At 31.6% G+C, this 60948-nt stretch overlaps 5 protein-coding genes, 2 long non-coding RNA genes and 1 other non-coding gene across 9 annotated transcripts; 2 read left to right on the forward strand and 6 right to left on the reverse strand.

Annotated features, from left to right (window-relative positions):
• Positions 1–18671: 18671 nt before the first annotated feature.
• LOC128292940 (uncharacterized) lies at positions 18672–20161 on the reverse strand. The gene is made up of 2 exons (XR_008282930.1): positions 20018–20161; positions 18672–18948 (listed from the first exon to the last, which is right to left on the reverse strand). It is a non-coding gene; the product is annotated as an uncharacterized LOC128292940 (long non-coding RNA).
• Positions 20162–22970: 2809 nt separating this feature from the next.
• Positions 22971–25947, forward strand: LOC108487168 (50S ribosomal protein L9, chloroplastic). 2 transcript variants are annotated; one of them, XM_017791437.2, is made up of 7 exons: positions 22971–23233; positions 23332–23459; positions 23650–23695; positions 24111–24208; positions 24300–24347; positions 25202–25448; positions 25680–25947. In XM_017791437.2, exons 1-6 carry the CDS (start codon positions 23090–23092, stop codon positions 25320–25322), a joined length of 585 nt encoding a protein of 194 aa, XP_017646926.1. In that variant the 5' UTR covers positions 22971–23089; the 3' UTR covers positions 25323–25448; positions 25680–25947. The 2 variants fall into 2 exon arrangements, with proteins under 2 accessions (XP_017646926.1, XP_017646925.1); XM_017791436.2 differs by having other exon boundaries at positions 25202–25382.
• LOC128293262 (uncharacterized) lies at positions 25203–26349 on the reverse strand. The gene is made up of 3 exons (XR_008283414.1): positions 26228–26349; positions 26016–26078; positions 25203–25415 (listed from the first exon to the last, which is right to left on the reverse strand). It is a non-coding gene; the product is annotated as an uncharacterized LOC128293262 (long non-coding RNA).
• TRNAV-UAC (transfer RNA valine (anticodon UAC)) lies at positions 26200–26272 on the reverse strand. The gene has a single exon. It is a non-coding gene; the product is annotated as a tRNA-Val (tRNA).
• A 2330-nt stretch (positions 26350–28679) lies between the features above and the next one.
• Positions 28680–29849, reverse strand: LOC108488457 (zinc finger protein ZAT5-like). Its single transcript, XM_017792735.2, has one exon. The coding sequence runs from the start codon at positions 29642–29644 to the stop codon at positions 28769–28771; it is 876 nt and encodes a 291-aa protein (XP_017648224.1). The 5' UTR covers positions 29645–29849; the 3' UTR covers positions 28680–28768.
• A 7374-nt stretch (positions 29850–37223) lies between these two features.
• LOC108487516 (superoxide dismutase [Cu-Zn], chloroplastic-like) lies at positions 37224–40255 on the reverse strand. The gene is made up of 8 exons (XM_017791872.2): positions 39760–40255; positions 39134–39195; positions 38992–39031; positions 38798–38893; positions 38677–38708; positions 38489–38564; positions 38215–38268; positions 37224–37457 (listed from the first exon to the last, which is right to left on the reverse strand). Exons 1-8 carry the CDS (start codon positions 40046–40048, stop codon positions 37432–37434), a joined length of 675 nt encoding a protein of 224 aa, XP_017647361.1. The 5' UTR covers positions 40049–40255; the 3' UTR covers positions 37224–37431.
• Positions 40256–41424: 1169 nt separating this feature from the next.
• LOC108488805 (transcription factor FER-LIKE IRON DEFICIENCY-INDUCED TRANSCRIPTION FACTOR-like) lies at positions 41425–43060 on the reverse strand. The gene is made up of 4 exons (XM_017793092.2): positions 42402–43060; positions 42108–42308; positions 41812–41985; positions 41425–41702 (listed from the first exon to the last, which is right to left on the reverse strand). The coding sequence occupies exons 1-4, from the start codon at positions 42876–42878 to the stop codon at positions 41598–41600; spliced, it is 957 nt and encodes a 318-aa protein (XP_017648581.1). The 5' UTR covers positions 42879–43060; the 3' UTR covers positions 41425–41597.
• Positions 43061–51997: 8937 nt separating this feature from the next.
• LOC108486929 (asparagine synthetase [glutamine-hydrolyzing] 1) lies at positions 51998–55850 on the forward strand. Its single transcript, XM_053028498.1, has 12 exons — positions 51998–52945; positions 53077–53172; positions 53290–53431; positions 53624–53814; positions 53912–54073; positions 54162–54242; positions 54324–54545; positions 54629–54763; positions 54851–54931; positions 55022–55108; positions 55225–55332; positions 55415–55850. The coding sequence occupies exons 1-12, from the start codon at positions 52799–52801 to the stop codon at positions 55646–55648; spliced, it is 1686 nt and encodes a 561-aa protein (XP_052884458.1). The 5' UTR covers positions 51998–52798; the 3' UTR covers positions 55649–55850.
• The last annotated feature ends 5098 nt before the right edge of the window (positions 55851–60948 follow it).

Consider the following 60948-nt stretch of genomic DNA (forward strand, 5'->3'; position numbering starts at 1 on the left):
TGACATATGGTATCAAAGCTATTTTTGTCACATTCTTGAGGCAGGATGATGACTTGAGTAACATGCTTGTGTGCATAGGGCTTGAGTTAACTTGGATAAGCCTTGATCCGATTGAGTTTGCTCAAAGGTAGCCTTGAGACGTGCATGTGACGTTGCCTTGAGAAAAGCTTTTTTGTGTACCAAGTTGGCTTGTATGGCCTTGAGATGGCTTGAAAAAATCTTATTGAAAACAAGTTGGCTTATGTAACCTAGAGATGTAATGAAAATGGCTTCAGTAGAGTTGTGTTGTGATTAAGATGGCTTTAAGAAGCCTCGTAGGAATGAGTTGGCTCTTAGTTGACCTGGGGCGAGCATTAGAGTCCATCCACACTTAGTGAATATTGTTGCCATAAGTGGACTTATGAGTTGCCTTGATGGCAAGTGAATGAGTCAATAGACGATAATGTTAAGGGCATTGTTGCATTTGTGGTACACCTTGTATGGTGTATGAGATAGGCCATGAAAGCTAATGAGGTAAGCCCCAAGGGACAAAATGTAACGACCCGAATTTTACGGTTATCGAAAAATATATTTTTAGGTCTCCGTTTCTGAAAAATAGATTCGTAAATATTTATTAAAAATATTTGTGAAGTTAATCGAGTGATTAATTAGGCTTTAATTAAGTGAATTTAGCTTAATTAAGAGTAATTAGGAAAAAAGACTAAATTGAATAAAGTGTAAAAGTTGAATTATAGATTAAAAGAAAGTATAAAGGGCTAAAATGACAATTAAGCCAATTCATAAATATGAGGCGGCATAAGTTGATTGAATTGAAGATATTACATGATATTTAATTAAAAATTATTAATGTTTAATATTAAATTATAAATTATAAAAATTATTATTATATTATGAAATAAGTTAAATAAAGACAAATGTATGGTAATGATTTAATACAAGTGTATTAATTAAAATACATACAATTGTAATACATGTAATACCCCTACCCGTATTCATTGCTTAATAGGTGCGAGGCATTACCGAGTTTACTGAATTAATTTTTTTTATATTCAATATAGCCCTTTTATAAATATCTAACCTTCCCTGTAATATTAAATCGAGACCAATCCACATCAACCAAATCAATTCAACATATTTTCATGATAGATTCATGCATTTATATAAGATAACGTCATCACATATCTATAACCATGACTAATGGCTAACTTTACATTCATTTCACGTTAACATTTACTTTGTTAGCTTATACATGCCATTGATTTCCAAAATAAAGTTTCTTTATATACCGAAATCCACGAGGTTGACGATGTGATGTGTCTCCACCAAATCCGACCTCCGAGCTCTTAACACTACAAAACAGGGAAAAAGAAGCGGGTAAGCACTTTGTGCTTAGTAAGCTCATGTAACAAGAATTATACTTACCTAATATTTTCAATACAATATAATAAACATTCATATATCCATTCAATGCATTATTACCCTAACATGCACAAACTCAACATTCAAGTTAGTACAATAATTTCCATGTATCAATAATATATATATACCATGATTGATGTACTCATCAATACCATGATTTTCATTCCTTATTATTTTTCATATTTATTCCATTGAATTTATCGGAATTTCGATGGATTTTCAGAGGTACACTTTTAGTGTACAATTCCAGGTCCATCAATTCATATTCATGTGCGCACATTTCCATTTCAGAGAGCACACTCCCTCAAACCTCAACCTTGCGGTGGGATTACGGTCGAGCTAAATCCACGATTGTCGGGATTACCGGTCCGAGCTAAATCCAGCAACGACAATTACTCTAATGAGCTTGGATCTGAATTACAGTCAGGCTAAATTGAGACCCTAATTCGGATTACCCGTCCGGACTAAATCCATTTTACACATATTCTTCTAGAGGGCTATATCAAGATAGGATCACCCGTCCGGGCTAGATCCTTTTTACCGTCAATTCCTTTTCAGAGATCCATCAAATTTTCCTTTCATTCAAACGGGATTTCTTCCCATTTTATCAAATATATCAATGTTTCATTAATTTTCATACAATGAACACTCAAATCATATTCTCATCAATAACATACAATCTCAAGCATTTCAGAATATAATTCAAGTTACACGAACTTACCTTGATACTTGTTTGTAAACAGTAAAAATCTATTAATCCCGAACTTTTTCCTTTCCTCGATCTAACTTCGTATTTGAATCTTCTGGATCTAAATAAATAAATTTAATTATCAATTTAATACATTTCATGTTCATATGCAACATTCTCTATAATTCAACTATTATTTATAGTTCATTTAAAGCTGTCTACTTGAGTCATAGTCACTAAATTATTTATAACTTGAGCTACGGAACTCAAAATTAAGATCCGTTAATTTTCCCTGAAACTAGACTCATATATATTTTTACCATAAAATTTTCATAATTTTTGGTTTAGCCAATAAGTACAATTTATTCTTCAAAGTCACCCATGTTCTGTTGTCTAACAGTTCTGACCCTTCTTCACTAAAAATAAATTATCTATTTATACAGAATTCAAATGATGTTCTTGTTTGTTTCTATTAAAAATAGACTCATTCAGAATTCTAGAAATATAAATTTAAGTCCCTAATTATTTTTATTCAATTTTTTATAATTTTTTCAAAGTCAGAACAGGGGAACCCAAATTCATTCTGATCTTGTCTCACAAAATTCATTATATCTCAAAATTTACAAATCCATTGCTTACAATATTTCTTCTATGAGAAACTAGACTCAATAAGCTTTAATTCCATATTTTGTTCATCTTCTAATTCGATTCCTACAATTTTTGGTGATTTTTCAAAGTTAGTCTACTGCTGCTGTCCAAACTGTTTTAGTGCAAGCTGTTTATTACGATTTTTCCCCTAAGCTTTTAATAAATGATAATTTAGTCCCTACTCAATTAGCCTCTCAATTAAGCTGATTTTTCTCAATTAACATTTTATTCTATCACCTTAAACTAGTTTACAACCTTTAGGAATCAGAATTTCAGAAATAGACTTTAATTCCAAACATTTTCACAATTAGGTCCTAAAAATCAATTTCCATTGAAATTGCCTAATAAAATCATCTCATAAACAAATTAAAGCTTTAATTTCATTCTATTTCATAATAAACTTACAGCACTCAACCATGGTGACTTTAAATTTCATCCATGAAATCAAAAACTAATGAATTTAATAGTAGGATCTAGTTGTAAAAGTCTTAGAAACACAAAACTTACAAGAAAAAGGCAAGGATTAACTCACTTGGTGCAAAAATTATGAAATACCAGCTTAGATAACCCTCCTATGGCGTTTTTAGCTGCTGGAATTGAAGAGAAATGAAGAGAAATCTAGATATTTCCTATTTAGTCCTAGTTTTATTTAGTTAATTTTGCAATATTCTAATTTTACCCTTAATTTATCAATTTTTCTGTTGATTTCATACCCTTGCCGTCCAGCCCATATAAATTTTGGGTCTAATTTCCTTTTAAATCCTTTCTCATTAGACTCTTAAGCTATTTAATCACTCTAGCAACTTTTACACCTATTACAATTTAGTCCTTTTCATTTAATTGACTACCCAAACATTAAAATTTCCTAACAAAATTTTAATACCACATTAATAAAATTTCATAAATATTTATAAAATTATTTTTACTCGGTTTTACGAGATAGAGGTCCCGATACCTTATTTTACCCAATTTCTTCAATAATTTCTTTTTCTAACTAATCACTAAATTGATAAAATTTTCCTATCAATATTTTCATACGATTTTCCTATCATATAAATTTTCAAGCAAAAATATTGAAATAAATTTCTCTTTAAATCGGATTTGTGGTTCTGAAACCACTTTTCGATAACATTGAATTTACGCCATTACAACTCTCCCCTTTTAAGGATTTTCGTCCTCGAAAATCTTACCAAGAAGAGGTTTGGGTATTGTTTCCTCATTGCCTCCTCCGGTTCCCATGTTGCTTCCTCAATCCCATGCTTTTGCCACAATACTTTCACCAAATTTATCTTTTTATTTCTAAGCTCTTTTGTCTCCCGTGCTAATATCTTGACCGGTTTTTCACTGTAAGTCATATCCGGTTATATCTCTACTTCTGTCGGAGAAATAACATGTGAAGGATCTGATCGATATCGTCGTAACATAGATACATGAAAAACATTATCGATTCTATCAAGTTCCGGTGGTAATGCCAATCGATAAGCGACCGGTCCAATTCTTTCTATGATTTCATAGGGCTGATAAATCTTGGACTCAATTTACCCTTTCGATCAATCGAAGAACTTTCTTCCAAGGAGACACTTTCAGAAATACCTTGTCACCGACTTGAAATTTAATCTCTTTTCGCTTAAGGTCGGCATATGATTTTTGACGATCGGAAGCTGCTTTTAGACTATCTCGAATAACCTTTACTTTTTCTTCATTTCCGGATCAAATCAACCCCATGTATCTTCCTTTCATTGAGCTCATCCAATATAACGGTGTTCTACATTTTCTACCATACAAAGCTTCATACGAAGCCATTTTAATACTAGATCGATAATCGTTATTGTAAGCAAATTCAATCAAAGGTAGATACCTCTCCCAATTACCTTCAAACTCTAGTATACAACATCGGAGAATATCTTCCAATACTTGAATTACACGCCAGATTGACCATCCGTCGAGGATGAAATGCGATCTTGAAATACAACCGAGTACCCAAGGCTTCTTGCAATTTGTCCCGAAACGAGATGTAAATCGGGATCTCTATCGATATAATGGAGACAGGCACTCCATGTAACCTGACAATCTCAGATATGTACAGTTCAGCTAGTTTATCTAAAGAATAATCCATACGTACCGGAATAAAGTGAGCTGATTTTGTTAATCGATCAACAATCACCCAAATAGCATTTTTTTTCCTCGGAGACAAAGGTAGCCCCGATACAAAATCCATAGTGATTCTTTCCCATTTCCATTCCGGTATAGTAATTGGCTCAAGTAACCCGAAGGTACGATGTTCACTTTAACTTGTTGACATATTAAACACCTTGATACAAACTCAGAGATATCACGTTTTATTCCCGACCACCAGTACATCTTTTTCAGATCATTATACATTTTATTACTCCCGGATGTACAGACATAGCACTCTTGTGGGCCTCGTGTAGAATCTTACAGATGAGCTCAATTCGAGGTATACATACCCTACCTCGAATAATAAACAATCATCGAACCAATCAAATTCGAATCATTACGACTCACATCTGTGCCCGTTTAACTGTAACTTCTCATCATTCTTCCGAGCTTCACATATTTGCTGTAAAAATGTCGGTTTAGCTCTCAATTCAGCTAGGATTGAACCATCATCATCAATGATAACAGGTATTCATAGCTCGTAAAAGCAAACAGAGATTTCCTACTCAAAGCATCACTACAACATTAGCCTTACCGGATGGTAATCAATAATCAAATCATAGTCCTTTATCGCCAAGCTACTGCTATTGTCTCAAATTCAAATCTTTCGTGTCATCAAATATTTCAAGCTTTTATGATCAGTATAAATATGACATTTCTCACCGTACAAGTAATGCCGCCATATCTTGGTATAAATACAATAGCAGCTAATTCAAGATCATGTCTTGGGTAATTTCTTTCATGTGGTTTAAGTTGTCTTGAAGCATAGGCTATTACTTTACCTTCTTGCATCAAAACACAACCTAAACCATTTAATGAGGCATCACTATAAATAACAAATTCCTTACGGTTAAGTTGCACTAATACTGTGCTTTCATTAATAGGTCTTTCAATCGGTTGAAACTTTGTTGACATTCATCATCCACTCGAACTTTACATCTTTACGCAATAATCGAGTCATTGGAGAAGCTATCGAGAGAATCCTATACAAATCTCCGATAATAACCACTAAACCTAAGAAACTTCTAACTTCGAAACATTCTTCTGTGGACTCTAATTGACAATAGTGAGATTTTACTTGGATCTACCTCGATGCCTTGGCGAATACAATGTGTCCAAGAAAACTCACTTCGAAGCCAAAATTCACATTTACTTGAATTTAGCATACAACCGCTTCTCTCGTAGAATTTGCAACACAATTCTCAAATGTTCGCATGTTCTTCTTCATCCCGAGAATAAACCAAAATATCATCAATGAATACTACTACAAATCTGTCTAAGTACGGTCAAAATATCCGGTTCATCAAATCCATGAATACTGCAGGTGCATTAGTTAGCCCAAACGGCATAACTAGAAACTCATAATGCCCGTACCTGGTTCTAAAGGCTGTTTTTGGCACATCTGACTCTACCCGTAATTGATAATAACCTGATCGAAGATCAATCTTTGAAAACATAGTAGTACCTTTCAGCTGATCAAATAAATCATCAATCCGGGGTAACAGGTACTTATTCTTTATGGTTACTTTATTAAGTCGCCAGGTAGTCGATACACAATCTCAAAGACCCATCTTTCTTTTCACAAAGCAATGGAGCACCCCAAGGTGAATGACTCGGTCGAACAAAACCCCATCAACAAGCTCCTGCAATTGTGTCTTTAACTCTTTTAATTCTATAGGAGCCATCTGGTACGGAGCTATGGAGATCGGAGTAGTTCCCGGAATCAAATCTATAGAAAATCTCACTTCTCTTTCTGGTGGCAATCCTGGTAATTCTTCTGGAAACACATCGAAAAATTCACATACCACTGGAACTTCCTGTATCTTTGACTCAGATACCTTGGTGTCGAGTACATAAGCCAAGTAAGCATCATACCCCTTTTTGACATACCTCATCGCCATTATCAAATCATATCGATAACCCTCCGTCGATCGATTTAACCGGAACAATTCACCATTCTGACATTTTAGCACAATATATTTTTGTTTACAATTTACTACCACATCATGCTGGGTTAACCAATCCATACCCAATATCACGTCAAATTCATCAAATGGCAGTAACATCAAATCAGCCGGGAAATAATAACCTCTTACCATCAGTGGACAATTTTTACAAATTTTATCCACTAACACAGACTGGCCCAGGGGGTTCGAGACTTTAACCACAAATTCAGTAGGTTCAACAAATAAATTTTTAACAATTGCAAGTTTAACACATATATATGAATGCGTAGAACCAGGATCAATCAATGCAGTAATATCAGTATCAAGTAAAGAAAATGTACCAGTAATAACATCGGGTGCTGAAGCATCTTTTCTGGCACGAATGGCATATGTCCTAGCAGGTGCTCGTACCTCAGGCCTACCTATAGTATCTTTTGTAGCTCCTCGACTACCACTGACATTACCGGATGGTCGAGGTGGTCTGCCCCTCGAAACTAGATTACTCGGCTTCGATATATGTTCAACTTCTTTTTCAACCCTTTCTGGACAATCTCTGAGGAAATGGTCAAAAGAACCACATCGGTAACAAGCCCCACTCTTAAATCGGCATTCACCAAAATGAGATTTATTACAGTACTGGCATACTGGTTTAGGAGTGCCAACACTGCCAACACTGGTCACTGATGGAGTAGAAGGCCTTGGATTAGTGCGTTGAGAGCCTCGTTCTTTGCCCGAATACCCAATGGCTGAAGTAGAACGATCCTAATATTTCTTCAATTTCTTTGAAGCAGAAAACTGGGATTTTCCCATCGGTCTTTTACTAAAAATTTGAGCTTCCCTCTCAGCCTGTTTCTTTTCTTTGCTCAATTCTTCTGCTTTATAAGCTCTATCTGCCAATGTAGCAAACTCTCGAATTTCAAGAATTCCGATCAGTAACTTAATGTCTTTATTCAACCCTTCTTCGAATCGTTTACACATTTCAACTTCTGACTGTACCCATTCTCGAGCATATTTACTCAATCGAACAAATTCTCTTTCATATTCAGATACTGATCTATTGCCCTGTTTTAGCTCAATAAGTTCTTTTCTTTTCTGGTCAAGGAACCTCTGGCTGATATATTTTTTTCGAACTCGATCGAAAGAATTCCCATGTAATTTCTTCTTCGAACAACTGAAGCTTTAGTATTCCACCAATGGTAAGTCGTATCTTTTAGCGGTGAGACGGCACATTTCGTACATTCTTCGGTGTACAAGATAATTCTTCCAGAACCCGAGTAGTATTTTCTAACCAGAATTCAGCCCGTTCGGAATCATCATCAACTGCTGCTCGAAATTCTTCGGCCTTATATTTTCAAATTTTATCTACTGGAGCTTTCCCTTTTCTGACAAATTCAGTACCTGTACCTTGTGGGATCTCGGGAACCGGTGAAAGAGCAGGAGGGGAGCTTGAACTTGTTTGCACTCTGAGGTTAGTTCTTAAGTATTGATTAAGCCATTCATTCATCATTTGAAAGAAGGCTATTTTTGCCTCCTCCCCTCGACCCTCTGTCTCGGGCCTTCTACTGCTAATTTCTTCTCTTTGTACTGAAGCCGGAGCATGACTCTCAGCTTCCTCAGATTGAGCTCGGTCGGATGACATTACTATAAGAAAACACATTTTAAATGGTCGGAGATATCACACTATCAATAATAATTTAAATGGCATGTATAGCTAATCCGTATTTGCTACATCGGTCCTAGAACCGCTAAACCGTAGCTCGATACCAATAAATGTAATACCCTACCCGTATTCATTCTTTGGAATAGGGTACGAGGCATTACCGGAGTTTACGAATTAATTTTTTTTTTTCAATTCAATATAGTAAACATTCATATATCCATTCAATGCATTATTACCCTAACATGCACAAACTCAACATTCAAGTTAGTACAATAATTTCCATGTATCAATAATATATATATATATACACCATGATTGATGTACTCATCAATACCATGATTTTCATTCCTTATTATTTTCATATTTATCCCGTTGAATTTATCGAATTTCGATGGATTTTCAGAGGTACACTTTTAGTGTACAATTCCGGTCCGTCAATTCATATTCATGTGCGACATTTCCATTTCAGAGAGCACACTCCGCGAACCTCAACCTTGCGGCGGGATTACCACCGAGCTAAATCCTCATAATATAAACTCATAGAGTATTGTCGAGATTACCAGTCCGGCTAAATCCCATAGCGACAATTACTCTAATGAGCTTGGATCTGAATTACCAATCCAGGCTAAATTCAGACCCTAATTCGGATTACCCGTCCGGACTAAATCCATTTTACACATATTCTTCGGGAGGGCTATATCAAGATAGGATCACCCGTCCGGGCTAGATCCTTTTTACCGTCAACTCCTTTTCAGAGATCCATCGGATTTTCCTTTCATTCAAACGGGATTTCCTCCCATTTTATCAAATATATCAATGTTTCATTAATTTTCATACAATGAACACTCAAATCATATTCTCATCAATAACATACAATCTCAAGCATTTCAGAATATAATTCAAGTTACACGAACTTACCTTGATACTTGTTTGTAAACAAGAAAAATCTATTAATCCCGAACTTTTTCCTTTCCTCGATCTAGCTTCAGATTTGAATCTTCTGGATCTAAATAAATAAATTTAATTATCAATTTAATACATTTCATGTTCATATGCAACATTCTCTATACTTCAACTATTATTTATAGTTCATTCAAAGCTGTCTACTTGAGTCATAGTCACTAAATTATTTATAACTTGAGCTACGGAACTCAAAATTAAGATCCGTTAATTTTCCCTAAAACTAGACTCATATATATTTTTACCATAAAATTTTCATAATTTTTGGTTTATCCAATCAGTACAGTTTATTCTTCAAAGTCACCCCTGTTCTGTTGTCTAACAATTCTGACCCTTCTTCACTAAAAATAAATTATCTCTTTATAAAGAATTCAAATGATATTCTTGTTTGTTTCTATTAAAAATAGACTCATTCAGAATTCTAGACATATAAATTTAAGTCCCTAATTATTTTTATTCAATTTTTTATAATTTTTTCAAAGTCAGAACAAGGGAACCAGAATTCATTCTGACCTTGTCTCACAAAATTCATTATATCTCAAAATTTACAAATCCATTGCTTACAATATTTCTTCTATGAGAAATTAGACTCAATAAGCTTTAATTCCATATTTTGTTCATCTTCTAATTTGATTCCTACAATTTTTGGTGATTTTTCAAAGTTAGGCTACTGCTGCTGTCCAAACTGTTTTAGTGCAAGCTGTTTATTACCATTTTTTCCCTAAGCTTTTAATAAATGATAATTTCGTCCCTACTCAATTAGCCTCTCAATTGAGCTGATTTTTCTCAATTAACATTTTATTCTATAACCTTAAACTAGTTTACAACCTTTAGGAATCAGAATTTCAGCAATAGACTTTAATTCCAAACATTTTCACAATTAGGTCCCAAAAATCAATTTCCATTGAAATTGCCTAATAAAATCATCTCATAAACAAATTAAAGCTTTAATTTCATTCTATTTCATCATAAACATACAATCATAAACTTACAGCACTCAACCATGGTGACTTTAAATTTCATCCATGAAATCAAAAACTAATGAATTTAATAGTAGGATCTAGTTGTAAAAGTCTTAGAAACACAAAAATTACAAGAAAAAGGCAAGGATTAACTCACTTGGTGCAAAAATTATGAAATACCAGCTTAGATAACCCTCCTATGGCGTTTTTAGCTGCTGGAATTGAAGAGAAATGAAGAGAAATCTAGATATTTCCTATTTAGTCCTAGTTTTATTTAGTTAATTTTGCAATATTCCAATTTTACCCTTAATTTATCAATTTTTCTGTTGATTTCATACCCTTGCCGTCCAGCCCAAATAAATTTTGGGTCTAATTTCCTTTTAAATCCTTTCTCATTAGACTCTTAAGCTATTTAATCACTCTAGCAACTTTTACACCTATTACAATTTAGTCCTTTTCATTTAATTGACTGCCCAAACATTAAAATTTCCTAACGAAATTTTAATACCACATTAATAACATTTCATAAATATTTATAAAATTATTTTTGACTCGGTTTTACGAGATAGAGGTCCCGATACCTTATTTTACCCAATTTCTTCAATAATTTCTTTTTCTAACTAATCACTAAATTGATAAAATTTTCCTATCAATATTTTCATACAATTTTCCTATCATATAAATTTTCAAGCAAAAATATTGAAATAAATTTCTTTTAAATCGGATTTGTGGTTCTGAAACCACTTGTTCGATAACATTGAATTTACGCCATTACAATACATGTATTATTCAATTATAAGATATTTATTATTTATTTTTTAAGTAAAAGATTATTATTAGATAATTAATTGAATTATAAGATTTTTTTACAAGTGTATGGTATAGATGATATTGTACATTTGAAAATAAAATATATTAGTACATTTGTAATATTATTATTTGTTGTTAAATAGATTTTATTAAATAAATAAGATAATTGACAAATATATGGTAAATTTTATACAAGTGTAATAACATAAATATGTACAAATGTAATTAAATAATTGATTTACTTAAAATTTAAGCATAAGATATTTTATATTAATTATTAAATAATTAAAATAATAAAGTAAATAAAATAAAGTACATAAAGAAAGAAAGGAAAGAAAAAAAAGAAGAAAAAGAGCAGAAGCTTGGCTGAAAGTGGGAAAGAAAGAATAAGAAAGAAAAAGAAAAGGAGAAACTAGGATTTGGAAGCTTCGAATTTAAATAGGTAAGTCAATTAAGTCCTTTTCTTTTAATTTTGATGTTTTAGAAGTTTTAGAACAAAGTTTTGTAGAAATTAAGTTGAGATTTTGGAAGTTCTTAGGTTTTTTAGTATAGTTCATGTTGAATAAATGATTGAATTAGGGATTAAATTGATAGAATTCTTATTTAGAATTGATTAAAGGATTAAATTGTAAAGTAAGCTATAAGTTTTGTGTCTGAAGGACTAAATTGGAAGAAATTTGAAATTAGGGTTTTATCATGAACATTTGATATTTATGTTGAATATGATAGAAAATTGAGTAGAAATAAAGTATGAATTGAGTTAGGAAAGTAAGTGAACTTAGTTAGGATCAAATTGAAAATAAGGTAGAAATTGAATAAAATTCAATTATTCAATATAAATTAGTGTTGTATTAATAGTATAAATTAACTTAATTTTTCATAGCTAACATCGCACCCGAGGCATCTATGAAGAAAGGAAAAGAAAAGGTGGACGAGGAGTAAACGGAGAAAAATTCACGGTTTGTATTTCTATAATCGAACTTAATATATAATTGTTGAAATTATTATTTAATATGTATGTTAAGTGCATTGAGATGAATATTTGAATTGGAGTAAACATTGGTTGGAATTGAAAGGTGAATTTAATTATTAATTGTTTTATTTTGATTAAATGTTATGGTAAGTAATTAAGGTAAGTATTAGTAATTGTTATTGAATTAAATTGATATGAATATGTGATGATTGTGAAATTTGAATATTTGTTATTTGAAAAGTAAATTGAATTGTATTGAATTGAAAATATATGTGATTAATTGAAATGTGTATTGGTTGAAAAATTGAAAGTGAATTGAAAACCCTATTAACAGTATTCGGGCTAAGTCGGATATGGTTGGCATGCCATAGGATTGGAAGTGTTCAGGGATATTTCGACTTTGTGTCGGTGAGACACTATAAGTGTCGCCTTACTGTTACTGTTCCGGATTCGTTCCATAGAGGTACTTTGTACCTTCATCATCTTCATATTGTTTCAATTTGTTTCGATGAGGTACTCGTGTACCGCCATCTTTATCATTATCATATTCTGATGTAATACCCGAAAATTTTTACAGTAAAATATTATCCGTGATACAGTAAAATAAGGAAATAAAGTGACAAAAAGGGAAATTTTGAGTTATGTCAATATTGGGAAGAATATTATGATATATTAATTCAATAAAGGACTAAATTGCAAAGATGAGAAAAGTCTTGTTGCACAAGAGTAAATACTTAAAATTTAAGCAGTTGAAGTGTAAATATAAAAAAGTTGAAGGACTAATGGTGCAAATATTTTAAGGGTGGAATGATCTAGAAACCAAGAAAAATTAATGAATTAGAACCAAATTGAATAGGTGAAAATTTATGAGGGATTAAATTGTAATTTTACCAAATTAAGTGATGACTCAAGGATGGAATTCTAAAAGATCATGAAGGGCAAAATGGTCAATTAGTAAGAGAGAGAATTCTAGAATGTAATGATTATGTTGATGATATTTTAAATTAATTAATTAGATAAATATTATTTTATTAATATTTTTATGAGATATTTATTATTATATTATTATTTTTTATTTAGTATAAAAGGAAGGAAAGATGAAGAATTATCATCATCTTTCCTTTCCCATGCAAATCAACGTTAGAGAAAAGAAGAAAATAAGTTTTCTTTCTTTACAATTTAGTCTTTCCACCAAAAATTTATTATTTTCACCTAAAATTTGAAAGAATTTCCATAGCCATCAAGAGAGAAAGATAGCAAGGAGACGATGGGGAGCAAGAATATCAAGTTGGATTCAATAAATAGAAGCTGGAGGAGAGAGAAAAATCAAGTTAAAGATTGAAGTCAATAAGAAAAGGTAAGAACATCAAGATTTCAATATATTTTTAAGTTTAATATTGTTGAAAAAGCATGGAATTGATGTTGATTTAGAGTTTTCTTATATATGGTCTTATGTTCTTGTCATGTTAGTGAAGAGAAAATAAGAGAAAGTGATGAGAAATAGTGTAGAAAAAGAAAATAAGGGTGTTATAAACATGGTAATTAATATCTTGCACTAAAACAGTTCTGGACAGTAGCAGTAGTCTAACTTTTAAAAATCACAAAAAAATTTATAAATCGAATTATAGGATGAATAAAATATTAAATTAAATCTTATTGAGTATAGTTTCTTATAGAATCAATTATGTAAGAAATGGAATTGTAAATCGTGAGATATAATAAATTTTATGAGACAAGGTCAGAATGATTTCGGGTTCCCCTATTCTGACCTTGAAAAATCATCAAAAATTGGATAAAAATAATTATGGGCTTAAATTTATATTTTTAGAATCTTGAATGAGTCTATTTTCAATATAAATAAACGGGAACATCATTCGAATTCTGTACGAGGAGATAATTAATTTTTAGTGAAGAAGGGTCACAACTATTAGACAGCAGAATAGGGGTAAATTTAAAGAATAAACTGTACTTATTGACTAAACCAAAAATTATGAAAATTTTATGGTAAGAATATATATAAGTCTAGTTTCAGGGAAAATTAGCGGATCTTAATTTAGAGTTCTAAAACTCCAAATATAAATAATATAGTGACTATGACACAAATGGACAGCTTGAATATTCATAAAAGTAAATAACAAAGATTATAGATAATGTTACTTACAAATATGTTATATACATTAAGGATGTGGAATGGAGAGGAAGAGGAGGAAAATATATATGAATATTCAGTTAGCATGGATAATTTGCATGTTTTAGGCTTAAGGACTAAATTGAATAAAAGTAAAACTTCAGGGGGTAATTTTGTAAAAATGTCAAAATGACCAATTTGAGGGGAATGAATTGTTTTATTATCTAAATTAATAAATTGAATGAAATTGTCAATTTAAGATCGGGTGAAAATTGGGAAAATGGTAAATTACCAAAATGTCCCTGAATCTTGATATTTCTACAATTTCGCTAGGTAAGTTCGTATAACTTGAATTATATTCTTAAATGCTTAACATGTATGTTTTTGATATGAATATGATTTGAATGTTCATTTTATGAAAATTGATGAAACATTAACATATTTGATAAAAAGGGGAAGAAATCTCGGTTGAATGAAAGGAAAATTCGATAGATCTCTGAAAAGGAATTGATGGTAAAAAGGATCTAGCCTGGAAAGGTGATCCTATCTTGATATAGCCCTCCCGAAGAATATGTATAAATGGATTTAGCCCGGACGGGTAATCCAAATCAGGGTCTAAATTTAGCTTGGACTGGTAATTCAGATCCAAGCTCATTAGAGTAGTTGTCGTTGTAGAGGATTTAGCCTAGGCTGGTAATCCAGACAATACTCTATGAGTTTATATTACAAGGGATTTAGCCTGGACTGGTAATCCCACTATAAGGATGAGGTTCGCAGGAGTGTACTCTCTAATATGAAATGTGTAAGACCATAGTTGAAAGATACTATGGCAACCTGATATGAAATGTGCAAGACCGTGGTTGAAAGATACCATGGCAACCGGATATGAAATGTGTAAGACCATGGTTGAAAGATACCATGGCAACGTGATATGAAATGAATAAAACCATGGTTGAAAGATACCATGGCAGCATGACGGGAAATGAATAAGACCATGGTTGAAAGATACCATGGCAGCGTGACATGAAATGAATAAGACCATGGTTGAAAGATACCATGGCAACATGACAGAAAATGAGTAAGACCATAGTTGAAAGACACTATGGCGTCATGTCAGAGATAAATAAGACCGTGGATGGGAGACGCGATGAGATCTATTAAACAATTGATATTTAGGTAATATGTATCAGATGACGAATGGTTATATGAAATGGTTGTGTGAAATGTTTACAAGAATTGGTCATATGGAAATTTATGTAAAAAATAGTTGTATGAAATAATTATGAAGATAGATAAACGAAATAAGAATAAGTACATGGAATATAATTTATGTTAAGTTTTATATAAACTTTACTGGAATAAATATGCATAAAATATATGGAAATGATGGAGCATGAAATATTGATATAATGAAATGATTGATATATACTTATGAAGAAACGGTAAGAGAATGATATGTTTCATGACATGTACATATGATTATCTTTGATATGTTGATGCAAGGAAATTATGTAAGTAAAGACAATTATTAAACTCAAGTGTGACATGTCGAGAAAATAAGTATATCAATGTTGAATTTATATGAAATATGTGCAAGTATACTAACAATGATGTTGTTTGACGCTTAGACAAGTGCCAAGCTATTGATTGAATGGTAACATGTTTAATTATAAGAAGCATTGAAATGGTAAGTACTTAGATAAAAATAAAATTTAAGATTTTGCGAAATTTTTTTTATGATCCCGATTTAATTCCGGTTGGTTTTTAATGTATGTTTGGGGCTTCGAGGGCCCAATAGAGAGACGTTGTGATTATTTTCAAAATATGAATAATAAATGACTCAGAATTATCTGAAAATGTTCAGTAAACTCCGGTAATGCCTCGTACCTATTTCGGCAATGGATACGGGTAGGGGGTGTTACATACGGTGTATTCCGGTTTCGGCCGATGAAACACTGTATGCTATCTTGGTGTGTGGGTTGGATCCGTGTATCCGTCCGAGTCCAAGTCATATTAATAGGGGTAAATAAAGGTACTGAATAATTAACTGCTACTGAATAACTGACTGTTACTGGATAACTGACTGCTACTATAAAAAAATTCTTACTTAATAATTGATTATTACTGAATAATTTATCGTTACTGAATAACTGACTGTTAAAAAGTGATTGAATTTTATTGAACAACTAATTGTTATTGAATGATTGAATGTTACTGAATGAAATTGAAAAATTGTTCGATACTGAAAATTATTTACTGATATTGAATTGTGAACAGAAGTATAAATGAGACATGTGAATGAAAATATTATTATTTAAATGATTGTGAATTTATTTTCAGAAGCTAATTGGGTTAATAGATGATAAAAATCGAATAAGTTATAAATGATTTATCTATGAATTGTATATGACATATGATTTTTAAGTGTTTGTTATATTTTCATTTTATTAAGTGTTCAGCCACTGAGTTCATACTCAGTGTATGGTTGTTTCCGTGCGCAGGTTAAGTTAAAGCTAGATCGTTGAATCAACATCCCAGGCCGATCCCGAACTCAATGAGGTAAAGCGTGTTAATAGTTGGTAATGGCATGTACCTAGGATGTTTTATGTATGTGTCATTTTGGATTGTTAATGTATTGATGAAATAAGTATAATTAAGCTTGGTAATGGTATATAATAGGACTTAACTAATTTAGTATGAATTTGAATCATATTGATAATATATGATAAGTGATTGGAATTGAGTATTGGATAATGTATAAAATGTCTAAATTTAGCAAGTTTTGAGCATATTTAAATGTGTTTAGATGGGTTGAACATAGGTATTTTATGTAAATTGTCCGATAGGTTCGGTAATGCTTCGTAACTCTGTTCCGGCAACAGTTTGGGGTTAAGGGGTGTTACAACATGAGTTTGAGCATTGGGACTAATTAAGTGCACATTTGGTTGTGGTGCAAAGAGCCTCGACTGGGGTTTGAGCATTCAAGTGTGCCTGTAACGTCCCCTAACCCTATACCGTCACCATAACAGGGTTACGAGACATTACCAGTCAGTACAGTCCAATTCCGGTCATTAATTAAAATAAATATTCACAAGCATCCTAGTTTTAAGATGTCGTCCCTTTAATGGGCGCTCGCGGTCCAATATGAACAGTAAATTCAATTCGGGACTAATTTAGAATCACTACGAATTCTTAGTAAATTTCAAAATTCATACTACATACCATTGCCAACCATAATTTACTCATTTCATCAATACTTCTATAACCTAAATGACTCTCATAAAACGTCCTAGGTACATGCCATTATCAATACTCAACATACTTTACCTTAATGAATTCGGGATCGTCTTGGGATGCTAATTCAACGTACTATCTTTACTTAACTCGCAAGACGAAACAAACCGTGACAATGAGTATGGTATACTCATGGTATTTCTATAATCCGAACAATTAATAATATAACAAATACTTAAGACCATAATAACAATTACAATTATTCAATTATTTATTCATAGATAAATTTCAACTACTTACCATATAAATTTTATACAAATCATATAATAAACACAATAACATAATTGTTCAATTCTTAACTAAATCCATTATTATTTACTCCATTCTTTCACTTACTACTCGGTATAGCTTCCTTAATTTACTCACAATTCAATATCATTAAACTATATTCAACTATACACTTATCAATCATATTTCATTTTAATTCATTTCAATAACATCAATTTCATTTATATCATATCAACTTACTATCCTCGATAGCTTTCAAGATATACAAGCGATTCATATATCTCAAATCACATTTCAATTCATCAAGTGGCATCATATATCATCAATTCGAACTCCAATCATTTCATGAACCTTTGGTTCATATTTTCAATTTCATATCTAAATTTTCAATTTTCAATTCAATTTCTCTTTTCATTTCAATAGCTTGATCAATCAAATTTATTCGATTTATCTTTCACTTATTTACCCCTATTAACAAACCCGGACTTTGACGGATACACGGATTCCAACCCAAACACACCAGTACGGCACATTGTGCCTAAAACGGTACATAGTACCTGATCAGAGTACGACACATAAAGTGCCTAAAACGACACACGAGGTGCCTGATACGACACACGAGGTGTCTGATACGACACGCGAGGTGCCTAAAATACGACACATAAAGTGCCTAATCGATAAAGCCGGCAAATCCCGTACACTTCCAGGTCCTATGGCATGCCAATTATATCCGACTTAGCCCGACTAGTTAATAGGGTATTTCAATTCTCAATTGACTTTCATTTTTATTCCAAGATTACTTTTCAATTAAAATTTTCGCATTCAAATCAATTTACAATTCAATTATACATACACATTCACCATTCAATTCAATTCTCATTCAACTCAAATATCAATACTTACCTTATAATTCACTTATTAAATATAGAATTGATATAAAACATTTAATAAAAAGTAATTTGAATTATAGTAATACAAACCGTGAATTTCTCGTTTTAATCCTCGATAGCTTTCTCCTTTTCTTTGTGCGCCGATGTCTTGGGTTCTTTGTTAACTACGAAAATAATAATAATTTATAATCATCAATATAACACAATTCAATTTAATCCATGAGCCTAAATATGCAAATTTAACCATTTTTATACACATAATTCCATTATTTACTTATATGTTCATTCAAAGCTGTCTACTTGAGTCATTGTTACTAAATCATTTATATCTTGAGCTAGGAAACTCCAAATTAAGATCCACTAATTTTCCCTGAAACTAGACTCACAAATATTCTTACAATAAAATTTTCAGAATTTTTGGTTTAGCCATTAAGTACAGTTTATTCTTTAAATTCACTCCTATTCTGCTGTTTGACAGTTTCGTCCCTTCTTCACTAAAAATTAATTATCTCACAGTACAGAACTCGGATAATATTCCTGTTGATTTCTCCTAAAAATAGACTCATTAGGGATTCTAAAAATATAACTTTAAGCCTATAATTATTTTTATTCAATTTTTGGTGATTTTCCAAAGTCAGAACAGGGGAACCTGAATTCATTCTGACCTTGTCTCACAAAATTCATTATATCTCATAATTTACAATTCAATTGCTTATATCGTTTCTTCTATAAGAAACTAGACTCAATAAGCTTTAATTTCATATTCTATTCATCTTCTAATTCGATTTCTATAATTTTTTTATGATTTTTCAAAGTTAGACTATTGCTGCTGTCTAAAACAGTTTTAGTGCAAAATGTTGATTTACTTTAATTTCAATTTAATCCTAACTAAATTCTCTTACTTTTCTATCTTAATTCATACTTTATTTCTATTCAAATTTTGTCCAAACTCATACTTAACTATTAAATTTTCAGCATATTTTCATAATTTCGAATTTATTTCCATTTAATCCCTAAAACTCAAAACTTATAGCTTAGTTTACGATTCAATCCTTTATTCAATTCCAATCAAAATTTCTATCAAATAAACCCCCAATTCCATCATTTTATTCAACATGAACCAAACTTAGAAATCTAATGACTTTCAAAATTTCTACTTAAAACAAGTACTATTTATCTCTAGGATTCCAAAAAAACTCAAAAATCATAAGAAAATAGGCTAAATTGACTTACCAAATTAACTTGGAACCTTTAAAACCCTATTTTCCCTTTTTCTTTTCTTTCTTTCTTTCTCCCCTGTTTCTTCTCAGTTTCGTTTCCTGCTATTCTGTTTCCTTCATTCTTTTTATTCTTTTGTTTCTTTCCTTTATTTCCTTTTTATTTACTTTACTTTTAATGATAATAATTTAATATATATTTTAACACATAAAAATCTCAGATTTTTATGTTTATGCCGCCTCATTTAGGACAAATGGCATAATACCCATTTTGGTCCTCTTCATTTTCTTTTAATCTACAATTTAACTTTCATTCTTTATTCAATTTAGTCATTTTTCCTAATTACTCTTAATTAAGCTAAATTCACCTAATTTAAACGTAATTAAACACATCGCTAAACTCATAAATATTTCTAGTAATTATTTCGAACTCGATTTACTAAGACGGAGGCCTGTTAATGTACTTTTCCGATGCCCGTGAATTTTGGGTCATTACAGTGCCTGAGTAATGCTAAAGCGATTTTGAGCTCCTTATGAGATGACTAACGGGTTAATGTTGCAAAAATTATTAAATAATAGTTACGAGACAATTATAATATTATATTAAATTTTAGTTTAATTAATTTATTGATTAGATAGTTAGTTGCGGTATAAGTGTTTTGATCCTAAAGTCAGTTGTGTTGAAAAATGAGGTATCGTGACCTCGTTTTCATAACTCGGGCTCATAAATGCTTTTATTAAATATTATGAATTTATTATATAGATGAATTAAATATTGGATAGGAAATTCCACCGAATCGATGGCTAATTAAGGTACAATGACTAAATCATAAAAGTGATAAAAGTTAATGCCATTGATTTTTATTTATTAAAAGGGCTTAAATGGTAATGAACCAATGTTTAAAGTGGCAATCAACAACTTTAGCATGCTAGTGGACGGTTTGGTAGTGGTTGAATTAATAAATTATAAATTTTAATTAAATTAATAATAAATGTATAAAACATGAAAATGAAATGTTGTCATCCATGCAATTCTTTGTCTTCTCCACTAAAACCAACAAAAAAGAAAGTAGGAAGCCATTGTTTGAATCTTTTAAGGTTCAACTCTATGTATGGTGCGTTTAAATTGGTTTATTTCTCGTAAATTTTATGTTTTTTAGATCATAGGAGTTCGGTTTAGCTAACTCGGGTGTTAGTTTTCAAAATATTTAAAGTTTATAAATGATATCATTGATGAATGCTTGATGAAATTGATATTATTTGGTTAAACTTGATGCTTAGATATGAAGAGGACTATTTTGTAAAGTGAAAATTGTTAATTTTTAGTATAAGGACTAAAACGTAAATATTTTGAAAGTGACATGAAAATTCTATAATTATTTATTTTAGATAGTTATAGAAGGATGAAATTGAAATTAGATTGAAAAATGAAGCTTAAAATTGAAAGTTATAACTATTTCAGTTTTAAGGGCTAAATCAAATAAAATATAAAACTTCATGGAATTGTTGTAAAATGAAATTGGGCTGGTATATGCTTAAAATAAACTGTTATAAGGCATTTTAAATTTGATAAATTGAAATGAATTATTAAATAGATCGAGGATTGAACCAGTCTGAGGATATTCGCGAATAGGGTAATTTTGTGGATTGGTCCTTGATATTGTAATTGTCGATGTCTTTGTCAAGTAAGATCGTATGGACTTACTTAACTAATTATTGATATGTCTATATTATTTTGTTTTTTTTATTAGTTAGAAATATTTTATATATGTATATATATATATATAGTTTTTGGCAAATGAGGTTGATTCATATAAATAGGCGGAGAGCCGGAGAAGGACAAAAGGAGGAGGAAGGTTACTCTAAAGATTAAGAAGGCTACGTGTAGATAATAACTGCTTAAGGTTGCTAACGAGGAAGAAGATCCCTTTCTCATTGTTATGGTGGGTGTTTATAAGTGAGGTCCTCTTATCTAATAGTGATGACATGGCAAGGTCATTATAGATTGATTATAATCATGGAGTGCATAGGGGACATGCATGGTGAGACCCATTATGTTATTCCTTTTGAAGTGGTATGAGGTTGTTATGCTTAAGTGGACCTCGATAGTCTCTAAAAGGAGAGTGTTTGCATTGAAAACGAGTGACTTGACCATAACAACAAATGGCTTTATGCTGGATATGTTCCTGCTACAGTCGGATAATCCCTATGAGAGGTAACTTGTATGGCAGGCTAAGCAGTTGATGATGATTAAAAGGATGAGAGGTGGAGAGCTATTTGTAGAAGTCTTTCCTATGCTTTCTTACAATGCCGCATGGGGTATAACAAGATTATAATATTATGTGATACTATTATTTATCATAATCTACAATATAATACTAGTTATATAAATGTATTAATATAGTAATAGTTATAAAATTTTCATTGTGATTTATAATTTAGGATGACTTGTTTTTATATAATTATATTAATAATCAGATTTATATATTTATGTGACTTTATGAATTTCAAAATATATTTTTATTAATTATTATATTTTAATATTACATTTTTCTTTTGATTTTAAACAAATTTGTAAATTTGTAAATTACATTGTCATAGATAATTTTTTATTAAAAGATCATGATTTGAAATTAAATTTAGTATAAATCACTTGTGATGAGTATAACACTAATTATCAAATTATTAAATCAAATATACTATGTTATTATATATTTTGTATGATCATTAAATAGATTTTAATAATTATAATTTATTTATAATACTTTCGATTGAGGGTTGAGATACTCCAAAGCAAATACTTGTCCTCAACATTTATTTTTATATTAATTATTAATATTTTATTGTAGGTGTTTAGTTATAATTTCGAGTTTTTCCGAGATTTGGACTGGATTTATATCAAGTTTGGACTAAGTTTAATCCATGAAAATAGCCCACCCAAATTTACAAGGTAGTTTCAAAACGACAGAACATAATACACAAAACGGTTGCTAAGAGTGCCGTCCGATAACAGATAAGATTTCAAAAGGGAGGGACAGAACAGAGGTAAAAGAGACTCTGAGGATTTTTTTCTTCTAAGGGAGTGGCAATGGCAACCGCTACAGTTACAGCAGCATCTACACTCTCATGGCTTCACAGCTTCGGAGGAACCCCAAACGAGACAACAAAAGTAGCAGACAAAAACAGGGTTTTCGTGGTTTTCGCCCAGAAGAAAGCTAAAAAGACTCGAAAGGTAAAGCAAATTGTTTCATACAATGTTGAAATTTGGTTTCTTTTTGTTTTTTTGTTTAGTAATTTGATTGAGTGGTTGTTGTTAATAATGGGTTTCAGATAATACTGAAGGAGGATGTGGAATACCTGGGGAAAAAGGGGCAGCTTTTGGATGTGAAAGCTGGGTATTTCAGGAATTATCTTTTGCCTACGGGAAAAGCCCAGATCATCACTTCTTCTTTGCTTAAGTGTGTTGTAACCTTAATCTCAGTTCTTTCTTTTTTTTTCCCCTTTTTTTGTGAATTTGTTTTCCTTTTCTTCTTGCTGTTATGATAGCATTCAATTGAGAAATAGAAGGATTGATATAAATTTGATTTAGTAGTATAATACATAAACATACGTGATTGAGAAAATAATTAGTGGTTTTTTTTCCCTCAGGGAAATGAAAATGGAGGAGGAAAGAATTGAAGCGGAGAAGCAACGGGTAAATTTAGTGGCTTATGTTTTGAATTTTTTATTTTAGTGAATATCATTTTGGTCATGACTTTCCATTAGGCAACTGAGCATCTTAATGATTTGAGGCTGAAAACATGTTTGCTATGCCAAATTTCAACCTTCCCTGATTGGAGTGAAACTTGTCCTATCATATTGTGTTTATGTATGTGTGTTTGCTCAGATTATATGGAATAATGTCGATGATACTTCTTTATGGTGTTGAAATCGAACACTATATTCATTTGTTTAATGCTGTTATACAATGAGCAAGATATACTAATGTTGTTTCTATATGGTGTTTTATGGCTATTTCTTTGCTTGCCATTTGTGGCATTACAAGGGTAATTTGTTCAATTCATGACCATGATCTTGTGAATCTTTTAAATGATCTTGTTTTACTCCAGGTGAAAGAAGGGGCACAGCAACTCGCTCTAATATTCGAAACAGTTGGAGCTTTTAAGGTGAAGAGAAAAGGTGGAAAAGGAAAGCAAATTTTTGGAAGGTGAGTAGGGTCCAAATCCACACTAAGTAGTTCATGCGTTTGTTTTTTCTGCTTATCATTTTACTCTCTGACATTCGCTTGTTTCTGTCAGTGTTACTGCTCAAGATCTTGTAGACATTATCAAGGCACAACTTCAAAGGTACTGATCGTAAAATCTTTGTGGGATTTAGATGTTAACAAGCATCACAACTCTGCAAATTATTCTCAAAATTTATTGCTTTAAATAAGAATTCAAGCTATTTGCCTTAGATTATGTATATGCCCTCACTATCATTCTTAGTGCAATCTGCATCTGTGGTTACAAGTTACAGCAAACAAATAAAGCTGGCATTCTGATCCATAAACTTAGTTTGTCTGTTGATTGACATGACATCATGAATCATTTGCATTTCGTTAGCGAATTGTGATATTCTATAAGTTTCAGTGTCACGCCTTTAGTAATAATGCTAAAGCTGGATGAACAGACACCAACTATGGATTCCTATATCCATTTGTTTAAAATGGTGTATTAGCCCTAGACAAGAATCCTTTCTGAATGAAAAAATCTTAATCAAGAAACATGAGATAAAAAAATTCTGACTGCAGCATGCATTTCTCCTGGCAACTTTTCCATATGCATCATCCTGGTCTAAACATGGCAATATATAGTAAAAAATTGGATACCTGACACCATATGATCCATTTTTTGAGGACCGGGGTATTATATTTTACTGTTTGCAGTGGATTTCAATATGAACCTTTGGATGTGCGTTGTTCAATTCTGCTTTAGTTTTGGCCTGGTTTGGATATCCGATGAATATTGCTTTTTAAATAGAAGGAATAGTATTGTAATATTCACATAGTAAGTGGATACTAAATAGATTCAATTTTCAAATAAATTAAGTGGGATAGGATTTGGATATATAATAAGTTGCAGTCTTGCAGATATCCCATCTGCCGTTATCCCTAATGATGGCTGTTTAATTTTTCAACTATTAATTTGTTGATCTTTAGGGATGTGGACAAAAGAATTGTTTTTCTTCCAGAGATCAGGGAAACAGGAGAATATGTAGCAGAGCTGAAGCTCCACCCTGAAGTTACTGCCCGAGTCCGAATTAATGTTTATGCTAACTGAGTACAACTTCCTCTCCAAATGTGCACAGCTTTGCCAGCCATTTGCATCAGTCTAAGCTATGTGAGCATCTAAATCCGAGGAGGATACCTGTACCTAACACTCATACACAAAAAGCCTGAGTAACAGGTTTGGAGAGAAGCCGTAATTATGCAAGATAAAAGAAAATAAAAATAAAACATAATATCTGTACATTGAAAGAGAAGGGACTTCTCTTCTCAACCCCATGTTCACATCACTTAAAGACAGTTGAGCAATGAGGTCATAATGTCTAAATAAGGTTTTAATGAAAGGTGTTTTATGATCCCAGCTGGAGTCAAAAGTTTCCCAATGCTCAACACTTCCATTGTTTGATTGCAGGAGGTAGAAGATACAGGGAAACTTCAGCTTGCTGCCTGTTTAGGACTGTGGCAACGTTCAATTTTTTTTTTTTTGTAGAACATGTATTTAGCTTTATTTGTATTTCCAGTTCTTCATTATTCTCTTTTAGAACGTAATGAGACGTTGAAAAGTATGATTAGATTGCTTAATTTTATCTGAAACATCTATTCTCTATGGGCTCTACTGTGTTTTATATTCTAAACTTGCTATCCTATAAGAACGGTCTGGATTTTGGGCTTCTCTTAAATGTCATCTGAGCTACACGGATTTTCCATTTTACAATCTATATTTGAACCGCATAGAAAAAATATATACCTGGATACAAGGTTTGGGTCTAGGCAATTTGGGTCTTTAATTCAGTCCTGTATTTTGTACCTCCTGCAATCAAACAATGAAATTAATCAGATCACCTTTCTGCTAAGAAGTAATTAGGACCAAAACCATCGAAATGATATCTGCTTAATTTGGCAGGGTTTGAAAGTGTTAAAAAAAGAAAAACTGTTGCTGCCCAGGATCGAACTGGGGACCTTCAGTGTGTAAGACTGACGTGATAACCACTACACCACAGAAACGCCTCCTGTAAGGGAGAATGATTTGTTTAATTAATATTCGTAACTATGAGAGACATGGCAACGGTCTTCATCTTCGCATTTATTACTAAGAAGATTAAGTCAAATTAAATACCTAATGACATGAATCATTAAGCTAGTTAGGCAAGTAATTAACTAAAGCGGGAACAGATCAGGTTGATCAGAAATTTTAAGTTTCTCATTCAATGTATTGAGATATTACTTCTTATTAATAAGCAAAATTCCAACTTGAAATAATATAATTACATGCCTTTATCTGCGTGAACGGTAAGCTTGCAAATAGATGATATTGATATCTACATTTACTTTGCCATTCACACATACTTTTCATTTGGTAACTACCGTAACCTTTGAATAAACCTAACTAACCCCACCCCCCAACCCCCAAACCAAAAAAAAAAAAAAAAAAATCAGTATGAAGCGCATTAGGTAGGCAATATCTCACCAAAAAGGAAGGACTAACCACACTAGCTATATTTTTTGGGGAGTTTATATGAATAGCCGGTGAGAGATCATTTTATTGCATTTTCCATGTGTTTGTTTTCAATAATCTGGCTCATCCCGTTCCAACCATTAGTTAATTGTTTTTAATAATCTGATTCATAGAAGCTTAGTTCTGTATTATTGTTGCCTTACATAGTTGTCATGGTTAGCAAACACTATGAAGCTTTGGTCACTTTCATGATAACCTGATCCGAATTCTTTTATCTATTTAGAAAAAGAAGCACAAAAGCTGAACGCCGAGAGATTTGGATAGCCATCCAGCTGTGAAGTTGAAGGCCACTGGCGAGTTTAAGAGATACATATCATCATCAACTTCCACGTGTCAATTTGTTGGACCATATTGGAACCCCCCCCCCCCTTCCCCTTAAAGTACATCAAAAGGAACCCTTTATGTGTATATATATTTTTCTAGTGTCATCGGCTACTATTAATTGGTTCCAGTTAGATTCAAAAACCGTTTTTTTAGTAGTAATAAGAACATGACAACATATGCATACAAGTACTTGGCTGAAAAATTTTGGATAATAAAAATTATTGGTTAAGAAGTGTAATAAACAAAAGAAAAGGACTTGGAAAAGCATTATTGTGACATTTCCTCTACACAAAACAAAGCTATTTTAGGTTACTTTGAGTAGTTGAGTGAGCATATGAAAGAGAGAGAAGCGTTTTCATAGGAACCAAGCAAAGTAAGCTTAAATATTTTATATCGAAGCCCTTTGTTTATGTTTATATTTATATTTGAAGAGAATAATACTGGGAGGTTACATGACAAGGCAACTACATGGGCAAATGTCAAATGATGATATTTCTATCTAATTCTCTTTATATTTGGACATGATCTCACGCAAAGTGTCCACATGATTTGCTTACCAACATTTACCTAAACGTGCACTTAACAAATTCCATTTATACACAACTAGTGAAGTGAGTATGAGTGAGTCAATTATGTCACACCCTCTTTTTTGTTCCAAAGGGCATCCTTTCTTATGTGGTAATTTCATGTAAATACATATTATTTGTGTGAATTCAAATAATGATAATTTGGTTTAGTGACTTGCAAACTAAGGGATATTGTAGTTAGTTAATTAGGTGCGGTACTTCATTTCCATTACTTTTTCTAATTATGGTTTTACTCTTGATTGATGAATGTAACTTAAACAAAAAAAATATAAATCAGATCTAGCTTACCCAGCAGCAGGATAGTCCATTAAAAATATATATATAAAATAAGGATGGATATTAAATTTATATATGGGTTGGGCAGTTAACAACTCAGCTTTGCTATCCATTTATTCTTTGTCATTTAATGAAACAGACTGTGGCATGTAGTGGGAGAGAGTGACTGTGAGAGTGAAGAAAAGAATATATATCAGACCACCCCACCCCACCCCCCAAAAAAAAAAAAGGAAAATAATATATAAAAAGAGTATTAATGACAACACCCCCAACCCAAAACTCACAAAGGAAAGATAACCTAATCCACGACTTTAGGTTGTGGTGCTGGTGCTGCCAAACCCTAGATAGCCAATGGCCAATGCTAACCCCCCATATTTCTTGTGTGTTTTTACACTCTTTTTAAGTGTTATACATCACTCTCTTCCCACTTTAAAAAAAATGAAATAATTCGAAAATTCAATTTTACTTGTCGATTTTTAGAGGTGTCTTTCATTTTCAAAATACGATTTTATTATACAGAAATTTTTTTTATTATAATATATTTTTAAAAGGAAAAAGCGCATAAAATAAAATATGCTTCCGTCAATCACTTTTCGTGAATGGAAGGCAACCATGAACACTAACCACTTACTAGTTCAAAGTATTCAACTTCAACAAGTGGATCATCAGAAATAAGAAGTAAAAAGAAAACCAAAGAATTCAAAGAATATAGTTAATAATTGTAAATAATAATATTGAATTGAAACAATACAAATTATATATGATTCACATTGATACATGATTTTCTTCTTTTTGGGTTTAGTAATGGCAATCTATCAAAGCTGGTGTGGAGAAAACAATAACTTGTTGGGGTGCTCCGAATTGGAACTTGGCATCCCTGAGATCATCTTCTGGTGCAGGAAGATTAAGATCCAGAGCTAGGATATTTCTAGACTTGTTTCCATCACCATTGCCGGACTCAATTGGAATGCTAGTAGTATCAACACTCACGGCAGCTTGATTGCTTGCCGCCGCCCTGTGCCGTCTCATGTGGCCTCCAAGGGCTTGACCAGACAAGAATTCAGAGCCACAGATTGAACACTCGTGAATCTTGTTACCCTTGTTCCCATGACAATTAGTCTTGTTGTTGTTGTAGTTGTTACCTACTTGTAAAGCAAGAACCGCAGGGCTTTCTCTATTGAATTGATCAGCGTCTTCAACACCATGATCTTTGAATGCCAAAACAAGTGGTTTTTTCTCATCTGCGGTGGCTCCCTTGGGCTTCTTGTGGCTTGCCCTATGCCCTCCTAGTGCTTGGAATGATGGGAAAGACCGGTTACAGGTTTTACACTCGTACGCATAAACTTCAGCCTTGTTTGTTGCAGTAACCATCTCCTGTTTCTCTTCAATATTGCTCCTCCTTTTTGGGCCATCACTTTGTGCTAACATGATTAGGCAGTTAGCCATGTCTTCTTCTTCCTCGGTGCTCTCGTAAATCTCACCGGAAGTCACCGGAGAGGAAATCGAATTGTATTCCTCCGCCACTCCACCGCCGCCGCCGCAAGCACTTGAGGAGCTAGAAGTCACCGTGACACCAAAAGGCGACGATGATCTTTGACGCTTGGTACGCTTGCCTTTCATGATCAAGGCTTGATGATCAATATTAGACACCTCAAAATCCGGTTGAGCTTGCATATCCACCCAAATCTAAAGAAAAATAGTACTAAAAGGAAATCAAAATAAGGCAGCTGACCTAACAGAGTAACAGAGTAAGGGCTACAGAAAACAAATGCAATGAAGCAAAGATAGAGAGAGTAAGGGGGATTTTAATATATAGCGAATGGTGGAACCAGTTGGTGGTGTATTTTCCTTTATATATTGAAAATGTTTGTAGTATTTAGTGTTTTTTTTTTAAAAGTCAAAACTCAAATAAATAAATAAAAAAAAAGGAGAAAAGAGAAAAGAAAGCCGCCCCCGTGAATAGTTACTGTCATCATTTGTTTTGGTTTCTAACGTACAAAGGTGTTACTGGCTGGTAGAAATAGAAGTTTTATTTTCACTTTTTTTATTCATCATTTTCCAATAAAAAATCATTTTCATAAAATAAATATAAAAAGTCCTTCAATTCTTATTTTTAGATATTCCTTAATTTAGTGATCATGTTTTTTTTAACTATAAAAAGATTTTTTAAGTATAAATATATATTTAAAGTGATTATTGAATCTTTATAACCGAAATTAAAAGGGTAAAAATGATGTAAAAATTTATAAACTAAATATATATTTAAAGTTGTTATTTGAAACTATACCCTTTTGTTTTAAAACTAAATAAAGTTAACTAAATTTAAAAATAAAAATAAAGTTGAGTATTATTAAAAAATCATTAATTACAAAGGGTTATCTGTTTTATTGGTTTAGAATTGACAATACTACATATCATAGTAAGCATTGATTACTTAAATCTTTGGTCACAATTGAATATGATTTATTATTATAGTAAATTTAAAATTTTATTTCTTGTTTAATTAGTTAGAATTTGAAGGGGTTATATATGTATTAAAGAAAATCTAAAGCTTTGGTAATATCTTATCTTAGAGAGGAGAAGATAATTGTAGGTAAAGAGTAGAGTCGAGAATTAGGTGAAGTTGATAAGGTGCTGAAAAAGAGGGCAAAAGAGGGAGTTAGGACAGTTCAATTGAGTTGGTCTTAACTTTATCGCACACAGTTTGGCACCCAAGTTACAAACTAATATGTTTAGTTATTTACACTCAAAATAATTATAAGAAAAATATCCCCGTTAAAAGAAAAAGCCATGATTTGCACGTTACAAGCATACGAATGCTACCCTCATTTTTACTTCTAAGGAAACCCAATTTTATTATCCCTTCTTTTTTTAGTTAGATTTAATGGTGATTTTAATATTATATTCACCATAAGATATTAAGAGTTTTTCTTACTTTAGTCCGTTATTGAGAACTTGATATTTATTTTAGATATAAAATAATTTTAAATTTACTATCAATCTCTTAATAAATCACGTAAAACGTAAATAATTAATTATTAAATTTACTACCGTATTTAAAAAAAAAAAAAAAAGAGTATGGTGTATTGTGAATTGTTATGTTTGGCTGTGAGTCTCATGAAAAGCTTGTGGGAATAGCTAGCTAGGCTGTAAGAAATTAGGGTTAGGAGTAGGGGGGAAGCGCCCCAATCCAACAAGAAAAGAAAGGGACACAACTCATCAACTGTCAAACTGTCAAGTGGGCTTTTGTTGAACAGAGCATGTTTATTTCACAAGTCAAGAAAATATGTCAACACATGGGTTCTGTGACTAATTTTCCCTTTTCGCTTTTCTCTATTTAATTTACCATTTATAATTTTCGCCCACCACATATCAACATGTTATTAAAATAATTTCCCCACCACATGTTATCTAAATTAAAATGCTACATTTATTAAAATCTTAATGGGGTTTGCTTAATTTTCAAGTTCTAAATTGAAGGTACTCCTAAAATAAATAAAATATTTTATTTAAATACGTATTCATATTTGGAGTAAATTAAGAAAAAAAAAAGGTGAATTTATTTTTAGAAAAGAAATAGGCATCTTAAAAAAAAAATGTTTTTTGATTAGCTAGGTGGATTGAATTATAACCCCAAACGAATTAAGTTAGGTTTAACACCAAAAGAAAATCCTAACATTGATCCATGCCATTAACTGAAGAATGAAATGTGAAAGTGCAAAAGTAGTAATGTAACGTGTACTTTGATTGGGTCACGTTTGCTATTCTTAGACAAATGCCTAATTCCCATGCCTTTCCGCCAAACCAAATTAATTTGTCTTCATTTTCATTTTTGTATCGCTTCCCTAATTTGGGGTATTAGGGCGCCATTAATTCTTCTGTATCTCTTAATTATCATTTTTCTAAACCATTTTAATCTTATTCTTCACATCCCAACAATCCCCATTTATCTTCAATTTGTATTTCTAAAAAACTCTATCAATGCCTTGGTAAACACCAAGGCCACTTCAATATTTGAGATTTCACTAACACCTTACCTTAATTATATCTCCAAATTTAGTTTTTATTGTTAGCCCCATTATTCTTTCTACTATTTTACTTTGATTTCAGCTCATTATTATTTGCAATTATAAACTTTAAAAAAATTACCAACATTTAATAACATCTACATGCAATACGAGTTAACGATTCATTGCCCACAATTTTATCAATTTAAATCTTATGACAAAAATAACTAAAATTATAAAATGATTTTTATTTTGACAATGTAATTGTTATAGTTGGGTCTCTATCATCAAAATGTGTCGGCATGTGTGAGTTTTGATTTGGATTAATTATTTTATTCTTTCATCTTTTGTATTGTTTTGATTCTACATCCTAATTATTCAAACATGAATTTATTTATCATATTTTTAATTATAAACTCTATAAACAAAATTATCTCTATTCTTTTAAAAGCCAAAATAATGTCTACTATCGGAACACAATTTACCCTAAAATAGTTTTTGAACATAACTTAACTTTAATTTCTCCCCTAAAATAATTAATTGACGAAATTAATCAGATGATATTATAGTGATACACTAATGCTACGTTTAGTAAAAGTATTATTTTTACACATGTTTTTGTATATGGTTTAGCAATAAAATAATTCAATTGGTTATATTTAATTGCTCCATGATTTATTTTAGCAAAGAGAAGTAACTCTTTTCTTATTTCAAGAGGTTTTATTTATTTTTTATAAGTGTTATTACTTATATTTTTAATTTCAAGTTTAAATTACACTAATTATTCTTTATTTTATATTTGTGTAAAAATAAAGTTTATTTTATTTTATTATGTTAACAACCAGATGAGGCATAAATAATATAAACGTAACCCTTAAATAATTAGTACATGTATCTTTTTTTAACAATTATATTTTCTCCACTGAATACTACTACTACCGATAATAATATAAATAAATAAATAAAAGAAGGAAAGGTAAGATGTAATATTTTGCAGAGAGGGGGGCAAAAGTGGCCTGATTCTTGACGTTGTTAGTTACGCGATGGACGTAAAGTAAGGTACGCAAAGGCACGGCCGCAATTCTTCAATCTTTTTCAATACTCGTTTTTATTCGTTTAGAAATTTAACTATATTATTTAAACGTATATTTAGTAATTTTAATATAAATTATGTTTTAATTATTTTTGATTTATTCCATTAATAGGTTAGTTTTGTTTCAAGTTTACGAGTAAGTATACTAATAATTAAAATATATACGAAAACACATTAAAATAAATTTTGAGAAAATCTATATATGTATATGATTTAAATAAAGCGAGGCAAATTACTAAAAAAACTAAAATATATTTATATACAAATTATACCCATTGAAAATGAATGAATTTAATTTAAAATATTTGTTTTCAAAACCGTCCAACTTCAATTCAATCCCTGATATATAAGGAAAAAAAACCCAATCTTATCAAGTAAGAGTCAGTTGAAACGGTGGAGAGAAGGACTATTTTTATGATGCCAATTGCCAAATGGTTAGGAGAGAGAAAGTAAGAATACCCATTCCTTATGTTACAAACCACGTAATTGATTTTTTTTATAAGCATGGATAAATAATTCAACATTACATCAATAACTTAATTAATCGTGGTGCGGCGGTTAATGGACTTTTTCTTTTTTTTTTTTCTAAATCTTGGTGATTAATTGGGAATAAATTGTAATTAAGAAAAGGAATGGGAATTTCATATGAAAAAAGAAGAAGCAGCAACTAAAATGCATTGATATCAAAAGCTTCTATGATCTGGATCTCATTTAACATGTGAAGTTAAGAAGCCAAAGTTCAGTGTATTTGTGACACTCATGCAGGCTTGAATCGAAATTTGATAAAATTAATAACTGTTGGATGATTTCTATCATATCATATATAGAATGAGTTGTCATGTTATTTAATTATAATTAGGTGGTGCTAATTTTGCTTGTTTTTATGGAGAAGTGCGTGGGGCCTGGTGGTGTGATGAGTTAATGCTGAATATCCACTCATTTTCAGTCTCAAGATTTATATGTTCTTGGCTTTTTTATATGAATTATGTTACTTTGGACTGGGTGGCAGCAGCCATGGTTATCATGTCAGGATCCAACTGTCTTTGGACTGACAACAACATCAACAAATTACTTTGTCATTTGCAGAGATTTAAGAGGAAAATCATATATTTATATATACCATTCAGGCTTAGCTTATAGGAAAGAAAAGGATGCCTGGTCTAAAGTCTCTCTCAACCGGTTCTCACACCTTATACGTTTTTATTTTTTTACACACTCTTTTCAAGTATGCTGGGTGTTGTGATTTGGTAATTTGAGTGTTTTTTTTTTCTCTAATTTCGAAAAAGATTTGATATTTTTTGTCATCATATTTTTATAGGGAGTTCGATTAGACAGAGATGTTTGAGTAGGTGTTTCAATTTTGTAACCTCTTCGAATTTTATATTTTAACAAAAATTATTATGCCAAAAAAAAAAAAAAAAGACCTCTTTTCAAGTTGATTTGTAGCTAGGATATACCTATATGCTGATTGAATATATACATGATAAATTAGTCTGAAATTTGACATGATTTTTCGTCCCAAATCATGTTCTTTACTTGGTTACATTGATCTGTTTAAGCTTCACTCTAAAGCATTTGGAGATTTACTTGGTGGCAGCTGATGATTTAGTATGCTGTGCAAAGCACCTTGTCTTCTTCTCCTTATCTAACACTATTAATTATGTATAGTGAAGTGAAGAAAGTCAGGTCCAATTGAAACGTCCAACTTTATTAATTCTATATATATATATATATATATATTAAAAGGAGTTCAAACTGTTGATGTTAGATGATATCACCTTAGTGTGATAGAGACAGTCGAGGCGTGAGATATGAATAAAGATTTTTGGCTTGGCTTTCCGCTCAAACTTCTTAAATGCTTATATTTAAATGAGGAAACCCTAAACCAAAAGTAAAAGCAATGCATAGGCAGAAGGGGGGGGGGTGAAGTCAATGCCTTCTTTGATAGTTAAGAACAACCCCAATTGCATGAAAGAAGATGAGATATAAGGGAAGTTTAAATTGCATGCCAAATAGCCCCCTCCGCCCTTTCAATAAAGGAAGAAATTTGGTAGCATAGTTTTAGTTTGAGGGATGACTTGTAGTAGCAGATATGATGCTTTTGAGAACAACTTTGGGTGAAGCAAAGAAGATAAATAAGGGCAAGGGTAGCTATCAAAATCGAAGTCCTTTCCACTAAAAACAACGACTTTATGCCAACTATATCCCTTAAATTAGGCTTTACACTACTACACTGCTTACTCTTTCTCACTTGTTTCTAACTTGCTTCTCACAATTGCCTCGTGATTTCAGTTTTATAACTCTTCAAGCACTCATGTTAAATCAACCTAACCACCTTTTAACTCTATACCTATTCATTGCTCACACCACCCTTCACATTACCTCTCTTAATTTCCAATTCCAAATATTTAAAAATAAACCTAAAAACCCAATTAATAAATACCATCATCGGTACGCTTAAACATAACCAAATCTGGAAAAGTATGATCTCAAAGTTGTCATACATTCTCTTTACAATAAATATACATGTTTAATGTCTGTATATTATATTCATGTTTTGAATTTTGGATGTTTTAATAATTTACTTTAAGTTTATGTTCATATAACTAAGACGAGATAAATGCAAAATATGACACAGCATGCATGAAGTACCAAATCTAGCTTAATTTCATATATTTGTTGTTCTAATCAAATTCTCATTATTATTTTTAGATCATTAAAGAACTCTATAAACAAAAACCAAAGTTTATCTTATAATTTTTAGGATATATATAATATAGAACAAACAAACAATTGATATATGATTTATTTTAAAAAATTAAAAAAGTAGTGTAATTACAACAAATTAATGACATAATAATTCATTTATTCTTTTTAACTATTTTTATTTTCTTTTGTGATACGCCATAAAAATAATAATAATAATAATAATAATAATAATAATAATATTTTTCATTTTTCAAGTTGTTAGAGATTACCTTGATTATATTGGCAACCCACTTTTGTGAGATAATTTATGCATTGTCTTGTTTACCTAATGTTGAGGTAAAGCTATATATATAAATATAATATTTGTTAGCTTCTAAACGGTAGAAGAGGCATACGCATAGGATCCTATTACCAGATGCACATTCTCACAATCTAGAAGCAGAAATTAATTATGCAATTATAGCCCATTTCATGCTTGTTTGGTATATACAAGACTGAATTTTCTCCCCAATTTTTGTGGTTAATTTGAGTTTTGCTTAGGTGGCCTGGCCTAACTGCCGGTATTCTTTGGCCCTTAACTTCAACCTAATCATTTAGAGTATTTTCTTCTCGGTTCATGATTTTCTTTCCAATGATTGTGAAACCAACATACTTATTTTGTGCAATGGGTGCAATTTTATTATTGTTGCTAAACCAACTGATACCACATTTTGCATTTGTAAATTATAACTATCACTGGGTACAACAATAACCTTGTAAACGATATCATTGAGAGAATTTTCATGAACCCTGGGTTATCATATCAAACAAATTTCTATAATATATAAAAAGTCAAATATTGCATTCCCATCTCCCAAAAAAAGAAACCCTTTATTAAAAGTTTAGTTGACATGTTCAGTTTTCTTTATTTTACCATACAATATACAGTTTATTGTATCATCATGTATAAAAAAGGAAAAAGTCTAAAGCATAAGCAGATAAATAATTTATAGTAAAACTCCAATCAGCAACGAACATAGATGTGACATTTAAAAGCTTTTTTTTCTTTTCCAAGTAGTATTAGATTAATGTAAACGAAAAAATACATATTTTATTAGTTATGGGAGCTGATAACATGACTTGTTTCTGTGTAAGTTCAATGAGAGAATGAACCATAAATTTAAGATTGACTTATTTGCTAGTTTTATTAATATTACAACTTGTGAAAGTGATCTAATCTTATCCAATTTGACACTACAAGACAAATAAATAGAATGGAGTGAAGAATGGACATTAACATAAACCTGAGGCCATCTTCTTTATTTTACGCCATTAATTAAGAGACATCCAAAATTGTTAAGCCCTAAAGAGCATGGCAAGCTATTAATAGTCTCAATAGGAGGAGGTAGGTCACGGGCCGAGCCCAGCTACAATTTCATTTTTTAAAGGAAAAATTCAAGCCCTATTCCAATCAGATACCATGGTCTGTACTATTATTTAAAAATAATAAAATATCTAAAATCAATTTTCTATTCATAATTAATTGAAATTAGTTGGTTTTAAAGCCAAATTACTGGATTCAGTAACTAACTTCTAAAACACTTACAACCCATTGCAAGTAACTAATGTGTAGGAAAAGCAAACAACAATGGCCGAAGACCAAGCTGGTTTCTTTATATTGGTGTCAAACCCACAACACCTGCATATACATTACCAGAACAAGTAAATATGAGATGAACTTCAAAGTTTCAATATAATGTTTTACATGATATGAACAAGATAAACGTTATGCCTGGGAAGAATTCTTCAGGCAGGTATGCCCATCCATGATTGTCAGAATTCATAGGCACAACAGGACAACACCACCTAACTGATATCCAACGTTCAAACCCTCCCACAGGAATTGAACATCCCTTTCCCCTATACTACTGAAGGTACTAAATTGGCACACTAGGGAGCAGATACATCACATTCATTCCAAGCCAAAGGCGTACCAACTAAATCAACAGTTCAAGAGTCCATCCAAGACTTTTTCCTACTCCTAGCAGACTGCCAATCTATCAACATGAAAACCATGATATTTTCAACCCCTTGTCTTTTCCACTACTTTTCCTCCAAATTTATATAAATAAAAGTCAAATCTAATTTATTCAGGTATTGAGAAAAGCTGGAGCCCCTCAAGCAAAACCAATGCTTGAACCAGGCCAATGAAGCTCAAAATGAATTGAAATCCATCAGAAACTGGTAAAACAAGCTGCAGACGGTACTGCAGAGTCCCCCAAGTTAATAACTTATGTTTTTGCTTAGCTAAAATAACAACCAAGTCAAAGATATTTATGCTCAAAACATAGATGCAAAAAACAAATCAGAGATGAGTCTGGAAAAAATATGAACTTCTTGTTTGCTCTGGAAACAGATAGATATAGAACTAAAGATTAAAGTGCTTGTGCACATACCACATGCCAATCTTCCACCTGCATTTCCTGTCGTTAGGCTAAGTTCATGTCCACCTGTAGATGCATAAGTAAATAGCAGTATAAGAAAAACTAAAACAAGCAAATATGAAGGAAGCTTTGCAGAAGACGTACACAAAAAGAAATTTATTTTTAGGATCAAAATCCACCCTCCAAACAACATAAAAATAGCCACTACAGGTCTCCCTTCTCTAACTTATTGGGAAGTTTCTGCACAAACGCAAAGGTAAGAATTGCAAGCCAAATAAATAATTACCCTTTCCAAGGTCATCCTCAAGCTCATGAACTACAAATGCTCTTCCAATGACAGAATTTGGGCCACTTAGTGGTATCTGCACATGAAAGTCAAAAGTTACAAAGGAAGCAGGAGTGAGAACCCTCTCTCATTGAAAAGAAAATTCATGCATGCAAAGCACACAAAGGAATATGCATGCATTACTACACCTGCTTGTCCACGATTGTTGCCTCTGCCACTCCTGCATCACTCAAACATTAAGCAATGAATAACTTAATTTGTTCAAACTAATTTAGAAAGGAAAATGAATAAAATTTAAGAATGCATTACCATCAGCATTAGCAACTATGTTTCCCAGGTCACCCGCATGGCGGACTTTGTCCTCAGGAGCACCATGTGTCATACGGTTAGGATTGAAATGTGCTCCTATCATTTAAAATTTTAAAAATGAAAAAAGTTATACATAAAAGAACTCTAAAACAATAAGATCCTATGGAATGAGATTCAAATGCAATACGTCCTACCCGTTGACATGCATCCATTTGTTGTGTCACCATACTCATGCTACATGTAGAACAAAAAGTACAGATTAAAACCAGACTTCAAAAGAACTTTTATGTGCTGATATACACTGAGAATGAGCAGCTAAAGCCAAAAAACACTTACAAGGTGGAACCCGTGAAGCCCTGGAGTAAGACCAGTAACACGAACATTCACAGTTGTTCGACCTATTTATAGTGAAATTAAGCATTCACAGAAGACAGCAACACTCAATTGCCAAAAAGATAAGCCAACAGAACATGTATTGATGTAAAGTTTCACAATGTCTAAAATTTGTAAGAGGCTAGACAGTCGTTTCAACTTTAACGTGAACATTGGAATATTTACTACAAGTATACAGCACCAAGGAAACACTTATATCAATATCAGCTCTAAATAAACAGAGGAAAATCGAGATAGCAGTTAGAACTAAAAATCTGGCTTTCGCAAATCGCAACATTGACGCAAATATGATCCAGAACTGAGCACCACCCTAACCATAGTCCTATCCAACCTCAAAGCATCGAAGATGGAAATGAATTCATCAACAAAAAGTTAAAAGGAAACCCCCCCTCAAAAAAACAAAAAAAACAAAATATACTCATGCTCTTTCTCTCGCTTCTTCTCCATAAATAAACAACGAATTCACAAAAAGAAACAGAATTTCTCCAATAAAAAGTATAAAACCGAAAACCCAAACCACAAGATGCATTGGGAAACAAGTAAATACACAAAGTGAAAATAAAACAGACCATCATCTTCTTGAGTCAAGGTGACAACGCCTTCAACTTTAGAATCACCTTTAAGAACCGCGACAGCTTTCTTGGATACAGCAAGCACGGAAAACTGCTTCTTGGGGGCAGTAGCAGCAATGGAAAAGGATGGACGAGGGAGGTTGAGAGAGACACCATGAAATGTGGATTGGAGAACTTGTGGGTCTGAAGGGTTAGGTGTCGACAGTGCATGAAGGAGAGTGTGGTGAGATGGGGTTATAGTGAGAATAGCGTGGGCTACCATGGCTACTATTGCTGCAGATTGCATTTGATGAGTGGGTGAAGAGTGTAGGATTATGATGGAGATAATGTGAGAAGTGGCTGCAGTGACCCCTGGGATTTAACTAGATTCTACTGTGCTTTTGCTTAAATCGTGTTTTTGGGAATGAGGACAATCTGGTTTGCACAGACCTTAAAAGATGTTTTCTCATTATAAAATGTGTTTTTTGGTAAATTACAACTTCGGTAACTTATGTTTGCTTAAATCGGGATCCTTGAGTCACTAATGACACTTAACAAACCGCTATCGTTAATGACTATATAATAACATTTAAAAGTTCGGTGAACATCACAAATTTAAAAGAAAAATCATCTAATACAAAAAATTTATTAAAACTGAGTGTTTAATTGTATAAAAGTTAAATGTTTAACAAAATATAATTATCACTATACAAATGTTTAATTAAATTTATTAAGTTATTGTTTTATAGTTAAAAATTAAGTTTGTTGATGGGTCAATTTATTTGGAATAATTTTTTTAAATGTTGCTTGTGGGATAAACAATTAAAAGTATTATTTTTTTATGAGAGTTTTATCTCTTGTGCTTTATTGAATGTCAATGTGCCATTAGTAGAAGCCCGATGGGCTTGACTCACAAAGCTGAGAGCAGTTAAATTGGTGGACCTACAAGCCCGTAAATGGTGACCTATATACTATACGTAAGAGTTTCAAAACTCAACAAAGGCTAGTGCTAACATCTCCTTAGTCAGAGGCAAAGTCAAAATTTGTTCTAAATGAGTCGAATTTAAATTATAAATTTTTGATAGAGTTAAAATGTAATTTTATTATTGCATTAATATAAAATTTTATAAATTTGAAAAGATTAAATTATAAAATTTTTTCTTTGAAAAAGCAAAATATAATTTTACATTAAATTAACTTGAGTAAAGGGGTAATTTTCATTTATGGAGGTGGTCGTGCGCCAACAAACAATCTAATTCCTCGAGGCATTCTCCCTCTGTATTTTTGGTAGAGGTGAGAGAAAAAAATCCCAGCACAACCCGGGAACAATGCCAACCATTGTTGAGAACCCGATTCACTGCCAAAACTAAAAAATTGGACGCTCAACAATTTTTTTTTTTAAAATATTTTTTGAGCAAGTTAGCGAGATTCGATCACAATTGTAGGAAACAAATTAACAGTAAATTAAAATAAAATGGCTTAATCTTAATTTAGATCAATTTTCTAATTTTCTGCTTCGTCGGGATTGTTTATTCAAATAACGATAAATTAGAGTTAGTCACTGAAAATTATAAGATCATTTTGCATAAACAAGACATTAATACACGTATATTAGCACAAATTTGTGTTTCAGGCATGATCCAAATGCCACAGATCATTAACACTAGTAAGAAAACAAATCAATTTGTTCTTGCAACCCGTGTAGTCTATTGGAAGAGTATTAGAGTCTTGGTTTCGCTAATCAAGTTCAACCTCGAGTATTCAAGAATATAGAACTATTACATAACAAACTAACAGTTATGGGACTTCATTGTCGATGAAGAACAAGCATCATTAACAGGCACTGACGAGACAGATTAGGAAGATAAAGGTGTTATAAACTCAAATCCTTGGTTCAGAAGAGCCCCGCACACCCATAACTTCAGGTTTGGCAAGTTCATTGACTGCTCACAATCTCTCATCTGCAGTTTTATATAAATCAGTCTGCAAGTTTTGCAATTTAAAACCTCAGCAGCTATATATGGTACTGGAATTCGCGTAAGAATAGAAAAAGAGTAAAGGTTGACTTACATTTAGAGTAAATGTTAATACAAATCTGTCAGAAACAGTGGCCAAATTGGAATTCAGAACTTTGAAGTTAGTGAGGGACTCAAGGGCGTTGTAAAGTGATATTGCAACCCCTTCACCTTTGTTGCATATCAATCTAATGTAAAACTCTCTTTCCTCCACTTGAAACATATTCAACTGCATTGTAAAGTGAAAACCATTGTTTCATTTCCATGGAAAAAAAAAAGGCAGTAAATAATATCACAATTATTAAAAACAAGTGATTGTTATATTACTATTATTATTATTATTTTCTTTACCTGCATTATCTTCTTGCAAACTGGGTGGCTGTTGTTTCTTGCAACTCGAATCTTAACAGGGTTTTCAATTGATTCTTGGTACCTTTCGGATCCTGCCAATGTTGCTTCAAGACCCGCAATCTCAGCTTTTAGTTTCTTAGCCTGCATTTGCAGGTCTTGCACATACAATACGGCATCTCCAATAATCGAAGCCTTATCCATCTGCGGTAACATAAAATTAAAGCCTTATCCATCGAATTATATTCGCAACTGGATCCAACACATGTTATACTTATATATATACGTAACACATACCTTTGTTATGTTAGGAACCAGGGAACGCAATGCATAGAGCTTCTCCTTCATCCGACCCCTCCTCCGTCGTTCCGAGATCAAAGTTCTCGACCGATCAACCCTTGGTTTCTTTGTGGCTGTTGGTGTTGTGGGGGTGGTTGCGGTGGTTGTCCCGGAAGAGTTTTCCTCGTCGTTATCATCCTCACCATCCTTCATCATTTCTCCATAAAAAGTACTTGGCAATGGATCGAAAACATAGTTAGGATCCGGCACAATGGTGCTTGAAGCATCAAGGCAAAAAGTATCCCCAGGTGTGGAACTAATCTGCTTATCCTCAACAAAACTACCATTGATAAGATCGCAATCATAACCGACGCCTGCATCTTTACTTTCACCACGAATCAGATTGATGAACTGATCAAAATTCGGATCATCAATGAAATCATATAGTTCAAACTGATTTGGGAACTGCAGAGGGTAATTTCTCGATGCATCCATTGGTTCTTATGCACTGCCTGGCTGTGAGAGGTGTAGGCTGTATATATTGTAACTTTCAAATTAAAATCTGGACCTGCTTCACGTCATTTCATGGTGTGAACGGAATCGACTGAAGAACCTAAGGCTGCCAGCGATTTTTTTTTTAATTACTTCAAATACTAGTAACATAGCAACATCAATCAGGCCCTGGAAATTGATAAAAAATATATAACAAATATAATATTCAACTCCATTAAACAAACACTGTATTGTAGTTGAGCCGAGTTTTTAGGATTGATATTGACTTGCTGTTATATTCTGTAGGGTGACTTTTTCTTTAGAGGAAGACCGATCTGAATCCAGGGTTTCGCAATTTCTGCAGAATTACTTTAGTCAAACATGTGATCTGAATTCAAGGTTAAGCTTGAGATGCTGATCTTCTAACTGCTATTATGAGATCAAAATCAATGACCAAGTTCTCCAAGTTTACTATACTCCTCAAATGATCAGCAATGACATCAACATTCGGTTTTACTTCTTTCTTTTTAACTTTCCGGGGAATCTATTTCCAGCCTCTGGTATTCACATTTTTGAGGTGACATGCAGTTTTGTTTTAATAAAGATTTCAGGGCATAGTTAGTTCATCCAAATTTCATGGGTGTGAATGGAATCGTGTACTTTTGTTTAATAAACAGTGGTTTTAAACACAAATAATCTACAGTTCAAACATTTACAAGATTAAGACATACATATACATATCCACCAGAAGAAACAGCAAAAATACTTGCTGCTGTCAGTACCTGTGATTGTTAACTCATCTACAGTCAAATCCAAAGTTGATAGATTGCCTCTAATACGTGTTGTACGCAAACATCCAACATATACAAAATGAAAACTCAATGTCAATAAGTTTAATAAAACCCGACTTCGATATTAAGCAAACAATCATAGGCCGCATGAAATTTGCATCAAACCTCAAATATTCTTTTGACTTTCTATAGCTTGAAATTAAGATAACCATATCCATCTCATGCCTGGTTTGGCATGCACACGCACATATATTGTTCTTTAAAAGGGACTATCAAAGATGGTTCTCGAAAAAAAAAAAAATTTATAAATTCGCCAGATATAGAAACAATGGTTGTTACCTGCACCGTATAATACCAACGATTTATTTTTTTAGAATATTCTAATTTGAGGTGGGGACTTTGCTTGCATCTCACCTGACCACATAATGTCTAATATTTTATTTATAGCAAGTTTAGTGCAATTGATAATTTAATTTATGTGTTTAATTGTTTATTGACTATTGCTTGGATGCCATACTTGTATGTAAATTTATATTAGACAATCTTAATTTATTAAAAGTTGTTTAATAAACTAAAAATAATTTAATTAGTAATAATATTGATTATTTAGTGATACTTGAAGAACTACTGTTTAAAATCAAGATTTTATTTAAAAGAATACCTATTCGAATATTCTTATGAGATCAAACAGTAATTAGTTTTTTTTTTTTTTATATTTAGGCTTTGTGTATTTTATTTCTAAAAAGAAAATTTTGATTTATTCTATAAATACGTATAGGATCATGATTCCGTCAAATATGAAGCTTAGAAAATTTGCATGCGAGGAATTCGATGGCACTACGCGTGGGGAAACGTGCCTTCCATGAAGTTGAGGTGCTCTTTGGTTGAAATATGAATAAATTAATGAAGCAACATTGGGTCTCCACGGGCTTAATTTATTGTCTTTTGTATTTTAATGCTTAATGTTCAAGTTTCAGGCCAGACTATACAACATAACCAATTTTGACATGGGCCATAAGGGTTATCTCGGCCTTGATATTAGCCTCGTCAAAAGTTTATGTTGAGCTTACCTCTGATGATTTTAAGCTGGAATTAACTTTGTTTAGATATTGTGAATTGCGTTTTCGTTCGATTGGCATTGATATTGTTGTCAATATATTAGAAGGTGGATTTAAGTACGGTGAAGTGTATTATCCTCCTATTAAAGAATTGAGAAGAGACTATTGATAGTTCTAAGTATTGTATATAAAAAAAAAGTAAATATAAGAGGAATTCATAGTGAAATTAAAGTTCAAAAAGAAAAATCTTTGTCAAGGTTTTCGTACTCCTTCCAAGAAATAAGAATATTATCCAATTTTAGATTTCAATATTCAAATTTCAACTTAATCCATTCAGAACATTTTAAATATTATAATATATCATTTTAAATATTTTTAATAATAAAATAATATAATTCTTTATTATCATCTTGAACCTCATTCATGCTCATTAACAGATTAAATATAAAAAAGTATCATAAAACACAAGTCTCAATACTTTTTAGTTTCTTTTTATCTTACAAATAAACCAATCAAGTGATTACAAAAAAACATTAACATATCTCTTGTCTATCCTATAGACAGGGGCGTAGCAAGGGGGGCTAGCATGGGCCTGGCTCCCCTAAAATGTAAAATTATTTTTAGGCCCTTAAAAATTTTTAAAAATTTTAAATTAGTAAATGTAAAATTGTACTTTGGCCCCCCTAAAATTATAAAAATTTGATTTAATCTTTTACAAATTATAAATATATAAACTATAGAAAATTAAAATTTCATCCGACCCCCCTAAAAAATTTTTTTGGCTTCGCCCCTACCTATAGATATGGTATTTAAGTTTTACTGATAAACTAATGAAAAATCAATTCACAGTCATTTAAATAGCATTTGAATAGAAAATATCAACTTGTCCAACATGATAGGGGTTTACATATAAAATGAATCTTAATACATATGCACACACATAAGCAACATGAAGATTGTCTCTAGTGGGCGCATAATTGTAAATTTTTATTGGTATTCTCAAGGGAAGAAATGATGACCATCATCAACTCTTTCTAGTCAACATAAAACACAAGAAGCGCTATTCCTTGCTTATTCCTTCTACCACTTGTGTTACTTCTAATCAAAATTAAAATTTTTGTTAGTAAATTATAATAATAGGTAAAAACTCAAATAACAAATAGAATTAGTGTGACTCGAATTTAAATTACACTTGGGGTAGTGAACATCCTTAACTGTAAGGCCATTACACGAGGTTTAATCAAAATTAAAATCAAAACTTTATAAATTTGTATGATTCAAAATTTAAATTTCATGTGTATAATTACACCAAATTAAAGTTTATTTATTAAATTAAATATTAAAATAAAATTAATGTATAAATTTAATATGTATCATTTTTATTTATTATATTTGTTTGTTTGATTAAGGACCACTGAACGGCCCTTTCAATTAAAACCTGTAAGATTTTTTGAGTGCGGCAGTCTTCTACCTTTATATCATCAAAGCTATCATTGCTGCATTTTGAATGGAGTTTAAGTTTTCTTACGTCTAAATCTTTGACTTTTTTTTTTCACTTTCAATGATCCACAAATTTTACAGATTACATATATTTTATCATTTTGCTCTTAAATTAGATCTTTAGTTAATAGTTTTGTGTTTCCTATTAGAGTAGTTGATGTACAACCTTTTTGTGACGGAGAAAGAAAAGGAGAGAGAATGAAAGAAGAAATTGGTGTGATAAAGGAAAATTAAAATATAATCTGCTAACCATATTTTAGAGAGGTAAAGTTAATATGATAATCAAAAATTAAAATGTAATTTTATTATTTTAATAATTTATATTTTTATAAATTTTAAAGGACTAAAATTATCATTTTAAGAGTTAATGTACAAATTTATCATATATTAATTTTAAAATTTTATAAATTATAAATAATTTAAAAGTGAAATTTTCTATTTTAGAGCCACTTTTAGTTCCACCTCTATTTTGTAATATTTTTATATAATTGTGTAATTATACAAATTATTATAATTTTTTAATGCTTTGCATACATTTATAATAGCTTATGTTATCTAATATCATGCATAAATTCAAATTATTTGTCATATTTTTCCTCCGAAATTTGCTATTTAAGTGTTCAATTATTTTATTTTAACTTATATTTTAATGTTTTCTCTTGCCTAAGTGGAAGAATTGGATAAAAAAAAGTTTCAAAGTAATTTTAATAAGTTTTTATGATTTGGACTCAATTTCAACTTGACTTTGCTTCACTGTTTTAATCATATCTTAAGCTATAAAATTTCAATTTGAGTATATAATTTACTTTTTCGAAGGAATTGACATATTAACACTCAAACCTTAAAAACATCAAGAAAATACCAAAAAAAAAACAGTCTTGAAGTCTATGACAGAAATCTGACAAACTTGAAAAAATTGCTTTTATTCATTAAGGGCAATCTTAAGGCTTTTTACTTTAATAATATAAAAAATATCATAACTTAAATGGATGTCCATGAAATTTATTTATCAAAATGGTACGTTTGTTACAATGTTCTATTGGTATCACCTAATAAATTGACAGTACTAGACTGAAATATGATGACTTAAAATATGCAGGGACATCGGAAATGGAAAATTTTCATATTAGGTCCCTTAATATTTTAAGTCATTACATTTTAGTCTAATATCGCCAATTTGTCATGTAACACTAGCAAACATACTATTTTAATAAATAATCTTATGGGCATACCATTTAAGCTATTAAAATTTTTTTATATTATTAAGATAAAAAACTACAATTTTATCTTTTATGCTCTTATGCAAATTTTAACTTATAAATACATAGTTTTAAGATAAGAAATAGACCTAACTACAATTAGTATTATTTTATTTTTGTGTTTTCTCTGAACATGAGTTGTTAAAGTTTTTTTAGTTGAAGAGATTTTGAAGTTTTGATTCTTCATGTTTATGAGATTTTTCCTTTTTTTTTTTTTTTTACAAATCTGTAAAAGTTATTTATCGAGAAGCAGAAAATCTGCTACAACAAAACAACATAGGAAGTTCCAATATGTAAACAAAAGCTATACAGTAAAATCACTCTATACCCCAAGCTATACAAATTCTATTATTTACAATCTCATCATATCTAATTCTAGGATCAAATAACCTCATACGAACTGCAGCTTTAATCTTCTCCAATATTACTTGCTCTGACAAATGAGTATTATAAAAAAATCTATAGTTTCGTTCCCTCTATATCTTGTAAAAGAAAGCTCCCCATGCCATTTGCATTGATTAATTATTCTAATACTTGATAAATGGATATATAATCTAGTTTAAATAAATACTAATTGCTTGTAATTGTTGGCTAGAATTAGATTTCTATTTTTCAAGCTATTAATAAATGAAATCTTAGATGCTTTGTTATAAGATTGTTTTAAATAATGAAAAATGAAAATAATTTCGACAAGCTTCATCGTGGTTATAAAAAGGTAAAGAAATATTAGAGAAATAAGTATAGCGTTAGTAATTATAAATAATTTATTAAATAATATTAAATTTATCTTTTATGGATGATCAAATCTAAATTTCCATCATATTGATTAAAGAAATAGAATTATCACCAATATTTGTGGGTTAAACTTTGCTCACTGTTACATACAAAAAGAAAATATGTTTTGAGTGGAAATTTATTTTTATTAGATTTGGCACCCACTGTTATTAGATAACGATTTGTGCAATTACACAAAACATTTATAACATTTTAGGTGATTATATATACAAAGGGTAATAACTTTATACACAACTTATGAAATTTTTAAACTCTATAAATATAGTTAAAAATGTGATAAGTGTCCTTTATATATGTAATTTTAAAACTTTTACTATACCTATAGATCACATGTCTTACCCTAAACTTACATGTGGAGTTTAAAAACTCCACAAACCATATATGAATATAATTTTTTATACAAAACATTACTTAATTATACAAATTAAATAATATTTTTTAATACAATATCTATTTCTACCTATAATGTTTGAACTCTTAAATCGAAATAAAATACACGTATAAACGTATTCGAACACAAATTCTTTTGATTATTATAATAACAACACTACCAATTGAATTAAAGTTTAATTAACCATATTAGATAATTTTTATGTAACATAAAATATAATAATACTTATAATAGCTTAGGCAAGTTAGAGGTGATGAAAACAGAAAAGTGAGCTCTTATTGAAATTTTGTGGAACTTTATATTCGGTGAATTACAAAAGGAAAGTAAAGTCTCAATAACAACGCGATTAGAACGATTCAAATCGAAGTCATACTTGAAACTATAAACACCTTAAATATTAAGCCAACACATACATTAGATTCAAATTTGATTTGCATGAGAACGTGAGGAATGATGAGCCCATGTTTTTGTACTTAATAATTTTTCTTGTTCGTTTATATAAGTGACAAGCACTTTGTGTATTATGAATCTGCAATACTACAGGGATAGCATATGACAACTACATCTAGAAATTGCAACCATGAATATGGTTCTTCGGCCCATACGTTCTTTGCATCTGAACTCAATCATTTTCTTCTCCTTATCCCCTTAATCATTCAAAATTAATGGTGCGGAAATATATGTTTGAGATGAATATTTAATATCAATACACCCGTATTTTAACTTTTATAGATTTAAAGGATTACTTTTATTGTTATTTATATTTATACTTAAATATCAGACACGGAAAATCTTTTAAAAAACAAATAATAGTAACACATTACACATGTGCTCCAGCTCGCTTTCGCCAAAAGTGAATCAATAGGGTTCTAGCTGGCGTGGCTTCGATTTTCCCCATGAAAAAGAAAAAGAAAAAGAAATTATATTAATGGATCCAAATCTAATAATAATAATAATAATAATAATAATAAAATAATTTTATTATTATTTTTTAGTATAACTTCAAACTATTCGTAATGAAAATATCCATAAAATCAATGTCGTAATTTTATAATTTTAATAAACTATAACTAGCAAGTATTTGAAGGAAGGATGCGGAATCCTTTATCTACCTTTCAAACTTCATTTAAATCATTCATTGAATTCAAATTTTATATATATTGGCTGTGCAGTTAAAATTTAACTATAATTGTAAAATTTTCAGTTTTATTAGTATGCAAAATAAATATAAAAACATATTTGATCAAGTTCAATACATAGTAAATAAAAATCAGACGGAATTGAAATTAATCTAGATATAACTAGCTAAAGCTAATATAAGCTAGACATACATACATTTGCACTGTTATACATATTATGTACATGTTTATGTAATTTATGCACATTTCATAGATGAAAATCTAGAATGATTGTATTATTTTTGACTATATTATTATTATAAATTTTGATTATATCTAATTTTTTAGATAATGTTTAAATTTATCTATAATTCTTTTTAATTTATAAATAGGAAGATAATACACTTTAAAATACTAAAAAACTTACACCCACCTCCATATGTCAATTAAGTTAAGGTTCATGGTTGAATCCCACAGTTATCTATTAATTTAAAAACAAGGTTTTGGGTTATATTTACCGATAGCAAAATAACCCTCTCATGTCTCATCTGAGTAATTAATATTGGATGGATCCAGAATTTTATGAAATTGGCAAAGAAAAATGATATCTTATAAAAAAAATCCGGAAAGATTTTTTTTGGCCCTATCATAGCTCACCGAATATCAGCTTGTTTATTGTTGTCTTCCTAACTTGAAGCACGTAACAAACATCGGATAATGTAAAAATATATAGTACTTATTATATATATATATATATATATAACCTTTCGTTTCCATTAAATCCCTACCTTTTTATTAGTTTTGATAATTAACGTATTTGTGTTATATTCATATTATTCCTTTATGTGTTATATAAATACTTAAATTTTATTTTAATATATTAAAATTTATTGCTATATGATTTTCAATATTTCAAAATTATTAGGTCCACTTCTTGGTCACTCTCTTTGTTTTCTCAATAATTAAGTTCATGCTATTGATGATACTGTTAAAATATACTATAAGCTCCTAATTATTCGAAAATTTAGAATTTAATTAATGTATTTTTATTTATAAGAATTGAATCTATACTTTTCAAATTTTAAAATTTATGTCTAATTATTAATATTTTATTTTTAATTAAATTTAAATTCATTATAATGTTATTTTTTAATTTCATGATTACCAAGTGAGTATTTTTTTTAAATGTCAAACTAATAAATTTAACAAAAATAATTGTATTAACAATTATACTTGAAATTTTAAAATCGATAAATTAAAAGATTAAATTTTTAAAATAAAAATATAAAGTCATAAATTTTAAATTTTTAAAATTGCAATAAGGACATATTTTAACCTAATAACAAGCAAGCAAAATATGTAGCCCTAATTTTAATTAATTAAATGAAAAATATAATCACATTCTCATTTTAATATAACTTGCTCCAATAAATAACCGGAAAGGATAAATCTTGATTTTGATTGTTGCATCATTAATGTCGAAATTTCAAATCAAAGTTTTGTTTTTTATGTCTTTATATTGCACTTTATCTAAATGTTAAATTAAAGGTGTTAAGTAGTATGATCCAAAAGAAAAAGAAATTAATTTTAACATCTTATTACGCAATAGGTTGATTGTTCCCGCAACAAACAAATAGATTTTGATTGTATCAATGTTTTTTTTTTTATAATATCTAAAATTATTTATAGTCTATATCTGATTTATAACTGGAAGTATAATACGATTCAATACACTTAAATTCATATTCTTCAACATTAACAATAATATCATATCAATCGAATTAACACTCTATTCACGATTAGTTAAATATATTATTATTGTTCAGTCAATTTATAATGGATTACGTAGAGTTGCCCTTGATTATTTCTCTAAGTGAAAAGAATCAACGGCCTAGGTTGCATCGCCAAAACCAAGAAAAGAAAATCCACGTCAGCTAGAGGTCCAATTTATGGAAGACAAGTAGACAAGTCTGAGAAAAGTGTAAAAACATTTGACTTTTCACATTGCTATGTGCTGTGTCAGCAAAGTAAATGACCGTGAAAACAGGTGAAACGGTAAAAAAGCATCACCGAAAACCAGTCATGAGAGACCACGTGGCGACAGGAATGTACATGGTTTCGAAGAAGCGATGAAGTGAGCGTACGACGCCGTTTCCGTGAGAATCTGAAATTCTCAACTATAAATGCGTGGCGTTTGATGAAATGTCAAAACACAAGACGTGTTGTCTTCCCGTGTTTACACTCCACTGTCTTCTGCTCCATCTCCTGCAAAATTTCGTCTTCTTTTTCAATTTTCCTCCTCCTTTGTGTTTTGCTTTGTTTACGATTTTCAATACCAATACATTTACTTTAGTTTGTTATAGTTGTTCAGGAAAAGGAAGAAAAAAAAGGTGTTGGGGAGTGATAACTATTGAAAGAAAATGTGTGGTATTTTAGCAGTTTTGGGTTGTTCTGATGATTCTCAGGCTAAAAGGGTTCGAGTGCTGGAGCTTTCCCGCAGGCAAATATTATTTTTTTTCTTTCTTACGTTTTCACTTTTAATTTCGGGGGTCTTTTTATTTTAGCCTATTTTGACGTTTGTGTCTCTAAATACGTTGATAAACATTTGCAAAATAGGTTTAAATTATCTCTCTCATATTGGCCTTGCAAAAACAAGAGGGAAAAACAAACAAACATGGTTACTACTTTAAAGATAGATCATCTCCAAACTTGGAGGAGAACTATACCAAGGGTCTTGAAGCAATGACGTTACTACTTTTGAAACAAAAGAAAGAGGAAAATTAAAATAAAAGAAGGTGGCACAGTGTGTTTTAGGATGCTAATAAAATCAGATATGAATTTTGAGAATATTAAGTTCCATTAAATATGTCACTGCTGATAAATATATGTATATCACTACTTAGTCAGTGATTATTCACGTGGGGTGTGGGCCGTAATTTAACGATCATCTGGCGAAACAAATAGTGATAAAAGAGAAATAATAAGCTGAAATAGCTATCGTTGGCTGATGTATGAACAGGTTGAAGCACCGTGGTCCTGACTGGAGTGGGCTCTATCAACATGGAGACAGCTATTTGGCTCATCAACGTCTTGCCATCGTCGATCCTGCTTCCGGTGACCAGCCTCTCTTTAATGAAGATAAGAGTGTTGCTGTCACTGTAAGCCTCTCTATGCTTCTTTCGTTTTAGTACTTATCCAGTTTTAGCCCATATGATCACTCATTTAAAATTTCAAACATGTAACGGTTAATTTATATTTTGTAATCGGTCAATTATGTATCTGGAACTAGGTGAATGGAGAGATTTACAACCATGAAGAATTGAGGAAGAAGTTGGTAAACCACAAGTTCAGGACTGGCAGTGATTGTGATGTTATTGCCCATCTGGTAAAGTCCACATTGCTAAACCTTTTAGTGATACAGCTCATTACGGGTCTAAATTTGTTAGTTTGTTTTGTAAATTCAAGTGTAAAAGTTGTTGCTTAAACTTGCACTATATTACAGTACGAGGAATATGGGGAAGACTTCGTGGACATGTTGGATGGAATCTTCTCATTTGTGCTGCTGGATACCCGTGACAACAGCTTCATTGTTGCTCGTGATGCTATTGGGGTCACCTCCCTCTATATTGGCTGGGGACTTGATGGTATTATATCTTGCTTTCTGCAATATATCTAATATACCTGTGTGATATTTGTATAATAATTAGCTGTTATTTCGCGGTTTTTTACTTTCTTCACTACTGATATTTATCGAATTGGCTATTCATGATAGAAAAAAACAAGTCCAGATTGAGATTGGTTTGCTAAGTTAGTTGTTTAACTCTTATTATATTCAGGTTCGGTATGGATATCATCAGAGATGAAAGGATTGAACGATGACTGCGAACACTTTGAGAGCTTTCCTCCTGGACACTTGTACACTAGCAAATCAAGAGGATTCAGGAGGTGGTACAACCCACCCTGGTTTTCCGAGTCCATTCCTTCAGTTCCATATGACCCGCTTGTTCTCAGACACGCATTTGAAAATGTAAGCTTGATGACTTGCAGCCAAACATTTGACACTTTTTTTTCTCTTTTCATTTTCTGCCATTTTACCTTATGGGTCATATGTAATATATTTGTAGGCTGTGATCAAAAGGCTGATGACTGATGTGCCTTTCGGAGTTTTGCTATCTGGAGGCCTTGATTCATCATTGGTTGCTTCTATCACGGCTCGGTACCTGGCTGGTACCAAGGCTGCCAAACAATGGGGAAGTCAGCTCCATTCTTTCTGTGTCGGACTTGAGGTAAGTCACGTGGTATAGGATGAAACCTTGAAGCATAGTTTTAAAGGAATTAACTTTCCTTAAAATTTGTTTATGGATTTCTACGCAGGGTTCACCAGATTTGAAGGCCGCAAAGGAGGTTGCAGACTATTTGGGCACTGTTCATCACGAGTTTCACTTTACCGTTCAAGTAACTACCCAAGATTTAGTAATTCTTTTAATTCAAGTCCTGGTGGTCCAACTTTCGCTAATTTTCGCTCTAATATGGCAGGATGGAATTGATGCGATCGAAGATGTCATCTACCACATTGAAACCTATGACGTGACTACAATCAGGGCGAGCACTCCTATGTTTCTGATGTCACGAAAGATCAAGTCACTAGGAGTGAAGATGGTTATTTCTGGTGAAGGCTCCGACGAGATTTTTGGTGGATATTTGTACTTCCATAAGGCTCCAAATAAGGAAGAACTTCACCGTGAAACATGCCACAAGGTAATAGATCACCACACACGGAAGTAGCCATCGGAATTGGACTATAAGGATATAATGGAACTGGTCTTTTTAAACTTTTACAGATCAAAGCACTTCATCAGTATGATTGCCTGAGAGCTAACAAAGCAACATCAGCGTGGGGATTGGAGGCTCGAGTACCCTTCTTAGACAAAGAATTTATCAAAGTTGCCATGTCTATAGACCCTGAATCAAAGATGGTATGTAAACAAGTAATTTCTCCTTAAAACGACAACTATATTATGATACAGACTGACCAAGAATACTTTTTCTGTATTATGATACAGATAAAAAGGGATCAAGGACGCATCGAGAAATGGATTCTTAGAAAGGCCTTTGACGATGAAGAGCGTCCTTATCTGCCAAAGGTGTCATTGAATCTTTTGTTGTCTTTAGTATTTGTTAATTTTAACGTTAGTACCCAAGTCAACTAACAAGTCCTATTTGATGACCTGCAGCACATCCTCTACCGACAAAAAGAACAATTTAGCGATGGCGTTGGTTATAGTTGGATCGATGGTCTTAAGGCGCATGCCGCCAAACATGTAAAAACCTTTCTATTTGTCCTCTTATTGCTTATAATTTAATAATTATCTCCGCTTGGAATCTCAAGTAACCAGACTGGTGTTAGGATCAATCAATTCCAACCTTATACTTTCAGGTTACTGATAAGATGATACTTAATGCTTCTTACATCTTTCCTCACAACACGCCAACGACAAAAGAAGCATATTACTACAGGATGATTTTCGAGAGATTCTTCCCTCAGGTGATTTCCGATTTGAAGTTGTTAACTTTGTCAATAGCATTTGATTGCTGAAGTGATCATCCTTATTTGCTGGGTTTAACAGAACTCGGCTAGATTGACAGTCCCTGGAGGAGCTAGCGTGGCATGCAGCACTGCTAAAGCTGTTGAGTGGGATGTTGCCTGGAAGAACAACCTTGATCCTTCAGGGAGGGCTGCCCTGGGAGTCCACCTCTCGGCTTACGATGCCGAGGCTCCTCTCATCAACAACGTGCCATCCAAGTTTATCGATAGTATACCACGGATGGTGGAAGTTCCAGGAGTTGCCATACACACTTAGTACCTGCCTGCCTACTGGAGAGGGATCGGAATCAATGAAATCAATAAGTGATAGTAGTATGTTGTGGCATATTCATCAAAATTCTCATTTACTAAAATACTTTATGATTGTTTGGATCTTCCATTCTTGTTGTTGCTTATGTTTGAATGTGTGTAACTGTTATCATGGAAGTCAATCAGATATTTGAATGTTTGTAACCAAATATGTTGTCTCCACTGGTTTAATGGAGCATTAACAAGTCTAGATTCTAAACATCAATATCAGACATGAGCTAAGGAACCATACAAGTATCGAGGTGATCGAGGAAGTTTCTAGTTGAATTTGAAAGGGAAGATTTATGCAAGGAACTGAAATCATTAGTGTTGGATTGGGACCAAGTTGAGCATGAGCCAGTGTTGGGCTTGGACCTCTAATCCCTAAGACTGGCCCACCAATTTTCATTTTTACTTTTTTGAATTTTAATTGATTAATTAGATAAACGCCAACTGGTTATAACCACCAAAATTTTCTTTTGAAAATATTAAGTTTTAATTGGATTTATTAAGTTGTTTTGAAGAATTAATTATATTTATAATTATCCAAATCCCACAATTAATATTATTAAGTTCCTTTTGAAAATATATGCAAATATGCAAACGAGTGAAATTGTGATTATAACTAATGAATTATAGTTCAAATTCTTCTATTAGATCCTATACTTTGTAAATATTCTAGATTTAGTACATGTAATTTAATTTGATTAATTTTAGTCACTATACTTTTGAATTTTGAAATTTTAGTCTTGATCCAATGGTAATAATTAAATCATTAGTATTGTATTATGCATAAAGTTATAGATTTAATTTAGGTTCACCAATTAGATCATTCTTAGTGACTATATTTTTAAATTTCAAAATTTAGTCTTAATGCAAACGATAGACATTAAATCTATTAACTGATTTTTATGAATAATATGTGAAAATAACAAATATACATAGCAACACATGTGGTAATATGTTTGAGACATCAATTTTAAAAATAACAAAACTTAATGAATTTAATGTTATAATTTGGTTAGTGTTAAAATTTTCAAATTCTAAAAGTATAATGACTGAAAATGTAACACCCTTTGTAATACCCCCTACCCGTATTCATTGCCAGAATAAGGTACGAGGTATTACCGGAGTTTACGATTTTTTTTATATATTCAATATAGCCCTTTTATAAATATCTAACATTGCCTGCAATATTAAATCAAGACCAAAAATAATCCACATCAACCAATCCAATTCAACATATTTCAAGATAGGTTAACGCATATATATTTACGCATATTTATAAGATAACATCATCGCATACCAAAACCAAGATTTGTTAGCCATACCATTGGTTGACCTTACATTCATTTCACAGAATCATTTACTTTATCAGCTTATACATGCCATTGATTTCCAAAATAAAGTTTTTTTTATATACCGAAATCCTGAGGTTGATAGTGTGATGTGTCTCCGACCAAATCCGACCTCCGAGCTCTTAACACTATAAAACAGGGGAAAAGGAAACAAGGTAAGCACTTTGTGCTTAGAAAGCTCATGTAACAAGAATTATACTTACCTAATATTTTCAATACAATACAATAAACATTCATATATCCATTCAATGCATTATTACCCTAACATGCACAAACTCAACATTCAAGTTAGTACAATAATTTCCATGTACCAATAATATATACTATGATTGATGAGCTCATCAATACCATGATTTCCATTTTCTTGTTATTTTTCCATATTTATCCTGTTGAATTTATCGGAATTTCGATGGACTTTCAGAGGTACACTTTTAGTGTACAATTTTGGGTCCGTCAATTCATATTCATGTGCGCACATTTCCATTTCAGAGAGTACACTCCCGCGAACCTCAACCTTGCAGCGGGATTACCAGTCCAGGCTAAATCCCCTGCAATATAATCTCATAGAGTATTGTCGGGATTACTAGTCCAGACTAAATCCCCTGCAACGACAATTACTTTAATGAGCTTGGATCTGAATTACCAGTCCAGGCTAAATTTAGACCCTAATTCGGATTACCCGTCCGGGCTAAATCCATTTTACACATATTCTTCGGGAGTGCTATATCAGGATAGGATCACCCGTCCGGGCTAGATCCTTTTTACCGTCAATCCTTTTCAGAGATCCATCGAATTTTCCTTTCATTCAACCGGGATTTCTTCCCATTTTATCAAATATATCAATGTTTCATTAATTTTCATACAATGAACATTAAAATCATATTCACATCAATAACATACAATCTCAAGCATTTAAGAATATAATTCAAGTTACACGAACTTACCTTGATACTTGTTCGTGTACAAAAATCTACTAATCCTGAACTTTTTCCTTTCCTTGATCTAGCTTCGTATTTGAATCTTCTGGATCTAAATAAATAAATGTAATTATCAATTTAATACATTTCATGTTCATATGCAACAATTTCTATAATTTTATTATTATTATTTATAGTTTATTTAAAGCTGTCTATTTGAGTCATAGTCACTAAATTATTTATAACTCGAGCTACATAACTCCAAATTAAGATCCGTTAATTTTCCCTGAAACTAGACTCATATATCTTCTTACCATAAAGTTTTCAGAATTTTTGGTGTAGCCAATAAGTACAGTTTATTCTTTAAATTCACCCCTATTGTAACGCCCCGTACCCGAGACTGTCGCTGGAGTCGAACACGAGGTGTTAACAGACTTAATTCATTACTTAAACAACTCAAATAATTTATTTTTAAAATTTCCAATTCAACTAGCAATATGTATCACAGTCGCTTAAAAATTCATATCTCGAGTTACGAAACTCGAAATCCAATTCTGTCAATTTTCCCTGAAAACAGACTCATTTATCTATTTACTAATTTTTTTTATAGAATTTTTGGTCAAGCCAATTAGTACAGTTTATTAGTTAAAGTCTCCCCTGTTTCAGGGTTCGACTGCTCTGACCTCTGTGTATTACGAATCAGATATCTCTCTGTACAGAATTTCAATGACTATGAGGTTTGTTTCTCTTAAAACTAGACCCAATAAGGAATCTTACATATAAAGAATGACTTCTAATTATATTTGTACAATTTATGATAAATTTTTAAAGTCAGAACAGGGGATCCAGAAATCACTCTGGCCCTGTTTCACAAAAATTCAAATATCTCATAAAATATAATTCATATACCTGTTTTGTTCAATCCATATGAAAATAGACTCATTAAGATTCAATTTCATAACATACTCATCGTTTAATTCTATTTCTACTATTTTTAGTGATTTTTCAAATTTACATCACTGCTGCTGTTAGAATCTATTTTATGGTAAATTTTACCTATTTCATGGTTTCCATGGATTAGCTAGCAATTTGACATACATAACACCAAATATGATCATGATTAGCCATTCCAATGGCTAATCATTACCAAGCATTTCCATACCACTCAATAACCATATCATAAGACCATATATACAAAATTATTATAATGCTATACATGCCATACTCAAAATATACAAGCCATTATGCCAAGATGGTATACAGATAGTGTGAGCGAACCTCCGACCGTTCCCGATTTCCGAGCTGGCTTGTCAAAACTACAAGGAATGAAAAGGATGGAGTAAGCATAAATGCTTAGTAAGTTCACATGCAAATAGCAAGTAACATAACCATATAAGCAAATATAAAACATCATTTGCATAATCATCACCAAGTTACCGGGATTCCAAAAATGTAAAAATCATTAAAAACGAGGCTAGAATGGACTTACAATCGAGCTTGGAAGCTTGAAAAACCCTAGCCATGGTTTCTCCTTGCTATATTCGGCCATGGGGTTGAAGATGAGCAAAATTGGCTTTTAATTTTGTATTTTATTTCATTTTAGCCCTAAATGACGAAAATGCCCTTACTACTAAACTTTTTAAAAATTCCATCCATGTCCAATTTTTGTCCATAGACTTATAAATTGGTAAAATTGCTATTTAATACCTCCTAATTAATATTTCAAAACAATTTCATACTAGAAACTTCTAGAATGCAAGTTTTGCAAATTATTCGATTTAGTCCCTAATTTCAATTTAAGCACTTTATGCATAAAATTTCTTCACGAAATTTTTACACAATGATGCAATCATATCATAGACCTCAAAATAATCATAAAATAGTTATTTCTATCTCGGATTTTGTAGTCACGAAACCACTATTCCGACTAGGCCCAAAATCAGGATATTACAACTCTCCCCCCTTTAGGGATTTTCGTCTCGAAAATCTTACCAGAAAAGTGGTCTTCACTTTTAATCTCATATTCGGTGCCAAAGAACTTTCACTTAGACTGTACCTCCAATACATCTCTTTAATTTCTCATATGATCTGAAAGCTAACAGTCTCAACTCTCAACTGTTCTTAAATTTTCAACCCTTATCAGTTTCCCATGATATCATGACATAAAACTCGGATCATAACTTGATTAATGGAGACCAGAATTCTAAGAAATCCAACAATCAAAGAGACCTAAAATTCCATGAATCTGATGAGTAGGAATTCATTCAATACAGATATGATTTATAGATCTCGCTAAACATTTAACAATAGGATACATCACATTTTCCTCTTTCCGCCATGGAAATAATTCTGATATGGCCTTAAGAATAATCCTTCTCATTTTCAACCCAATATCAACACTGGCAAGGATAATTTTGATAGATCCCAATGCTCGGCTTTAACCTCTTTAACAACTCAGATTTTATGTAACATCGAATGCTCTAAACTATCACATTACCTCACTGTCTTGAAACACATCACAATTCATACAACAGTACATTACTGAAAGTCAAGAAGTCTTTGCTCAATGTAGACTAGTCTAGTTCAGGCGCTTGATTCGATATTCTCATCTATCCGAACTCTGTCAACATGTAATAAACTTTTCACTTTCACAAGGCGAAAACCTTATCATTCGTAGTGACTTTAACTAATATCCAACTCTTTCTAATAAATATACACTTCTCGTTCGGACTATTTACTCTTTTATCTGCATGCGAATGAAATTCTATTATCGACTTGAGAAAATAATCCTGACATAATTGTTACATGAAATCTTTCAAATAAATAATTCACCATACCGACTGAAACTCGCGCTTTTATCACTTATGCCTTTACTGATGTCAAATCCTTACGAAATTAGAAAAATCCCAATACTAAAATCACCACATTGCCAAGATCAAATTAGAAGTATAGTCATATTTGACATGATTATCACGAGTGAAGAACGACTTGAA

The sequence above is a fragment of the Gossypium arboreum genome, chromosome 5, assembly GCF_025698485.1.
Source record: "Gossypium arboreum isolate Shixiya-1 chromosome 5, ASM2569848v2, whole genome shotgun sequence".
Taxonomy (NCBI): Eukaryota; Viridiplantae; Streptophyta; class Magnoliopsida; order Malvales; family Malvaceae; genus Gossypium; species Gossypium arboreum.

Excerpts from the sequence above, each read along its gene's own strand:
- LOC108488457 (XM_017792735.2), bottom strand. The coding sequence starts at position 29,644 with ATGCAAGCTCAACCGGATTTTGAGGTGTCTAATATTGATCATCAAGCC.
- LOC108487168 (XM_017791437.2), top strand. The coding sequence starts at position 23,090 with ATGGCAACCGCTACAGTTACAGCAGCATCTACACTCTCATGGCTTCAC. Across the intron at positions 23,460-23,649 it reads ATCACTTCTTCTTTGCTTAA|GGAAATGAAAATGGAGGAGG; the intron begins GTGTGTTGTAAC and ends TTTTTCCCTCAG. Across the intron at positions 23,696-24,110 it reads TTGAAGCGGAGAAGCAACGG|GTGAAAGAAGGGGCACAGCA; the intron begins GTAAATTTAGTG and ends GTTTTACTCCAG.
- LOC108486929 (XM_053028498.1), top strand. The coding sequence starts at position 52,799 with ATGAACAGGTTGAAGCACCGTGGTCCTGACTGGAGTGGGCTCTATCAA. Across the intron at positions 53,815-53,911 it reads TCAGACACGCATTTGAAAAT|GCTGTGATCAAAAGGCTGAT; the intron begins GTAAGCTTGATG and ends ATATATTTGTAG. Across the intron at positions 54,243-54,323 it reads AGTTTCACTTTACCGTTCAA|GATGGAATTGATGCGATCGA; the intron begins GTAACTACCCAA and ends CTAATATGGCAG.
- LOC108487516 (XM_017791872.2), bottom strand. The coding sequence starts at position 40,048 with ATGCAATCTGCAGCAATAGTAGCCATGGTAGCCCACGCTATTCTCACT. Across the intron at positions 38,565-38,676 it reads CAACAATCGTGGACAAGCAG|ATACCACTAAGTGGCCCAAA; the intron begins GTGTAGTAATGC and ends TTTCATGTGCAG. Across the intron at positions 37,458-38,214 it reads AGGTGGAAGATTGGCATGTG|GTGTTGTGGGTTTGACACCA; the intron begins GTATGTGCACAA and ends ATGTATATGCAG.
- LOC108488805 (XM_017793092.2), bottom strand. The coding sequence starts at position 42,878 with ATGGATGCATCGAGAAATTACCCTCTGCAGTTCCCAAATCAGTTTGAA. Across the intron at positions 41,986-42,107 it reads TTTGCAAGAAGATAATGCAG|TTGAATATGTTTCAAGTGGA; the intron begins GTAAAGAAAATA and ends TTTACAATGCAG. Across the intron at positions 41,703-41,811 it reads TATTAACATTTACTCTAAAT|ATGAGAGATTGTGAGCAGTC; the intron begins GTAAGTCAACCT and ends ATAAAACTGCAG.